This window comes from Lynx canadensis, chromosome B4, assembly GCF_007474595.2.
Source record: "Lynx canadensis isolate LIC74 chromosome B4, mLynCan4.pri.v2, whole genome shotgun sequence".
Taxonomy (NCBI): Eukaryota; Metazoa; Chordata; class Mammalia; order Carnivora; family Felidae; genus Lynx; species Lynx canadensis.
The window spans coordinates 6,820,218-6,881,735 of NC_044309.1; the positions used below are offsets into that span (position 1 = coordinate 6,820,218).

The 61,518-nt window shown below is 49.3% G+C and overlaps 1 protein-coding gene across 1 annotated transcript; it reads right to left on the minus strand.

Annotated features, from left to right (window-relative positions):
• Positions 1-3,578: 3,578 nt before the first annotated feature.
• Positions 3,579-60,142, minus strand: ITIH5 (inter-alpha-trypsin inhibitor heavy chain 5). Its single transcript, XM_030322380.1, is given in 14 exon segments — positions 3,579-4,526; positions 5,514-5,891; positions 7,701-7,817; positions 9,613-9,666; positions 11,798-12,357; positions 14,979-15,224; positions 15,226-15,286; positions 18,615-18,734; positions 18,737-18,782; positions 37,192-37,308; positions 38,006-38,175; positions 54,993-55,243; positions 58,960-59,061; positions 60,022-60,142. Coding segments are annotated over 14 exon segments (2,565 nt in total). The 5' UTR covers positions 60,063-60,142; the 3' UTR covers positions 3,579-4,224.
• Between the last annotated feature and the right edge of the window lie 1,376 nt (positions 60,143-61,518).

Here is a 61,518-nt window from a genome sequence, read left to right on the forward strand (position 1 = left end):
CGGCGCTGGGGGTGGGGGTGGGGGTGGGGACAGTGCCAGAACCACGAGCCAGAAAGGCCGCTTGAAGCGCAAAACCACCCCAGAGGCAGATGGAAGAAGTACCAGCTAGACGCGGCCGTGTGTACACGAGGGACGCCCTGGGATGTCAGAGTCCCAGAGGGATAAGCCGCTTGTCTGTGCGTGTGACGGTTAAATAAACGGTCGGGAATGGTTGCTGCACGTCTGCCGTTCTGTACAGTAGTTTGTGTCGGTTTAACGTGTCACTCGCTACTCCATTTACAGGTATTTCACGTAATTCAGAGATTTCTACAAGCAAGGGGTGCGGTTGGATTCATCAAGGCTTTTTGTCTACAGCCCTAACTCCGCGATCCCTCAAAACATAAACGTAACCACATGCTGTCTTTACGTTTCATTCTCCTAGTTTAAAATTTTTTTAATGTTTATTTTTGAGAGAGAGAGAGCGCACGTGTGCACGTGAGCAGGGGAGGGGCAGAGAGGGAGACACAGAATCCGAAGCAGGTTCCAGGCTCTGAGCCATCAGCACAGAGCCCGACGCGGGGCTCGAACCCGCGAACTGTGAGATCGCTTAACCGACTAAGCCATCCAGGCGCCCTGGTCTTAATTTTTTTTTTTAAAGTCTCTTGAACGTGAACTATCTTGTGCCCTACGTATTAAACCGACTAAAATAAATATTTAAAGTTATGTTTCTAAGTCTTTGCCTAGCCGTGTGACTTTATTTGCTGCTTTTTTTTTTTAGCTGGATCACGTTCTAATGGTTCCAAGTTAGTAACTGCACTGTACATGCTGTGGGTGGCTGGACGAAGGAGATAGAATTCGCATTTTGGATTCACTGTCTCAGTCGGCTCAGGGTGCTATTCCAAGAATGCCATAGACCGGGGGGCTTAGACTGGGGGCGCTTAACCAACAGGCATTCCTCTCCCACAGCTCTGGAGGCTGGGGGTCCAGGGTCCATGGGCCTGCGGGTGCGGCGTCTGGCGAAAGCCCTGCCCCTCGTTCACAGACAGACGCTGACTTGGGTCTGTCCTCGCGTGGGGGAGAGCAGGAAGCCCACCTCTGCGGTGTCTCTTCCTACAGGGGCACTAATCCCATCCGGGGGCCCCAGCCTCGTGACCTCATCACCCTCCAAAGGCCACCACACTGGGAATTTAGGCTGCGGCATGTGAATTCTGGGGGGAACACAAACATTCTCTGCATGCCGTTCACTTCGGCCGAGAGATAAATGTCAAGAAATAAATCCTGTCCCTTAATCCACCTATGAGGACACAAGACGCAATCAAAGACTCGGCGAGATGCCTGAAAGAAGCAGGGAGGTGGCCTGTCCCGCTCCCAGCGTGCCACCGCCCGGCGGTGATGGAGTGTCACCGAGGTTTATGTGACCGGCCCCACCCCCTCTAGCCGGAAGCAGTAAATCACCCAAAAGTCCCACGGGAGAAGATAAGGCACCCAGCACGGGTGGGTAGAGAACATTCCGTCCCTTTAATTGGGGAAATGGGACGCTTTGAATCGGGAGACCCTTAGGGAGGGACCCGCTCAGAGGTTTCTCTTCCTCAGATGACGAGGGGATACGGATCCGGGGGCGGGGGGGGTCCTGCTAAGACCCCAGTTCGTCAGCCGCTTGGACGTGCTAACACGGCTGTGGTCAGGACACAACTCCTCTGGCTGGAACGTGGTGGCTGATGTCATGTAACTGCTCACTCAGCACCACTGCCCCCATTGATACGGGAAAGAAATGACGGCCGGACGGTGAGGTCACGGTGAGGTCATGGCAAAGCTAGCAAGTTCAGCCTGGCCCTGTTTTAGGTCTTCCACACGACGTGGGAAAAACCGCGCAGCTGTGCTCTGCCTCAGTTTCCCCACCTGAGAAGCGAGTTCCTTTCCTCTGCATTTACTTTTTTTCAAAGGCTTGCGATGCACAGCACACGTGACCCACGGAAAACACTATATTTTCCAATCAGATTATGAGGTCCTTAATACAACGTGAATGTGGAGATATCTGGAGATATCGCGGTCTCCAGCGAAGACAGAACACTTAATGGTAAATAACTTCCGCACTAAAAAGACGCAGACAACAAAGAGGAGGAAGAAGAAAAGTGGGATTTGTCTGAAGTAAGTAAAAACGTTAAAATAAAAGCTCAACCTTGATAGGAGAGTAAGTGAGAGGTACCTCGCAGGAATACTCGTCTCTGCTCTTAGAAACCAGTAGTAACTGGGGGTCCCCGGGGGGATTAGTCGGTTGAGCGTCCAACTTCAGCTCAGGTCATGGGCTCCTGCTTCGTGGGTTCGAGCCCCGTGTTCGGCTCTGTGCTGACCACTGAGAGTCTGCTTCGGATTCCGTGTCTCCCCCTCTCTCTGACCTTCTGCAACTAGTGCTCTCTCTCTCTTTCAAAAATAAATAAATAAATAAATAAATAAATAAATGTTAAAAAGATGTTAAAAAAAAAAAAGAAAGAAAACCAGTAGTAACCGGGAGTTAACTGGTAACGTGTAGTAACAGCCCCTTCTGTAATCTGTTTGGTTTTTTTGGTGTTTTTGTTTTGTTTTTTGTTTTTTTTTTTTGAGAAGACTCCACGCCCAGCACGGGGCTCGAACTCACAACCCTGAAATCAAGCATCACGCGCTGCAGGACTGAGCCGGCCAGGCACCGCCCCCCCCCCCCCCCCCCCCGCCACGGCCAGGCGCCGCCCCCCGCCCCTCCCCCCACCGCAGCCCGGAGGGCCAAACCAGGACGGCACGCCAGGCACCTCACCCGGAGGGCTCCCGGGACGTCTGCCCGGCTGGGCGGGGTTTACATACCGGGAGGCCCCCGGGGAGCCAGCCCTGCTTCACACCCCTCCTCTTCCTCTGAGCCCCGAAGTACGGACGCGTCTGTCCGCGGCTGGGCTGGTGTCTTCGCACCTCGGGTATGAACTCCGGCATCGGGTCTGGGAAAACCCGAGAGCTGGGTGGGTTGGCGCGGCGGAGAGCGAGCGGGTCCCCGAGACGGAAGGGAAACGTCCCCCCCCCCCCCCCCCCCCCGCCCCGGCCGCCCTCAGCCCGGCTTCCCCCCCCCACCCATGACGCGACGGGCTTCACGGACGGGCCCACTCACTGACCTCTGAGGCCCCCGCCACCGATGTAACCTTTCCCTCGTGGGGTCGGACCGTCTGTCCGGAACAGCCGCAGTGCCCCCCGCGTGCCCACTTCCTGGCTCGGCCTCCCCGACACGTGGGACGGCTGCCCAGCCTGCCAGCGCGGCCGCACCTTCGCTGGGAACGTGGGCAGGCCCGTGAGGCCCCGTGCCGGCCCCACCTCCCATCCCAGCGCCGCCTGGTGGGCCTGGTGGGTCACCTCCCCCGGGACCGCGAGCAAATGAGGCCGGAGTCGCGACACAGGTACGCGAGGGCCGAGTGGAGCACCGGCCGAGTCTCCGGCTCCGGGACGGGCCAGGAAAAACCAGCCGCGCGGGGCTGTCCTGTTTATTAGCTTGACCGGGACAGACAGAAACACATCAGCACATCAGCACGGCCGAGCGGCCTTTTACAAAGCCCGTGACAGAAAGATGGTCTCTGGGATGCAAGTTTTCGATTTTCAACCAAATGTTTTTTTAATGAAAACTCATTTTCAAGGGCAAGATATCACAGCAGAAGAAAACCCCCTCCTAAGAAAAGCCTGAATTGCTTACAGTGATCAAACCTACGAGCTATTTGCATGACCCGGGCCGGGCCCACGGCAGGCTGCCCTGAGGCGGAGGGTGGCCACGCACGCGGAGGCCACGGGAGCTCTGCGAGGGGAGATTCCGAAGCGCTAACGGCAGGCGAAAAGCAGGGTGCCCAAACGTGGCCCTTGCCACCGAGGAAAGCGGCTTTGTGGCGACGTTCCTTCACCGGTTCCCTCACGACGGGCCGTGAGGGGGACAAGCCGGCCGGCCTGATGCGCGCGCGCCGGGCCGACGAGGCGGCGTGACCTTTCTCCTCGGTGCTACCCTCTCTCTCTACCACGGCGGCGGCGGGGGCGGCGGAGGGGAGGACGCAGAAGGAAAGACCACTGTCGCCCCAGCGCCCCGCCCCTACGCTTCTCTCAGGCCGACCTGGGGCCTACGCGCCAGCAGGGGTGGGTCACGGGTGGCAGTCAACCGTCGGGAGGCCGGGCGCGCGCCGGCCACAGGAGCCGCACCGTGGCGTCCCCGCGCGTCCCCGTCGTGCACCCTTTCGTTCGGGCCCGGCGTCAGAGCCCCCCGGACGGTCCCAGGCCGAACGCGGTCTCTGAGTCAAACGGGTGCGCTGCTAGGTAGTCCCGGTACTCGCCGTCCAGCAGCCCGGCCGCGTTGCTCCTGGCGAACCAGCAGTCTACCTGCTCCTCCCCGTTGTAGATCCTCCTCTGCTTCCGGACCACCGGGACCTGGTGCCCTCTCACCTTCAGGACCGTCTCCGGCCCGTCGCCCGCCCTCGGGAGCGGAGGCCGGCCAGGGCCCTCGCTGAGCCCGGCGGGCTCCTGCGTGAGCGTGGCGTCCCGGCTCAGGAACTGACCTAGGAGGACACAAGAAAGCGCCGGGTGTGAGTCGAGTGCAGGCCGCCCTGGGCTGAGGAGCGTCAGTCCCGAGGAGCCCACCGGTGGCGGCCGGCCAGCGCTCGGGGTTACCCGAGGTGGGGGGGCGGGGGCGGAGGAGCTCGGAGGCGGGGGGGTCTGGCTGACCGCGGTCCGAGGTGGGACCCTCCCGGAAGACTCGCACCTTCTGGTGTCAGCGACGGGGCGCGTGTTGGGAGGGTACGGACGGGGGAGGGGGGGCCCCAGGTGGCATTCAGAGCGCCCCCATCCCCCCCCCCCCAGTTAACACTGGGAGGCTGCCGGACCACCAGTACAGACGGGGAACCAGAGCTGGAAGGACAGGAGCGGGGGAAGGGCGGGGCGTGCCCTCTCCTCCGGCCACAGGCCCCTCCGGACCACGCATTCGGTGGGCAGGGGCCGAGGGTGCCGACGGCAGTCTGTTCGGTCTCCTCCGGAAACACTCGGCAGAGTACCGCAGGTCACGTGAGGGCACGGCCGAGGCCAAAGGAATCCCGGCCTGCGCCCCTGGCCGTCAGGCCGGACCCCACCCGTCCAGCTCCAGTGCCAGGAAATCCTGCTTTCTAACCAGGCCCTGGCGGCGGCCGCCCGGCACTTGTGGGCAGAGGGCGCACGTGGGACCGTGGGCGGAAACCAGAGGACACGGCCTGCCGCCCGGGGCGGGACGGGGGCCTCACGCCCGTGCTGGGCGCGGACTGCCCTCCGCTTGCAACTTCCCGAGTCAGAAGCCAGACCCCGAGAGGATCATCCCCCCAAGTCTCGGCCCGTTCTCCCAGGAGGCCAGTGACAATTCGTTTATGAACCCCTCCCCGTTCCGGAAAGCCGCCAGGAGGCAAGACGTGTGATTTCACGACTGCGCTTCTCACTCAAGCTAAAGGCACGGGCAACAGGAGCCTCGCTCTGGGACCCTGACGTCTAACGCTCGACCCGGCGTGAGGGCGGCCGCCCACCTAACAGTCCGTGGCAGCTGCTGGACAGGCCTCTGCTGCTGGAGATGTAGAAGCCCAGGTGGTCCCGCTGGTAGGGGGCCGGCTTTTTGTAGAGGTGAATGAGGACGACGAAGGCAATGGTGCCCTGGATGGTGACGGTGACGTTGGCGTTGGCGGACACCGACACCTCCAGCCCGCGGCGCCCCACCACCGCGCTCCGGTTGCACGGGAGGACCAGCCTGTCCCCACCGTCCAGGATGACTCTGCTCGGAGTGATCTCCAGATACGACCGCTCGGGCTTGTTGGCGAGGATGGTGATGGTGCGGAAGTAAGTGCGCTGCTTCTTGTGGCCGCCTGGGGGAGCCGGCGCCCCGATCAGCTCCCCGTTCACCGTCACGCCTCGGAGGCAGAGGGGAGAGGACAAGGGTCAGCGGACCAGCCCACCTTCCAGCCACCTGCACGCGAACATCTGATAGAATCTCCTCCCTCCTCTGGCCTTGACTCTGAATCTCCGGCCCCATGAAGTCTGACTCCCGGGTAGGTAGGGGCCGCTCAGTCCTACCGAGTGAATGAGCGAACGCGTGAATGCGTGAAGGCAGGAAGGTATGAACCTACCTCCCCCATCTTTCCCGTATCTTGGGGTGGGGGCAGCAAAGAGGGGGCGTGGGTCAAGACACCACAGAAGGAGGTGTGCATGTCTGTTTGCCTTTGTCACTGGGTCTGGTTGTAGTGACGAAAGTCCTGCATGGCCCGGACGCCCATTTCCTATGCGCTAGTTTCCGCCGATCCTGATGTGGCGATCCCATGATGCCACGGGCAGTGTGGGAGAATGTGAAGACTAACATCTTCTCTAGTCCAAAAACTCAGGTTCTGCACCTCCTAGGTGGGTATGCCTGGATAAGTCACTTTAAAAAACAGCCTTGATTATCACATCTATAAAATGGGCATGTAACACAGATCAGATCCCAGGAGGTCGCACACGAATAAGATGTCAACTGCCGTCAAGCTGAACTCCATTCTTTTTTTCCTTCATCATCACTAACACCACGGCGGCTTTCCTAGACTCATGTAGGCCCTAAGGTTCTGCGCTGTCCCAGTGGACAGCTGACAGGAGAGGATCCCACGTGAAGCAGCCAGGCCTGCATGAGATGCTGCCTGGTGAGGGTGTAATTGGCAAGACTCAAAGACTTCTATCTAATGAACTCTTGTCTTGCTCTGCTTTGGTGATAACCTTCCTCTAAATCTTGGCTAGGGGCTCCTTAGACATTCCAGGAGAAAAGTGCCTTCCCTGGGACAAGGGGTAAGGGGGACAGGAGAAATCCCAGCCAGGTACCTCAGCCTCAAGGCTCCAGGCATCACGTTCTGGCGGTTTCCCATCTCAGACACCACGCTGAACACAGGAACGCCAGGAAGGTGGGTGGGTACCTCCTAGGAAGGCGGGTACCTCCGGGGAGGACACAGGCAGGCCCCTATCTCACTGCTGAGCCCGAGTGAGGACAAGCTGACATTTAGCTCGAAGGCTAGGAAACCTCGTGAGAGCACAGGGCGGGGAAGGGGCCCCGGGACCGCACATTATGTAATCACATCGCACGGTCACCCGGCCATGGGACGCTCTGTAACCTAGCCTTCCAGAAACGCATCCCCTCAGAACTGAGAAATGCCACGTAGCCAGCCCTCGGGCACTGTTACCTGCGTGTGACTCGAGAGCCTTTCACACACTGACCTCCTTCACCCAGCCGCTCTACAGTCTGAAGGAGATCAGAGCCCTCGTTAGCTCGGTGTTGAGTGCTCACAGAGCTGTGGGCTTCGCATCCGCGTCGCCGAGGAACCGGGAGAGAGGACCGCGGGACTCCAGCCCTCCTGCCGTTCGAGTCCTCGACTGGAAAGTCGCGAACTCCACAGGACCCGTTCATTTACAAAACGACTTCAGATCCATTACTGACAACAGCCTGGTGGGGCTGCCCGAGGAAGTACCACTGTCTCCGTGCTACGAGGAGCACGTGTGCCCAAGGCCACGAAAGGAGTCACGTGAGAGCAGCGCTTCCAACCCACGTCGTCGTGACACCGAGCCCCGCACCCAGCCCACTGCCGTCAGTGTGTGGTATGTCCCCTTACACACACACACACACACACCCGTCGCAAGGACAGAGGGGGCTGTGATACCTACCTTAACCTTGCCCAGAGGTCACAAGGGAGGGAAGAACTTACCAGAATCCGCGTGATCAGAGACGAGCCTCAGGATGTCCCCCGGCTGCCCGTCGATGTTGAAGCAGACGGTGAGATTGCTCAGGGGGAAATCCACGACAAAATGGGGGTCTCCATCCACTGCCAGGCCGGCAAGAAACAGGACAGAGAAAGAAATTTACCGGGTGCTTTCCGCGTGTAAACAGTCCCTTCTGTTTTCTCCAAAGTCAGTCAGCTAGCCTGTCCCTCGTCCTCCGTGTCTGTGTGAGGAAGGGGCCAGGCGGCTGAGGCACCAGGGTTACCACGCGTGGAGTCTGTGAACCCAGGTCCCCGAAATCCAGACACGAGGCTTTCGCCACACCACAAAGATCATTTCCTTTCTCTTTGACCGCCTGTCCCGGGAAGAGACGTGGTGACAGCCCTCCCACTCCTGTGACCACAACGCCACGGCACTGGAGACAGCGACGTACACGGTCCCCGAAGGACAGAGGCAACGGCCAAGCCCGGCGCACGGCGGTGACCAGGAAGGGTGCAGGGTCACTGGGGGTGACAGTGGAAACCCCCACTCTGGGGCACGCCGACTTAAACGCTCTCCAAAGTTTTGCCTACAGATGAGACCACAGAGCGTGGCCGGCCCCTGTTCCTTCCCACTGTCCTCACGGTCACCTCTGCTGAACACGAACAGCCTCGCCTCGTATTGTCCAGACGAAATAGTTCCCGACAGTCCACAGCAATTCTCCTCCCTCACGAGACGGGACAGTTAGTTTCCTTCTAACTTTCATGCCGAACACAACGTGTTTGTGAACTCCTCTCCGTTTTGCGTGCACGTACCCGCGTGAGCATGTGGTCGGTCTTCTCAAGTCACGAGCAAATTCATGTCCTTGGTATAACTGCTGAAAACCCCTCTGTGTCCCCAGGATGACTCACAAAGGCCCATGGAAGAATCTGGCTGATCTCACCGTGCGGTGACCAAAGCATCCTATGACTATATAAACAGATACAAGGTACTGGTCTTTTACAGATGGGGGGACCCGGGACGCCCATAGCAGGTTAACAGTGCTGTGCATACTTGTGGCACTCCCTAGGTCTGAACACAACGATGTGACGGTTCTTAGAGGGTCTCTTGTGCTCAGGCCACATCACTTCTACTCAAATCATCCGGATCGTTCTACAGGGAAAGACGCTCCTTATTCCAAAAAGGAGAGGAGACGTCTGAACGTCCTCACTCCACACGGCATCCAAGAGGGAAGTTCCCTCGCACTCCACAGAGCACGTGTGCTTTCGGAAGCGTGCGCTCTCATCCGTCGGAGACGGCGCGCACCCCCTCCGCACGGCTAACCTCGGGGACGCTCCCAGCTTTGTGAACCTGCGCGTCCAGCACGATGGCAGCGAGGCGATGACAGAGACTCACCGAGGAAGACGTGTGCCCTTTAAGAATACAACCCTGTCTTTGTGTTGTCATCCCACCTGGATTTTTATTATAATCCTAGAGAGCCGGCCAAAGGGCATTTCATGGTATTTTTATTTGTCTTTCCCTTCTAAAGCCAAAGATTAAAATAATGATCAGTAGTCACAAACCCTGCTCGGGACACCAGGAGCTGGAGCCTGGAGACCCCGGAGGTCTGAAACGAGTACCTTTTAACTCAGTAATGACGGACACGCGCCCCACTGTCCATCCCTCCTGCCCTCAGAGCCGCCGGGCTCCCGGGGCCGTGCCGGCCACGGTGTTCCTGCAGTGGTTTCAGGACCACCCTGTTCCTGGAGCTGCCTCACGCCGCTGCCTTTTGCCAACCATCTGAGGGTTGAATAAAGGCCGTGTTCTAGGTGCCGGCACCATAACTGGCTTTGGGGATGCCCGGTGCCCTGTACCACCCGGTGCCCTGCATGGTACACACCTCAGCCCCCCAGGGACACACGGCCACATTCTGTTCTTTACCTGATGTTTTGGAGACTTTAATTCTTGGGTTGTATGGTTTCTGGAGAGCAGGTCCTAGAAATCAGAAGAAAGAGAACCACCCGTGTTATCAAGGAGGACACGGATGAGGGGAGAGAAAGACAAGAGGTCTGGGGTGAGTGAAATACAGCTTTCAAAGGTGTTCGTGGTGATTTAAAAACATCATCTTTTTTTAAAGAGGGAGCTTGCCTCACGACACGAGTGTGGGCGTAACACGTGGAGGCTTATTTTAATTTTTTTTCACACTTACTTAGTTTTGAGAGACAAAGAGAGAACATGAGCAGGGGAGCGGCAGAGAGAGAGGGAGACACAGAATCGGAAGCAGGCTCCAGGCTCCGAGCCGTCAGCACAGAGCCCGACGCGGGGCTCGGACTCCTGAACTGTGAGATCATGACCTGAGCCAAATTTGGACGCTTAAACCGACTGAGCCACCCAGATGCCCCTAGGCTTATTTTATTCTTTTGCAAATAGATAATATTCTCTGAAGTTCTACCTAATTCTAATATTAGGTATTCTTCCTAAGACTTCTGCCCATGTAATAGGGGAAAACATTCTATTGTATGTAAGATGCAGTTATGGGGTGGAGGGGAGCAGAGTTGTCTAAGGGTACAGAGTCTCAGATCTGCAAGATGAAACAAAGTTCTGGGGCTACATGAGTCTACTTAACATGACTGAACTGTACAGTTAAAAATGGTTAAGAGGGTAAATTTCATGTTATTTTTTTTGCCACAATTTTAACAAGCATTTAAATACAAAAGTGTAAAAAAAAAAAAAAAGACAGTTAAGATCCACATATAATTATAATCTGAACTTTTCCATAAATTTCCAGGTCTACAGACCTCACGGCAGAGGGTGTCTAACATTTGTAGAACACTTACTATGGACCAAACACTTGTACATCTTTCCTTGGAAGCCCTTCAGGGAAATCATTAGTGTCTGTGTTTTACAGGCCAGGGAACAGAAGCCCAGAGAGGGTCAGGAACCTGCCCGGAGCCACACAGCCGAGCCGAAACGGCGGTGTCTGGGTCCTGCCCTCACGCTCGCTCTCAACCAGGCCCGGGTGCTTCTCAGAGTTGAGCGCACGAGGGACAGGTGAGGCAGCACTTGTAGGCCCTGGGTTCCTGTCCCCTCCCACTCTAGGAGATGTGAACTTGGCAGGAATGTAATAATCATGTCGCGCATAAACACCATGCTGTTTGCCGCCGAGTGGGATCACTGAGGACGTTCGCGCTCTGTGTGGGCTGAACTACTTTTCCTTTCCTTTTCTTGTGCTTGTCGCTACGAACTTCCCCCAACAAAACGGCACGAGACTCAACTCTGCGCTTTCTGTTTGGGCTCTGAGAGACCAGTCGAGGATGAATTGTCTCGAGAAGCGACAACATAGCTCCTCACGTATGCTCTCAGGACAACAGAAACCATGCATCTGAGAGGAGAGTTCTCTCGCCTTCCACAAAGCCCAGTGCGTGCTCAAAGGAGTTACGTTCTTCCGCTCGGGGCCCGTGTGCTTCCTGTCCGCTAACCTCTGGGCGCTCACGGCTTGTGAACGTGCACGCCAACACGTAAAATGGCAGGGTCCCGAAGTACCTAAAAATGTAGCAGGGCGGGGGCGCCGGGGTGGGTGGAGTGACCGAGCTAGGGTCACGGTCCCAGGGTCGGGGCATCGAGTCCCGCGTCAGGCTCTGCGCTGTGCACGGAGTCCGCCGAAGATCCTCTCTCTCTCCCTCTCTCTGCAACACCTCCCCACTGGCTCTTTGAAAGTAAACTTTTAAAAAACGTACAAGGGCACTCAAACCGAGTACCGTATCCGTTTATCTGTGTGTTCACCACGCTGCCCCGTGCTGCCTCATCCGTGGCGGGCCCCCGGTGCGCGAGTTACCAACAGACCGACTTCCCCTGGCGGCGTGTCTGGGACAAACGCCACCTCTGCTCTGCAGAGACGCACAGGGTGCATCGACACAAACACGAGGGTTTACCACGGCCTGTGCGGACTGGCGGGCAGGCGGGCGTCCGATTCATACAGACTGTGACACGGGAGGGCGAGGCGGACGGCCCGGGTGTGTACGGGGTGTGACACGGGAGGCCCGGGCGGCCGGCCCAGCTGACGCGGCCCACGGAGGGCTGAGCACGCGCGTCGGCTCCCCACGGCCGCCCCCTCCAGGCGGGTTACCTGGCTGCGGGCTGGCGCCTCGCAGACTCTGCATCACGGGTTCGGGGCCTGCGGCCGCGGACATGCTCTGTGCGTCCTCCGGCTTGTCCGTCTGCAGCCCCGACCTCTTCAAGTGCATGGACGTGACCGGGGTGAGGAAGCGGGAGGCCACGGCCAGGGCCTGCGCCTTCTGCCTCAGCCGCTCCTTGTCCCGCTCGTCGCTGCTGTGCAGCCAGGCGCTCAGCAGCTCCTTCGTGCTCAGGTAGCTCCAGAGCCGCTGCACGTGGTTGGGGCCCCCGGCGCCACCGCCCTCGGGCCTGGCGCTGCCCGCCACGTCGTTCCCCGCCTCCGGGGGCTCCACGGGCACGTCCGCCTTCAGGACGACAAACTTCTTGCTGTTGCTGGCCGTGACTTCCACGTGCAACCGCTCCACCGTCCTGTGGGCCAGCTTCCCGGCGATGACGATCTCCGAGCCGTTGAAGTAGTTGGGGAACAGGGTCCTGGTGACGCGCTCCACCGCGGCGGGGGGGTAATCGATGCGGATGTCGGACAGCAGAGGGGTCCGGATCTCGTCATAGAACCTGCAGCGGAAGGACAGAGAGAGTCAGGGCCGCCGTGGCAGCACAGGCCCTGCTTGCCAATGTCGGGGGGAGGGATCTGCTTCTCGGGGCCCTCAGTGCAGCCCTCCCCACAGAGCACTTCCGGCAGGAGGCCAGGCAGAAGCTGCTTGAACACCCCTGGTGACGGAGAACTCACTCTCGCACTGGCTTCCCACCCGCGCTCAACTGCCGTGACGAGGCAGAGGAGCCCTGGGAGTAGACTGCCGCCTCCCTTCCCGCAGCTTCCACCCGCCGATGCCCGTCCCGCCTTCCTTCCAGCAGCTTCCACCCGCTGATGCCCGTCCCGCCTCCCTTCCCCCAGCTTCCACCTGCGATGCCCGTCCCGCCTTCCTTCCAGCAGCTTTCACCCGCTGATGCCCGTCCCGCCTTCCTTCCAGCAGCTTCCACCCGCTGATGCCCGTCCCGCCTTCCTTCCAGCAGCTTCCACCCGCCGATGCCCATCCCGCCTCCCTTCCCGCAGCTTCCACCCGCCGATGCCCGTCCCGCCTTCCTTCCAGCAGCTTCCACCCGCCGATGCCCATCCCACCTCCCTTCCCGCAGCTTCCACCCGCGATGCCCGTCCCGCCTTCCTTCCAGCAGCTTCCACCCGCGATGCCCGTACCACTGCTACAGCAACACCATGTGTACGATCTGATCTAACTCCCCTTCCGCACTCAGATGCTTGACAAACGGCCGTGAAGGGTGCGACTGCCGTGTGCTCCTGTTCCTGTGCACCTCACCCCTCCCCCGGTTTCAGGACTATCGTCAACGGGATAGGATTTCAAGAATCCCCAGCTGAGGGACCTTGGGGTAACTTCCCTCTGTACACACCCACGCTTCTCAAAGGGCCTCTTAAAACCCGGTTCCTTAGAACCCGGCACATATTCCGGATTGCACCCTAACCGGCCCGCTCTCCTGGAGAAATCACTTGACGCTGACACTAGGCTGGCGTGTAACGGATGCCGCATTCGCTTGCCTTAGCTTTTCTCCCGGTTGTTACATGGCTGCTTTTTGCTGAGTAAAGGGACAGTCAAAAACCTCCTCCCAAAGATCTAGAGAGCAGAGGCGGTGGAGGCCATCTTAGCCACTTCCCGGCTGTGTGTCTTGGGACATGTGACTTACCCTCTCTGAACCGCAGTTTCTTCCTCTCCACGGTTGCCACGTTGAAGTAACTGCTTTGGTAGACTACTGCCCCCTCGAGCCCATTCTCCTTTTTTCATAACTGAGTTCTAACCATCCAGCTCTAAAGTACATCTCTCAGCCTCTACTGTGGCCAAACACGGCCATGTTCTCACCAACGGAACAGGAGGAGGAGCGATCTATACAACTTTTGCAATGCTTGCTTAAAATACAATGGCTTTCTCTGCCTTTCTTTTCTCTCTCCCTCTTTGGGGCTCGAATACAGAAGTGACAGTGATCTCATCTCAGGGTTGCAGCTACAGATGAACCGAAGGGAAGGACCTGGGGTCTCCGAATGACTTCATGGAGTGAGTCCAGTGTCCCAGATATCACAGGAGAGAGCCACCTGCGTGGTTGCTTAGCTTAGACCCTAATACACCTACCTACTCCTTGGCTTTCTGGGAGGATCGCAGGACGTAACGGATGCAGGAAAGCCTGGCACACCGTAAGTCCTCGAGAAATGCTGGGCACTGATACTGTCTTGGTGACAGGGCAGCGCAGCTGATTTGTTGCCACGTGATTGCTTTTGCTCGTGAACACGCTATTAAATCTTAGCCCTGGTATACAATGCCCTAGATTCCCCCTCTCTGAATGTAGTTGTGAATAATTTTGAAAATATGGGAAGCAAATCTGTGTTTGTATTTAAATCTTTTATGGAAACGCCGGTGGGGGGGGGGAATGGTGACTAGCCCCTTACCAAGAACCCACCTTCACTGCCCACCTTACAGACCTCCAGTTAGACTGATCACTGGTGAACATTCCTTGAATGTGGCTATCGAACAGCTGTAAATCTACCGAAACCTCACTTTCCTTTGAGCTCCCTGCTATATGCGAAGACGATCCAAGGACACGATGTGGAACTGAGAGTCAGTACTCTCTCAAATCAACAGCAAAGTCGTACCCCGGGTGTGGCCACGTGGCATCGGAGGGAAGGCTCCGGGCGTAATTAGAAGACCTAAGGCCTAGTTCTTCCTCCACCTCAAGAAAATAAGCGCGTCAGTGGCCAGTCTTCACCAGCTCACAAAAAGGAGACAGCGGGACCTCTCCTGCTTACGCCACCTGTGAACTCACAGCAAATACGCAAGCGTGCTGGTCCCCTGGCGAGGACACGAGAAAAGGCAAGAACGGAGCCGCAACCACGAGAGCGGACTGAACACCTAACGTGCAACAGCCATCCCGCCAACAGTCCGCACGGTTTTCTCACTAAACTCTGTCAGCCGGCCGTACCCCTCACGTCACAGACGAGGAAACGGGGCGCAGACTGGCTCGAATCGTGCCTAGAGTCACAAAGCAGGGCCAGGACCTGAACCCGGATCGACCTGGTTTAAAACCCCTTCCGACGTCACCCAGTGTGATGGGTTCCGGCCACACGGCCCCGCACCCCCTTCTGAGAGCCTGAGTCTCACTCTCCAGCGCGGACAGACCCGACGAGCTGTGAGCCCGCGTCGTCCTCCTCGAGAACGTGCCGGGTGAGGCCGCAGTTCTCCAGCGACAGTTTCTCCAGCAGCTTGAAGTCCACGTCGTTCCCGATGCCGATGGTAAAGATGCAGATCTGGCCCCGGGCGGCCTCCCTGGTGTTGTTGAGGATCCTGAGGGTGTGGGTCTCCCCGACGGTGGGTTTCCCGTCGGTCAGGAAGATGACGAGGGACACGCTGCGGTCTCCGACGTCGGTGAGCCACGTAGTCAGTGAGCAGCCTGATGGCCCTCTGCAGCGCCCCGTTGATGTCCGTGCCTGGGGAACAGCAAAACAGGCCGGCTCAAGCCCTCGTGCTGCACACATGCACGGTCAGGCACGGACACCCCGCCACGTTCAGGCGTTAGCAGGAGTACGTGCGTGGGAGGGGGTCACCCGCACAGGCGGGTGATGTCAGCTTACACAGCGTGTCTGGACACTCGCCAGCGTTTGCCGAATGGACGGAAGCGGCACGGGACTATCCCCCCGTACAGAACTCCTGAACGTATGCTGGGGAAGGCACCTTGGCTCGAGCCCCTCACTACCTAAGCATCAACGGCTCCCACTCCTTTCCTGGGAAGAGCTCTGTAAAGGGCAACCCCAAAGGGGTCGGGTACAGGAGTTTGGAGGGAGGGCGAGTCCCACAGGGAAAGAAAGGGCAGCTGGGGAAGGCCTCTGCTGCCTCTCCTTTCTCTGCTTCCCGCCCCTTCGGGTTACCTCTGCCTATCGGAACCCCCACAAGGCAGAGGCTTTAAAGTTTATGCCTCCCGTCCCCACCTCTGCCCCTGCCGTTTCCCCTTCGCACAGCTTGTCGCCAGCAGCTCCGTCAAAAGCCAGGGACAGTGTCTGTGGCGGGTGCCGGAAAGGTATGTGCTTGCTGGATGGAGAGACGGGTGGTTGGTTGGTGGAGGTGGGCACGGCCCCGAGATGAGCCTTCTGGATTAGCTAAGAATTTCATTCGGTGGCTACTGTTCTACAACCACCCAGGAAGACTGAGTGCGAACACGTATTTCTGCCCCCTGACTCCAGGGGGGTTGTTTTTCTTTTACTTTTTTTCGATGTTTATTTATTTTTGAGAGACGGAGACAGAACACAAGCAGGGGAGGGGCAGAGAGGGGGAGACATAGAATCTAAAGTAGACTCTAGGAGGGGGCTCGACGTGGGGCTTGAACTCATGAACCATGAGATCACGACCTGAGCCAAAGTCAGATGCTTAACCAACTGAGCCACCGAGGTGCCCCTCAGTGGGTTTTTTTTTTTTCTTAATGACTTCGCTGAGATGAAATTTATGTACCAAAAACCTTACCCGCTTTCGGTACACAATGAATTACTTTCAGTAAATGTACAAAGCGGTGTACCCATCATCCCCGCAATCAATCACCCTCACCGGAGGGATTTTTAACTACCTGCAAAATGTACCATGTTTCAGTGAACCACATAATTTCCCCCCATTGCTTCACATTCTCCAGAATTTCTGGCTAAAAGAAAAACAAAACAATCAAACAAACAAAAACAATACCCGTCTGTGTCCGTGCAAACACACTGATAATTCTAAGATGCACACCGAGTCTGAAGATAAGGGAAAGTTACAGCTGAAATAGTATTTAGCATCTCTTTGGGCTCATTAACATGCCTTTCTGGAAGCCCAGCTTACTTTCACCTGGCCTCTGGATATATGGCCCTGGAAGAAAAGGCAGGTGTTTATTTTCCCTTTAATCTAGAACCTGGCAATGGTGCCCAACCTTTCATTCCACCTTAAGGCCAAGGATCCCAGGCAAAGGGATGCACTTAGCTTTTCTAATACCAGCACCAAAAGCACAGCAGGGCCTGAACCAAACCCATGCTAAGATGGGGGGGGGCATCTCCTGCACTCTTAAGAACGGGGAGGCTCCCTCCACCAGTGGGGGGGCCCCACAGAGCTGCCCCAGCCCTCCCCCTGACAGCCCACCCAGGTCATCAGAGGACCCACGTGCACCAGCAAGAGGGACTACTTGGGTGAAATTGGCCACGTCTGACACGAAAGAGACCCTCCCGTGTGCCAGCCACTGTTCTCGGCACTTCACATATTTTAACTGATCTCATCCTGATCACAATCCCATTACTGTCACCCATTTTAGAGGAGGAAACTCCGGTGCAGACACATCAAATGGCCGGACACGGTGGGGCTGGCTTCAGAACCTATGTTCCTGATCCTGACGTCCCCGCTTCTTTGAGAGGAACAGATTAATCTTCTGTTCACCTATAGAGGTTGGGGTGATGGCCCGCATGGAGAAAAATACAGGAGACCAATAAGGTTTCTAAGGTGTGGACTCCAGAAGGACATAATACACATCAGCTGTCTCCTAAAGTTTTATCCCCACACCCTCTGCCAACACACACACGTGCGCACACACACACACACACACACACCCCATTCTGATAGTGAGTAGTGCCACTGAAATACATTCAATTGAGCAAATACTCGTTGAGCACGAGCTGTATGTCAGGAGCTACGCTGGGAACCAGGGGCCATGCAAAGATGAAGAGTTTCTTCCCTCAAGGACTTGACTTGAGTCTCGTCAACTTCCTGCCGTGTTATTAATCCGATCTTTTCTCTCTCCCATCAACCCGTCAAGCAGTCCCCATATCACACGGCTGTGGAGGCAGTAGGAAGTCCCACTGCAAAGTCAAAGTCCCATCCAAGCAAGATCAAGTTCCAAACAAAGTTTGTTTGGGGAATCAGAGCTCTGTCTTGGATAGAAAATAATACATATCGAAAGATGAAGATAGAAATAATACACATACGAAGATAAAAAAACGTCAGAAGAAAAACTGAACTAAGTAGGTTCACCAATAACCAAAACAGAATTAACCGAGACAATCACCCCAGAAGAAGGTGTCTCTGCAAGGCCCTTTTCAGAACGCGGGGGAGGGAGTCGGGATGAGTTTTCATAAACCACCCAACACTGAGCGCCGGTCATGTGCCCCCTGTGCTAGGGACAGACACGCCAGCGAGAGTGAGCCCCAGTCCTGAGCCGAAGGAACGGACATCGAGCACAGCTGGGTAACGTACTGTCCTGACTCCTCCTATCTCCTTAAATCCTGTATGACCGTCTCCGTCCTCCGCACTTTTGGCCTGCGCCCCGTGCCCGAGCCCAGTGTGCAAGACCTCAGAGCTCGTCACGCTCTGCGTGCACAGCATCTCCCAGGCCGCCTGGGCCCTGTGCTCTTCTCGCTGGCACAGACTCGCCAACGGGGCTGTTCCCGCTGACGCTGCTAACGTTCAGGCACACAAAACACGGAACCATTTCTTTGACTCGGATTCCCCACCCGAGAGCAATGCACAAAAACGGCTTCGTTGTTCGGCTCCGTGAGATAAACCAGGAAAGGCCTCCAAAACCCTATCGAGTATTTCCCCCCTAACCTATGACCATCTTACTCCGGGCCTGGAAGACCGAGAACTTACAGACTTGGTGTTCAGAGAAACGTAAGCTTCTGGGAAAGCGCTCACCTTTATCTCCTTTCCTGTGATCGGCTTTGGCTTTCAAATCCTTGCCTCTTGGCAGAAAATTAGCTACTCACTTATTATCACGTCGAAGCCAGCGTGGAAACAAGGACTCGCATTTACCTCCGCTGGGCGACATGTGGTGGATATACACTTTGCCGTCGCGGACGTTGTCGGGGGTAACTGACACCAGATGGTCTTTCCACACTTTGATGCGGTTGGAAAGCCGCATGATATTGAATGATCCTGGGGTCGGAGGTCGTGGAGAATCGTGAACAGGGCATCCTTGGTCTGAACAAAGACAGAAGCAAAACCGTCACATCTGATCGCCCGGGTCCTCGCGTCTCCTGGCTCGGAAACTGCACGCCAGGAACAATCCCGGGGTTAAAATTAAGTGCCTACGATGTGGAGGGACTTGGGTAAATGTCGAGCAGCTTGGTCACCTAACTGGGAAAAACTGGCATCAACGTGTCACAATGTTCTACGAGACACAGATATGTGTTTAATATATGAAATGTCACACACTGCTGCGAGTCATGCTATGTCAGGCCTCCGTATTTTCACAGCGGCCGTTCTCTTGACCCGGAAGGTTCTTTTCCTCTGTCTTATGCCCATTTGTTACCTGACAGGCTCCTAGTCATTCTTCAAAACCCAGCTAATGTGCTCTATCCTCCATCTGAAACATTTCCTCCTTCTTCCAAAGAGAACCGATCCTCTCTCTTCTAGGCTAGCGCTGCACTCAAAATACTCGTGGGGTGCGTAATTACCCAGTCGTGATTGTCTGCTTCGTATCTGTGTCCCTTACTGTCTTGTAAGCTCTTGGTAGGGAGGTCCCATTCATCTTCATACCGCCCCATGGGCGGGAGAGTTCCCAACACACGGGGGGGGGGGGGCATACGTGGAAGTTCAGCAGAGACATGCATGCAGAAACATTTTATGAACCATAAGACTAAAGGTATATATAATTAATACCCTAAGAACTTAAAAGAGAATGCAAACATAGGGCCGCAGTGAGGTGAGAGGGCTTCACGGAGGAGGGGCAAGATGAGGGCAAAGGAAGTGGGTGGGCTGAAAGACTAGGAAGGGCATTCTGGAAAGCAGCGAGGACAAGTGAGCTGAATGAGTAAACAGAGGGAGAGCAAGGGAGAGGTGTGGAATACAAAATACCGTTGCCGATACAAATGAAGTCGGACAGACACCCCCCTTCATCTCTGGGACCCACAGAAAGAGAACACCAAGAAGGATGGGGTGTAGGACACACAGAGCTGACAGTGTTCGAGTAAAAATAAATCAGATAGTTACAATAACCAGATGTGGGTGGAGGGCCCTAAGTGTTGCCACGGACGGTGTGAGGCAGGAAGCTGGCAGAGCTCAGACTCCTCACCCTTCCTTCCACGTAGAGCCAACGCCACCCCCAGCGTGAGCATCGGATGGCCCGGCAGTCTAGACGTCCGGGACGCCCGGAGGCCCACAGCTGCGCGGTGACGGGACCGCGGGCACTGTTGTCCCTGAGACAGCCCCGCCGGCCGCCCGGCTGGAAGGCAGGCACCTGGACAAACTCGCACGCTCCCCAGAGTGCGGAGCCGGCCAGGCGCCACAGGGCGCGGGTGTGGACAAGGGGCAGCTCCTGGGAACACCACGGCTTGTTCAGCGGCCAGCATCCTTAGGGATCCTTAAATAGTGCGCTGGAGACCTCGGCAGGGGCCCGCCCGGCTCCTCTGTGCCAACTCCCCTCCCCCGGCCCCCGATGGATACTCTGCTTTAGGAATAGTCGCTCCAGCCTCTTCCCCCTCCTCCGCTTGACTCGGCGGCTACAGGTTTCTTGTGACCTTGTAAGGCCACAGCTGCAGCTCGCTTATCCTCACATGCACCCGGGGAGGCGGGCCGGCGGGCTCCAACGGCCGCCTTTCCAGTTGCCCCGGGGACCGGCCGGACGGCCTCCCGCCCCTCGTCCCGGGAGGCCCGGATGGAAGCTGCCACCGTCTACAGCCAGCTCCTTCCGTTAACTCTTTGCGGCCGCGGCCCCCCTCCCCGTGTGGCCGATGACGCTGGGAGCTCTGCATTCTTGGAGGGCTTGAAAGGCAGGCGGAAGGGGAGCGTCCAGAAAGAAGAGTGAGCGCGAGTGGACTTCAGCTGACATTTCTGCACGCTCTGTTTACGAGCCGAACGTGAACACAAACCTTGTCAGACCTTCCAAGAGTACAGTCCAGAGAACTAAGCACATTCCAGGAAGATCAGAGGAGGCCCAGAACGGCACAGAATGCACGGTCCAAGCTTGCTTGAAGGCCTCAACTCCCCTGAAGGCAAAGCTGTGTCACGTGAGGGGCTGGCCTAAAACCCTTAAGAGACTGGAAGGTGACAAGGAAGACGACCTGTAGACGCTTCCAGTGCAGGTGGGCAGATGACGACGGTTCCCACCGGGGCCCCGGCACCCTCGCCAATTAGTGTGACCGACGGGAGAAGACACTGATATCCCAGCCTGCCGTGTTCCTTGGCCTTCTTCCCTGTCCCCAGAGCTCCACTCGGTGCCCTTGTGCCCTAGAGAGAAGCCTGTCTGCTCGAGACCAGTCACTCCAAACACAGCGCTGGGAGTGACGATGCCCTCGCTGAACAGGTAACCACAGGACACCATGCAAATGTCTTCCCCGGAGACGTTTAAAATAAGCACACACGACATGTGCACAGAGTGTCTGTGGAGGTTAACACAATCGGTGGCTGGGTCTGGTTAGCGAGGGAGGCTAACTGTCCGACACTGGAAAGTTACACTGAGCCTTTGGGGTCCCGATAACACTTCCAGGAAGCCACCATCGTCCACGTTTACTTCCTGGGACAAGGACAGGGCTTCTCTGTGAAGACGGGTTCAGGTCACTGTATCCAGCCACCAGGTGGTGAGCCTGCTGGGGAGGAATCAGGAGGTCCTGGGGAGAGGGGGCCGTTGGGAAGAGGCAGGAAAACCATACCCCTTGCGGAGGGAAAGAAACCTAAGGAACAGCGGGGGATCTGGCTGAGGAAGAAAGCAGAGTTCTTAAAGAGGCCAGCCGGCAGCAGAGACAGCGGGCCAGCTCTGGGGCCGCGAATCAGTTCCTAGAGGCCCCAGCCCACGGACGACAGGCACCCGCACAGTCCCTGCAGACGCCGCTCTGCAAACGTCACCAGAACATTCCAGAGGGCTTTCGGACTGAAGAGAGATGAAAGGTGCACAGATACAACTAATAAAATAAAAGGATGTCTCTCTTACTGTCCAGGCAGTGAAGAAGTACCTTGGCCGGCAAGGTCATTAACGATGGCTTTGTATAATCCTAGCTATCTGGAACCACGATGGATGGGGACTGCTTTCCGCTTGAGCCTGTTTTATGGAGATGAATTCCTCTTCTTACACTCCTTGGGTTAAAAGAAGGAAGACATATTTCCCTTGGGAACAATGCCTTAGAAGTTAATTCCAGCTCTGCCGTAGGGTTACCATTAAGTCTTGTAGTCCCTGTCCTTAAAGTTAAGTACCTTCGGGAACAAGGTGGATATAAGTAACTACAAATAAAACTCTCTGCTTCAGATTCTCCATTCATTCAGTGTGGTTGGCTACGGTCCCCCTGTTCTAGTGGATCTTCAGGAAGGAAGCGATTACGGTACCCTCTGATGGCGTCTGTCGAACGGGCAGGACTGGGTCCCTGGAGTTCGAGCACGCCGCCCCTCGGGAGGGGAGTGTCCAGGAGGCAGCTCTGCCCCGTGCACGTCGGGCCCTGCATTAAACCAGGGCCAGCGATGGGAACGTCTCTCCCCCTTCCCTGCGAAACGGAACCCTAGCAGCTGCAGGCGCTCGGCAGAACCCTCGAGGGGGTGAGCGTCCGCTGGGCTAACTGCCGCGCCAAGAATGACCGTTCAGCATTTCACAAGCAGGGAAGCGTCGTATGGTGAGACCCTCAGAGTGAAATGTCAGTGAGGCCATGACAAACACAGCTGCCTGCCCCCTCCCAGCTACCATTGCCATCAGGGTTCCCGACGATGCCGCTTCTCTCAAATATTTCTGTGTCTGTGCCAGACCACACTCGACAGGAACCAGCGGACACAAACGGCTTTTGTACCACAAAGTCTGGGTTGTTGGGCGTAATAGGAGGGGAGCCATGACATCATGGGTGAAATCCAAGTTCAAGGGTGTTAGATATTAGTCCTTGTATGTTTCCAGCAGAATGGTCACACTGTTCTCCTAAGCAGTGCCCTCACTTCATCTATGAGAAGTTTACCAAGACGTCAGCGTTCTTCATTTTTCCACGTGGTCCTTTCAATGAACCCAAGAGAAAATCGCCTCTGATGAACAGCTTAAAATAATCCCGCAAAGAAACGTAAGCCGCCTCAGTCTGAGTGGGGCCTCTCACCGTCCACACCCCCCAGAACGCTTTCCCCCTCCCCGAACAAAAATCAAGAACAGACCACACCAGGGAAACAGCCCTGTTCTGAAAGAGAGTCCCCGGAAGTGGACGACGTCCACTATAAACTGAGGCCGTGTGTCCGCCTTCTCCCTTCCCCAGGGGGGTCCATACAGGTAACGGGGAGAAGGAGCAAAGCCAATTTATACTGTGCTCCTGTTAGCCTGCAGTCCTTCTTGACGCCAGCAGGGGGACGGCCTCATTGCCCACGGCGTCCCCTGGCAGTCCGTCCCCACAGTCATTCTACCATTCTACGCAAAAAAGTCTGTGACCCCAGCAACGTCTGCAACACCAGATCGCCACCGCAGCATTAAAGTGCGTGTCCAGGCCCGAAACGGGGGGAATGGATACGTCCGCCATCCCAGAATCTCTGTGCTCACGCCACAGGCTTCCACGCAGGACGCTGTCTCAAGTCTCCCTGGAGTCACGGTCACGGTTCAAGACCGCAGCAGCCCCAACGTGCCAACAGAATCAGCTATGCTTCAGCGGGACTATTTCAAGACCGTGGTATTTCAAGATGACGAGAACTTAATCCACAAGAGGCAACAGAACCTTATATTTTTAGACACTGCAAGTCTTCCAATAATTTAAAGGCAAGTTTTGAAATCTTATTGTGACTGACCCACCAAATTATCAGATTTTTTAAAATCCCAACTTCAGGAGCAAGGCAATAAATGGGGTGAGAGAGACTGTTTCTTCGTAACATAATTCATGCCTATATCATTGTTACATTTAAAAACAAAAATCTAGCCACAGACTGGTTTCAGAGAAGAAACCAAAACATTAAAAAACAACATTACCCCACTGACTACGGTTAAGGCGCCTCAAGAGGTTCTGTAAGCTCATAAAGGAAATCTGTGATAACACAATGCCTCTTGCCGCCTCTCTGCCACAGTATTTCCTAAAATGAACCTCATTATGTAGTTTACATTTTAAAATTATAAACTGTAATACCAGAACCAGAGGGTCGAAAAAAAGTGTCTCTCAGATTTGAGGAATCTTGTTGAAAAAAAACTAAAACTATTTTTCTATTGGCTGAAATGTTCTTTATGGAAAGAGCAGAGACTAAGAAGTCTGCTTTACATAAATGGAAAACGGAATAGAAGTCATCACGCCTTCCAGTACTTGAAACAACAGATGTTGGTGAGGATGCAGAGAAAGGGGAACCCTTTGGTGCTGTTGGTGGGAATGCAAACTGGTGCAGCGGCTCTGGAGAAGAGTACGGAAGTTCCGCAAAAAATTAAAAATAGAGCTACTCTAGGATCGAGCAATTGTACTAGTAGGTATTTACCCAAAGGATACAAAAATGCTGATTCGAAGGGGCACAGGCACCCCAGTGTTTACAGCAGTGCCATCAACAATAGCCAAATTATGGAAAGAGCCCAAATGTCCACCATCTAATGAATGGATAAAGAAGATGGGGTTTATACACAATGGAATTTTACTCGGCAACCAAAAAGGATGAATACCTGCCATTTGCAACAACGTGGACGGAACTAGAGGTATTACGCTAAGAGAAATTAGTCAGAGAAAGGTAAGTATCATAAGATTTCACTCATATGTGGAATTTAAGAAACAACACAGACGAACATAGGGGAAGGGAAGGAAAATAAATAAAACAGAGAGGGGGGGCGCCTGGGTGGCGCAGTCGGTTAAGCGTCCGACTTCAGCCAGGTCACGATCTCGCGGTCCGTGAGTTCGAGCCCCGCGTCGGGCTCTGGGCTGATGGCTCGGAGCCTGGAGCCTGTTTCCGATTCTGTGTCTCCCTCTCTCTCTGCCCTCCCCGTTCATGCTCTGTCTCTCTCTGTCCCAAAATAAATAAAAAACGTTGAAAAAAAATTAAAAAAAAAAAACAGAGAGGGAGACAAACCATAAGAGACTCTTAAATACAGAGAACAAATGAAGGGTTGCTGGAGGGGGCGCTGGGTTGGGGGATGGCTAAATGGGTGATGGGCATTAAGGAGGGCACTTGTTGGCATGAGCACTGGATATTATATGTAAGTGACGAATCATTAAATTCTACTCCTGAAACCATTACTATACTATATGTTAACTAGCTTGGATTTAAAAAAAATTTTTTTTAATGTTTTATTTATTTTTGAAAGAGAGAGAGACAGAGTGCAAGCGGGGGAAGGGCAGAGAGAGGGGAGACACAGAATCCGAAGCAGGCTCCAGGCTCCGAGCTGACAGCACAGAGCCCGAGGCGGGGCTTGAACTCACGAACCGTGAGATCATGACCTGAGCTGAAGTCGATGCTTAACCGACTGAGCCACCCAGGCGCCCCTAACTAGCTTGGATTTAAATAAAAAATTTTTTTAAAGTTCAGTAAATGCTAAATATGAACTTGAAATTTCACCTAGAAGCAAATGTAGAAAACGTTATTTCTTTGGTCTCTACAATGTAATGTTCATGCTAGAATGAAGAGAATATTTGAATTAAGCAAAAGCGTAAGGCTCCTATATTTAAAAATGTATTGTGTTATGCTATATAATCTCCTTTACTGTTTGACTTCTCACTTCAAATGCTCTTTCAATGCAGTATTGCACTAGACTCCGTTAGATTACCTAATTACTTCTGTGTTTACCCAAGCTGTGTAAAACTATAAGATTATGGTTATTTCATAGGTAGAGAAAGGCCCGTTCTTAGCCTAAATATCATTATTCCTTCAGGCCTGGATCTAAGAGAAAATGATTGCTAAACACCAAATTCTGTCTAAATTCAGCCTTAACCAAAAAAAAAAAAAAAAATCTGAATAGGTTTAGATATTAGAACATCTTTGTGATGTAAGCTTAACTACACTTCCCAAGTCTTTCGTGTTTGAATAACATTAATCTAACTTGAGAAGCAAATGGTCTCTCATGTTAATGCTCTGGCTAATGTTAAGATTCATCACCTAATGTTTTGACTCTTTTTGACAAATATAGGAAACATTTGCCTAATAATGTCATTGTACATTCTTCTAAAAAGGCTCCCTGCCAATAACATTAACATCTTTGATTCTTTAGACATTAATCACATCCATTTTTCACGCTAGATGTGTAAACAACTAACTCAAGACTCAAAACAGATTATGTGTTCGCTCTTCTTTGCGTGGTGGATACTCGGTCGGGATTTGTTCTCGTTGTTGATCCCTCACTCTGGCCAAGGATGGAGCTGAACCACTTCCATTTGTAGGCTCCTGCTCTAACAGGAAGTAAGAGATACTGACCATGAGATGTCCACCTCCGTTTACACGTCTCCTTTGTAACTGGTGTCCTTCCATCCATGTTCTGACACACCTACTGACTGCCCTGATTGAGTTCTTCGTCCCCAGGGCCTGGTCTAACTTCTTAAGTTTACACTGCCCAACTGCGTATCTGGACTCTGGAGCCCTGTTTCGTTCTAGAATCTCGTGGTGTCTGACTCACTGAGTGCCCTTTGACCCAGTCAGCTCTCTCCTGACGTGTCAGTTCTCATGCCCATCGCCAGGGCATAGGTCCACCCTATGCCACCTGCTATAAACCTCCTGGGATGTGCCTTGATGAGCATTTAAGAACCAAAAGATTGGAGAGGCTGCGAAAAAGCCATGCTAAATATGGAATAGTGGAACGGCTAGCAAGTAACCACAACACAGCACGTGTAGATGGTACGTACAAGAAGATATTCGGAGGAAGTGGAGTCACCCCCCCGGCAGGCAGGGGCAGTGATGACGTCCCTGTGTCTCTTTCATCCTCCCATACCCTTGAAGACACCGTGAGACTGCAAAGCGAGATTCTGGTCGCAGGAAGGAATAGGTGAACTTCGCTGTCGGGGGTTGGGGAGGATCTTCGCTTTTCTTCTGAGTTTTGGTAACACTTACTCTTATTTGCAGAAGGAGACTGATTCTGGAGAGTTAGAGGGTCCAGAGCAGAGAAGGCAGGAGCTTCCTTCTGCCCCCTGCCCACTGCCGTCCTTCAAAGGAGCCAGCTTCACGCAACGGTCTCGGGCTCAAATCCCCACCTGCCGCCAAATGGCACGTTCACTCTTGTCTCATGACTTTCTTCATGTTTTTCCTCAACCAAGAATTCACTCCCTCCCTTCCTGTCAAGAAAACTGCGTCCCATCTTCAAGGACTACACTTGCTAGGTCACCTCTGTCATTCATCTTTTGTTGACTACTTCAAGCCCTCGCCCTTCCCTAAAATTCTTTCCACTAAGCACTTGACGCGTTGGTTTGATTAACGTGGGATTGCTCCACATTTCTTTTCCCCAGCAAAATTCCAAGGTCCTTAATTAGAGGGGCTTGAATGTGCTTCTCCGGCACACACGTCTTCTCTTGCCATTCATCACCCTCTGCTGGGCTCCTCTGGACCTTCCCACCCCACCGACTTGACTAACTTCTAAAAGACCTTAAGGCTCACTCGACTACCCCTGCTCTGAGAAGTCCATTACCCCCTTCTCCACTCCTAAAAAGACTTGACCGGCACCCGCTCTGTGCCATGACTGGACCACCGTATACCTCTGTCACAGGGAGCACTGTGCACACAACGCTCACGTGACTTTTCTTCTCCTCCGGACCTCCTGAGAGAAAAGGTTCTGTCGTACTTATCTTTGTATCCCCTATGCCTCGCACCTCTCCCACGGCACATAATCAACGTCTGTTTCATTCTCTGAGGATCCGGAGTCTGCAGTGGAAGCCAAGGTGGGACCCGGGGGCAGAGTCAGGCGTCCCGCAGGGGAGGGGGGAGCCCGCGCTCTCGGGCAGGGGTGGCACTCCGGGACCTCACCCTGGCGCAGTTCCCCAGCCTGGGCGGGAAATCCCTGATAAAGCATTTGTTACCTCATTTAGCTTGCATCTACAGGACTCATCTTGTTCCTTGTAGCAAAAGTTGCCTTTCGGGCCCCGTCTAGCCCTTTACGGACAGCCGGCTGATCCGACTGGAGAGACTTGAGTACACAAGTAGGACGCCAGCAAGGAGAGGCCAGGCTTTTTGGTGATACGAGGACCAGGCTGTCAGATGCTGACCAGGAGGCCCACAACCTGAACAGATCACGCGGGAGAACTCGCAGCTCTATACTGTTCATGTTTCCTTCGTAGGACAGCCACGTGGTGCCTTTATTCAGAGAGCCTCAAGAGTTTTTAAATGTGACCTCATTTGGGTAAATCTTTTTTTTTTTTTAATTTTTTTTTTCAACGTTTATTTATTTTTGGGACAGAGAGAGACAGAGCATGAACGGGGGAGGGGCAGAGAGAGAGGGAGACACAGAATCGGAAACAGGCTCCAGGCTCTGAGCCATCAGCCCAGAGCCCGACGCGGGGCTCGAACTCACGGACCGCGAGATCGTGACCTGGCTGAAGTCGGACGCTTAACCGACTGCGCCACCCAGGCGCCCCGTCATTTGGGTAAATCTTAAGTGCCTCCACAAAAAGGGTTTTAAATGGGTGCCTCTGATTTATTTAAAATTATCTATATTATCGTTGTTGAGGAGCAAAAAAAAAAAAAAAAAAGAAACAATCCCAAGTTTTCCTTGGTGCTAGGGGGAAAAATACTTTGCCCTCTGTCCATCATTTATTTCCTCATATTCTGAGTCAGAGTCACAAACACGTTTTCCCCAGTGCCTTCTGTTCCCCGCCCGAAGTCCCAGATCTCTGTTTTGCAACGTGCTTCTGAAACACGCGTCTGCTGGTGGCCGTGTCTGGGCGAGAGCAGCTCAGCAGATGAGAATAAATCCTACCAACTGGAATGATCTCCAGCCATGCCAGTCAGTCACCCCTGTAGACCAGGGGTCAGCAAAGGATGGCCCGGGGGCCAAACCCAGACTGGTGCCTGTTTTCTGATAAGCACGGCTTCTCTGCAGATCGCCAGTGGCCGCCTTTGTGCCACAAGAACACAGCCGAGTGGTAAGACGGGGACCGCCGAGCCTGCAAAGCTTACGGTATTTACTATCCGTCGTCATAGAAAGTCTGTTGACCTTGGTTCCGGGAAACCAGAAAGGGGGAAGCTGGACGTTTTTGTTATTAGCTGGAGCCATGTTTTCAGATGCTTACAACAAGGTCTGCAAGAGTACCCAAACCTTCCATCATCCGTTTGTATTCCGATGACAGCCATATAGTGCCTATCTCTGAGACCCTCCAAATTTCCTAGACATGATCTCATTTGGCCCGCTGGCATCTTTCCTCTCCAGAGCTCCTTCATTTGTTCAGGGAGCTCCAACCAGGTCACTACTCCCTGAGGCCCTTCTGGGTTCTGCTGGCCTTGCCCACACTCTTCCCAGCCTCTCAGTGAACCTCAGGCCGCCCTTCCTTTGATCCCCATCACATAAAAGCTACTTTCGGGGTGCCTGGGTGGCTCCGTCAGTTGAGCGTCTGACTCTTGGTTTCAGCTCAGGTCACGGTCTCATGAATCGTTGAGTTCGAGCCCTACATCACTGACGGCTTCAGAGCCTGCTTGGGATTCTGTATCTCCCTCTCTCTTTGCCTGTCCCCCGCTCGCTCGCTGTCTCTCAAAAATAAACATTTTTTTTTAAAAAAAGCTAATTTCTCAGTATCTTTTTTTCCAGCATCTTCTCTTTCAAACTGTGACAGATTGACATGTTCTTGAAGAGGACGGCTGGAAGGAAGGTCACGACATCACTGGACCTCCCAGTCACAAACCTTCTCCTCTCTACGCCCCCGCTGTCTCCATGCCCGCACTCGGCCTGTCCAGCCCCAATCCGAAACGGAAAGAAGTCTGCATCCCTGTACGTGCCCATGGTGTGCTTCGAGTCGAATAATAAATCACTAGTAGTTAATTCTGTGCAGCAGGGCAGAGCAGCTCCGTTCGTGTTTCGTGGCGCCGGCTGCCGGCCGAAGCCTCCCAGGGCAGCTGGCCTCCGTGCGCACTCACCCGCGACGGGCAGCGCTCCGCATCACGTCGCTTGGCGACGAGAACAGGTAGAGCCTGGAAGCTGGAAAGGTGGTCCAGTGTTATGGTCCATGTCTAACGGCACAGTGAAGAATGATATGGGGAAGAGCTTCCGAGTGCGAGAGACTGGGCCTGACGCTGAACTTCTCGACTTCTAACTTTCTGTATTTCAGCACAGTGAAGTCACCTCCCTGCGCCTCACCTTCCCATTTGCAAAAAGGGAGTAACAACGTCTCTCTCATTGGATTGCTGAAAGATTCGATGAAGAAAAAATGTATGTAAACCACTTAAGAGTGCTTGGTATGTACTAGTCACTCAGCGGTACCTGCTGTGACTTAAAAGAGCGTGCTGCATTTAATGTGCACGTGCTGGTACGTTTTTCAGCAAAAGTCATTACCTACTATGTGAGAATATGTACTCTCATGATCACAAGTAGGATGGTTCCCAAATCCATGCAGACAGGCTATATGCACATAAAATGCCCACACAGCTCCTGGAAGCAAAATCCCAGACGTGAAGACGAAAGTGCTTTCCTGGAGCATGAAGGGAGCCAATGAATAAGGCACAAGCAACATTCACGTTTCCCCTCGTTTTAATTTGGCAGTTACAGAGAGGAACGTTATGCTTGTTCTTTACCCTCCAAAATTGTTTACTAAATGAACTGGTCAAAGAGGGGCGCTGGGTGGCTCAGTCCGTTAAGCATCCGACTCTTGATCTCAGCTCCGCTCATGGTTCATGGGATCGAGCTCCACGTCGAACTCTGTGCTGACAGCATGGAGCCTGCTTGGAATTCTCTCTCTCTTTCTCTCTCTCTCCCCCTCCCTCCCCGCCCTTCCCCTGCTCATTTATTCATTCTCTCTCTCTCAAAATAAATAGACTTTTTAAAAAATGGAGAAAGGAAGACAAACTTGCAAAAGCTACATGGAAATCTAGGGTTGGCACAGAATGGCACAGATTATGGGAACGAGTCTGTAGAAAGTTATAGCAAGAAAGACATCTGGTAAATGATGCATCAGCCAACTGCTTGGTTGCCAGATAGAGTCCGTTAGCCAAGTTCCTAATTATGAAGGCAAAAGTAGATCCAGTTATATAGATTAGGGAAAGGAAAGAGAGGAACACGTAAATCTTGGTCAAGGAAAAATGAATTTCGTGGAAATACATTCCCCTTAATGTTCCCAAGGACATGTATGTTTGCTAGTTCCAGCGCTTGAAGCATGAAATTCGTAACGAGAAAGAGGTCTACGCTGATCACATTTTCGGAGGCTCTTGTGAGCTCTTCTTCCCACGAAGAGGTTTTACAAGTTGAAACGGAGAGGCGGAACTCTCGCCTACCCTAACACCAGACCTGTCTCTCGACAGATTCACCAGTCAAAGCACACGGGATAGAAAACAGAGCCGAGTCCGGTGCCAGCAGCCTGGGGGAGGCTCCGTAGCTGTTCCCCAGCCAGTTAGGTCCTGGCCTCCAGACTCGCATCCCCACTGGGATGACGACCAGAACCAGAAAGTGCCAGGTGCGCACGGCTACGTGCACTTCCCAGGCACTGACAAGCCCGTTAGCGAGAATACGTTTCAAGGTCAGATGATCCTACGATTTCTATACATCAACTGTTCAAATGACAATGATTAAATACCGACTCTGTGTCCTTATTGTGATGAGTAACATGAAATACTTGAGGCCCATCAAAGACGAGGGGAGCCAAGAACCTCCAGCCTTACAGTGACTGATTCTTCACAGGATCCAAGTGGACCTGTGACAAATGTCTGACGTTGCCAAGCCTGTTGACACATCACGAAAGCCCCGTGCTTGGAATAATTTTCCTCTTCACCGGTGGACATGATATTGTGTTCGAGACTCTGCAAACAGGCATCTGAGCTTTTCACTCACTGCTGTGGCCTTTGAGAGCTGCTAAAATAGCCAGCAGTTTTCGAAACACTCCGAGGCGGCAATGGGCTTTAGGAATTGTCTAGATGCTTCTGACATGTGTTTGGCTGGTCTAGGGTGGTTCTCCTGGAAAGAGGCCACGCTGGAGCTCAGAAGCCAGCAGAGCACATGCCAGATTTTCAGTGCCCAGAAGTGATGGAATTTTAATATCCAGGAATGAGGGAGGAGGGGAGGCTGGCTCCCCATGTGACGTCCACACTGCTCTTGCAACAGTGTGCGGACATCCCTCCTGCCGCGACACGGGTCCTGAAATGTCAACCTGCGCTCACCTTGCAGCCACGTGCGCTTCCACTGTTGCGTGCGAGAGCGATGCCCAAGCACACGGCTAACCTGAACCAGGACACCGCACCATCGTGGTGGGGTTCACGGGCTTAGAGTCAGACCTGGCTTTGGAGCCCGGCCCCGCCACGTACGAGCTGAGTTATCTCCCATTGCAGAGCCTCGGTTTCTCCATCATTAAAATGGGGATTACAGCCAAATTCTTACAAAGATTAAATATCCTCTTATCCAATAATTCACGTAATACCTTTAGCATAATGCTCTGCATGTCGAAAATGCTCCGTGCTCTATTTTAGAAGTGCCCAAATTATTTTGTTGCTAATGGTAAGTCTAGGAGACCCTGACTTAGTTCATTAGTTTTCTCTGAACGATTTGGGGCAGGATTTGTCTTTCTGGGGGTTATTTAGTTAGGAGGTTCTTGATCGTTCTCCCATCAGAAGTGGAAGAAGACACTGCGCCCAGGAACGGACTGGGTTTGAGGTTAAACCCTGATGTGACTCAAGCAGCTAAAGACAGGAGTCCTTCAAGCTACCGGGGCTTTGGGGTAACCGATGACCTTCGTCAATACTGGCCACGCATTTTACCATTTTGGCGTTCCTTAATATTTATTGGGACATAACTTAAATGTTATAATTGTGCTGAATTCTACCAATGGATGCGGTCACTGTAAGTAATTTACGTTATTTTGACAACATGAAGATAAAAACAGCATTTTGTAATTTGCATTTTCTTAGTTACTAGTACACTGGGCTCTTTTTTCATACTTTTACTGAATCTTATTTCTTTTCTGAAAACCGTTTCATCTTCTCTGCCCATGTCTCATGTAGGATGAATATTAACCGATCTGGAATAGCTCTGCTATATTAAAGGCAAACTTCTCTTTGCCGCATACGTTTTCCCAGCCTTCTGCTTGCTTTCATTCTATTTCCACGGAAAACAAAAGTTTAACATTTTTATATAGCTAAAGTGATTGGCTTTTTCCTTTTGTAATTATTCCCATTGCTTTTAGGCTTAGAAGGTCTTTCCCTATTTCAGAACTCGTTCAATATGCGCCCATATTTCCTTACTTATTTTTGGGTGTGGTTCATTGGTTGGTCTTCACTGCTTAATCCGTTTGGAATTCTTACTTGGGCAACAGTCATAAATATTAATAAACTGGTAGGGCCTTTCTAGAAAATGTGTTTTTAATATCTGTACAAGCCACAAATTAGTTAGTATTCCTTACCCCATTAATTCCACTTCTAAGAATCTAGATTACTTAAGAAAACGATTGGCACGTGGTCAAGGATTTCTACAAGAAGACAGTCAGTCATCCCAGGGCTGTTTACAATGGCTTAAAAGTGGAAATAACTCAAAAATCTCTCACGGGTGGTGTGCGTGAGTAAATGTCTTCAGCTGCACCCTCCAACACGGTGACCACTAGTCACACATGCCTACTTATATTTCAATGTATTAAAATTCAATAAGATAAAAAAAAATCAGCTGCTCAAGTTGCATTAGTCACATTTCAAGTGGTAATAGCCACGTGTGGCTAGTGGCTACCACACTGGAGACAGCACAGCACAGGTATAGAACATTCCCATTCTCATAGAAGTTTCTATTGAGCAGTGCTGCCATTAAAGTCAGCTTTTTATGGAATAGCTAATAGTATCAGATGTATCCCTAATATGAGGGTAAGTAAAAATACCAAAATACAAAAAATTTGGTGGGAACACAGATTCGGAGGGGTTGCAGTAATTTTTTTTTTATTTAAGATTTTTAAGTTTATTTGAGAGAGAGCACAGCGGGGCAGGGGCCGAGAGGGGGAGAGAGGGAGAATCCCAAACTGTCAAGCGCAGAGCCTGATGTGGGGATTGAATTCATGACCCGTGAGATCATGACCTGAGCCAGAATCAAGAGTGGAACGCTTAACCAACTAAACCACCCCGGAATTTTAATTACCAACATCTTCATCAAGTTGTATATTTTTCCCCCAGAAGAAACCCAAACCCCGGCCTCATGAAGGTCATTGTCTTAAAGAAAAAATAATTAAGAAAAATGAAGATTTATGGGTGCATAGGAAGTTGATGACATACACAGGGAAACCTAGTTCATGGCACCTACTCAGCAACTTAACTGCTAATTTTTTCCAGATCCAAATGGGACTTCCCAGACTGGGTCAAATGCAAGATGTAATTAACACTATATTCTGTGGCCAACAGCGGTCCCCAAAGAAGCCATGATTATCCTTCTGTCAGCACCTGTATTCCAGCCAACAAAGTCACAAAAACAACAATGGCACTTAAGAACCTGGAGTACATAAAGAACATTCAGTAAATATGGAAAGACTGTGAGGCCTATCACACACCTCTCAAGAATCAGCCACTACCGAAGAACATTTCACGTACGTGTGATTAATCACTTTGGGAAATACTGCCTGTAGAGAAAACCTACAGCAAATCTGTACCCAACTCTCCCACTGAAAACAACTAAAAAAAGCAAACTACAAAATGAAAAATATTTTAAACCAAAACGGTATTGAAATAGCGAGAAAAAATGATCTGCGAAAAGATGAAAATTTCAAGAGGTGGGCTCAGCATTTGGGATCACTGTTATCTAAGGGATGTCTGTCAAGGCCAAAGAAGTATCTGAGAGGCTGGGCATCATGTTAGTTCCTTAGAGGGTCAGAAGTCAAAGTCCAGAGCCCACCAGGGATAGGTGCTCGGGAAAAACCTCCATATTTTGTACCAAACAGAAATAAATCAGTCTTGAGAGGACTGTGAGCCACCTGGGCCATCCAGGAAAACCCCAGGCCCTGAAAACGGACTAAAACAATCCCAGATTTAATCCCCCAGCTACCTTACAGAAACACCCCAAATTTTCTCTAGCAGAAAAGATCATCATCCGAGGCTTTAAACTATTTCTACAAACAAATGTTTAATATGATGTTCGTCACGCAATCAAAAATGACCAGTCACACAAGAAGAGAAGAGAAACAGTAAGAACAGCTCCTCCCGGCCTCAAGTTTGGGATTATCAGATACGGACTTTAAAATAAGTATGTTTATGGTACTTGAAAGAAATCAAAAATGTTATTACAAACTTTGCAAAATAACTGAACATTCTAAAAAGTGGCAGATTGGAAAAAGAACCAAACGGAAATTCTAGAACTAAAAAACGCAATAACTGAAATAACAGGATAGACGAGTTTAACAGCATACTGGACATAACTGAAAAGAAAATTTGTAAACTTGAATAGCTTTGGAATGAAGTATGGAAAGGCAAAAGTTGGAATAAATAGAAGAGATCGTGGGAAGCAGAATATGGAGTGATTTTCTACCACTGGAATCCTAGAAGGAAAAGGAAAAGTGACCCAAAGCAATTCCAGAAATAATGGCTGAGGATTGTTTCACGAATCCACAAATTCATGAAATCCTAGGAACCTCAGGCAGGAAAAATAAGAAGTCTACATCTGAAATCATTATACTCAAACTACAGAAAACTTAAAGAGGAAAATCTTAAAAGCAGTCGGCAATAGAAGATCACCTTTAGGGGAACAACAGTTAGTAAGACTCCTGACTTTTCGACAGCAACAATGAAAGCCAGGAGACAATGGGATCGATCTTCCAGGGACTGAAAGAAAATCACTACCAACCTACAATTCCATTCCTTTCAAAATATCCTTAAATACTGAGAGTGCAAGAAATAATTTTCAGACAAACAAAAACTAAGAGAATTCTTTACTGGCAGACCCACATTTAAGAAGATACCACAGAGTCTTCTTCAAGCAAAAGGAAAGTTAATCCCAGATGGAAGGTCAAAGATGCAAAAGGAAGGAAAAGCATTCACGTGGAGGAGGCAGCAGGTTGCATTCTGGACAAGAATGGGGCGTTGAAGAACTATCCAGAACCGATTTACAGGGTGAAGTTATCTTGCCCCTATACTAGTTGAAATTATATCTGGCAATCTTCTGAAAGAAAAAGAGTTCAACCTTATTTTTGCATGGAATCTCTTTTTTACTATTTTGGAGTGGAGAAAAATCAGATGCCATGAAGAAAAAAAAAATCAACAGATTTTACTACGTGACTTTTTAAACGCAGATGGCCAAAGAAACAACTTACAAAGTCGTAACTGAGAGAAAATATTTACAACAGCTAAGATCAGGTTCCACTGCATGTGGAGTGGGATCTAAAGGTGGAAAGAGGTGAAGCAGGGGATTCTTTTGAGGTCTGAGGTACTATTTCACTCATTAACCCACGTATTTTTAATTTCTAAAAACAGATCATGAATTAAGAAGAAAAGCTAAGCGAACTAAGTGTTTGATGAATGTAGAGTTATTACTGGCTCTGGCAGCCAGTAGCTTTTTGTTTTCTGTTATGGGAGTTGAAACTAGATTATAAATGCAAGTTTCTGATATTTATGACACCAGAGCAACATGAGGAATAGCCTTTTCCAGTGGGTGAAAAAGAACAATGTAATACTTGTATTTTAGTATAATTTATAAATTTATAAAATTTATAATATTTAATATTTCATGTACCTTAATGTCCCTCCTATCCCTAGAACTTTAACATTCATCCTCGACACTATAAGAATATCGCTCCTGGGGCACCTGGGTGGCTCAGTCAGTTAAGCATCCAACGCTTGATTTCAGCTCAGGTCATGATCTCGCCGTTTCATGGGTTTGAGCCCCACATCGGGCTCTGTGCTGACAGTGCGAAGCCTGCTTGGGATTCTCCCCCTCTCTCTGTCCTTCCCCACTTGCATGGTCTCTGTCTCTCTCAAAATAAATAAATACACTTAAGAAAAAAATAGTATCACTCCTGAATTACTCAGACAGAAGTCCTTTGTTCTGAGGATAGGTCAAGGGGGCCGCCAAGGACTCTATTCTATTGCTCTTCAAAGGACATCACTACCGGACAGAATGACTCCGTCGACGATGGTGCCGTGAATTCCTGTCCCGCTCACATTATATACTCTGCCAATTCCCTTTATTTCAAAGTATTTCTATAGCATACGTCTCTGCTCTCTTAAAACTGCCATCCTGAAATGATAATGTCAACGGCTTAACTGAAGCAGTTCTGGAATGTTCTCTGTAGGCAAGAAGAGCTGGATGGCAGAGCGGACATTTGGCATCCACTGCACTTTATTCACAGAGAACGTCATGGCTCCAGGCACAGGTGAGAAAGCACAAAACTGGCGGCTGGCGGCCACTCACCTGCCGGAGTTTGGTTCCCACCATGGAGGCACTGCTGTCAAGCACAAATACCACGTTCTTGGGTAAAGGAGGCAGGTCTTTGGGGGCAAAGTAGTGCACAAAATAGCCATTTAGAACCTGGTGGAGGGAAGAGAAGGTCGAGATGGTAGTACCCAGAACGGGCAGGCAGACGAGCTAAAATGGCCAGTCTACATAACTTCTAAAAGTCAGAGCATGAAACAGCTTCCACACCCCCAGCAAAAGTATCTACTGACCCCTCCGGGAGACCCAACTGCCGATTTAATCTGCATACGGTTAATATCAGCCCTTAGAAACTTCCCGACTATGCTGACTAGCTCAATTTCTATTACCCACCCCCTTATGACCCTTGGCCACTTGGAATTCCTGCTTCCTTCAGTATCCGGTTTTTACAAGTTGAGACGTCAAAGTTGTCTGCATTCTGGATGCGTGCAAATACATTTTAATATTCCCGCCCTGTCTCTGGAGCAATAAAACCTAAAGGGAAATGAGCCATTGCACCAGGCTCTCAATTAAAATTGAAGACGAACTAAAATTCTAACTTCATCTAAAACACGGCAGGGAAAATTATATTACAGATTTCATTTGCTCTCCAGATTACTGAAGCAGGAAATAGATAGCCTCAGCCTCTAGGAAGGGAACACCCTAGGCCCCTCGGAGACCTATTCTAGGGTAAAACAAATTTCTAAGAACCAGAGAGTTCTCCCTCCCTTAGGTAAGAACTGGAATCCCTCGTCCTGAGTCTAACGACAAGTATCAAGCAACTGACAGGAAATGGTAACAATGAACCCATTACCTGGATGTCCCCAATGCTCTGCTCCCTGTTGACATCATACCTAACGATGAAATCTCCCAAAATGCCATTCTGGGCAATCTTGGCTTGTTGTACAACGCTAGGCTTAAAAATGATTTTGGCAAAAGTGTCATTTTGGTTGATAACAGTGGAAGGAGGCAGCTCAGAATCACCTGCAAATAAGACACAAACATAATCAATAACTGAACCTACCAGTATTTTTCTGAAGAGCTGGGCTGTTTTCAATAGACACAGAGGGTTAGAGTTTATTTTATTGCAGGTTTACTTTCCATATGAACTTCACAGACTTCATACTGATAATATGTCACCGTGCAAGAGAGGTTAGATATGTCACCTCTATGCCTTCTTTTTCAACTTTTACGTGAACTGTGTAACATACGAAAGCAGGGAGAACAGTAAAATAAACCTCCGTGTACCCTTTATCCAACTTTAACAATTATCCACCTCGTACCAATTTTTTTTACCCGTTTTCACGAATCCCCTCACCATCTTCTGCTAGAATATTTTAAAACAAATCCCAGACATCATATTTCATCTGTAGCTACTTCGGTATGCATCTCTCATCACAAGTAACAAAACCAATGTTCAGTGCCGTATCATCCTGGAATACTCCGTCTGTATTGAAATTTTCCTGATTCTCTAGAACGTGTCTTGGTAGGGCTGAGTTGTTTGAATCCAGATCAAAAACAGACCACACATCACACTGGGTTTATGTTTCTTAAATCTTTTTTAATCTACAAATATCCCCTCCCCCTGCCTTTCTTCGAATGCTACGTAACTGCGTTGTGAAACACTAGTCATCCGTCTTATGGAATTTCTCACATTCTGCATTTCGTGATTATTTGCTTGTCTTGTCTCTTAACTTGCTCCTCGATTCCCCTAGTTTCCAGCCTTAGCTCGCATTCTAACATCTGGGGGAGCTAGAAAAAATGCCGATATCCAGGCCAAGAGCTCATTTAATTGGTCTGGGACACAGCCTAGGCATCAAGACTTTAAAATTCCCCATGTGAGTCTGACGTGGAGTCAAGGTTGAGAACCCCAGCTCCATCCTCCGTATCGTCCTGTGTTCCAGTAGGAAAGTTAGAGGCTTGGTGAGGCTCAGGTCAGGACCACTGACAAGAACGCTTCACAGGAGATGCTGAGTACTTACCGCTTTTTCAAATCACAAGTATACAGTATCTACTTGTCTACCTTCAGTTGTAGTAAGAAAGATGGTGGGCGCCCATATGGTCAATCGGACCCCCCATTATCAAGCTCCTCATCGATCTTTCACTTCATACTTTTACCAGTCACTGACGAGGTTCGTCTGGGTCCACTATTTAATCAGAGCTGCAAAAGGGCGGGGTCTAGTCCTGCCATGCCTTCCATATGGGAATCTTCCACAAAAAACACCTTTCTCACCCCAATCTTTTAGCTGCCCTAACATACTGTGTGTCCGGAAAGTTTCTGGCTCTTTTTAAAGAGCCAATGTTTTCCCCAGCATAAATCTTTACATATAAATTAGAATTACAGGAAGATACATACATGGATTTTAAATGATTTATGAAAAATAACTGGGATGAAAGATTAAGTACAGCCCATGTTTTACCCCTGACCTTCATTTTCTCTTAGAACAGAGAATTATTTTGCAGACTACTCACCTTTCTAAATCCAAACACCCCCGTGTCTATGTACTTAGCAATGGAAATTCAAATTTTTTAGCTCTGCATGCACCGAGGGGAACATAAAAATAAAATGGAGAATATAGGAACATCAGTATACATGGAGACTTCATCCGGATACTGAATCAAAGCCAGGCTTACAACTGCTGCAAAGCATCTGATTGTTTTTTTTAAATCTATTCAAGTTGATACCATAGAGTGAGCTGACCAGCCATCTCCCATCACTAATTAACAAAATAAAAAAGGAAACAAGGCATAATTTGCCCATGGCAATTTGTACTTAAAAATAAACTTCCTTCTGCTAAGCGTGTATTAGACATTTAAGTCAAAGGAAGTTTAAACATTTCCTGCAACAGAACAGAACGTTATTTTTCAGGAACAGTTTAGGTGTAACTTGAACAGGAACCACTGAGAAGAACTGATTCTTGTATTATTTGTACCCATCAAGGGCAGGAGTTTCGGGTGTGACCGGAAAGCCAGCAAATAGGAGATTTCATTCTTACAGGAGGCAGTTGTAGGAAAGACACGCTTCCAACAGACCTGCTCATCTGCAGAAGGAGCTGGAAACGTCAACCGCACATTTCCAGTTCACCAACACGGTCCAAGACACCTGAGCACCACTAAAGACGAGGAAGGAAACAAAGGCTGAAAATGGAAAGGTCCTTGACACGGAAGGAAAATGCACGCTCTTCAGAGTGGATCTCACATTGGTGATCACTGGTAAAGCACCGAGAGTGACAGGCCTGGTAACACAGCTGAGCACTTGGAATCCTGAATGAGTCAGAAGGACTTGCTTCTGATACTGGCTCTACCTCTTATGACCCATGAGACTTTGGGCAAGTCACTGAGCCTTGGTGATCTCATCCGCAAAATGGATTCATGGTCTACCAAACACACACTATTGAAAAGATTAAGTGATGTAATAGAGAGCAGTCCTTCCTTAGCCCCACCCTTATCCACATTCCAAGATCCCAGGGGATGCCTGAAACCCTGGATAGTACTGAACCCTGTATACACTATGCTTTTTTCCTGTACATACATACCTACGATCAAGTTTAATTTATAAATCAGGCACAGTAAGTGACTAACGACAATAGCAAATAATAAAATAGAACAATACAGCAATAGCCTGTAATAAAAGCTACGTGAACGTGGGTCTCTCTCTCTCTCTCTCTCAAAGCATCTTCTGGGGCTGCACTCTTCTTCTTGGGATGAGGTGGGATGATTAAGCGCCTCCACGATGAGATGAAGCGAGGTGAACGACACAGGCACGTGACCTAGCGCGAGGCCAGTACTGACCTTCTGACCACATGTCGGAAGGAGAAGCATCTGCTTTCAGGACCGTGGGTGACCGTGGATAACCGTGACTGAGGGAAACGAAATCATGGAGAAGGGAGGGGGGCTACTGTACTTAGACCCTTCTGACTCATGATAAGGAGTCATGCTCGCTAATGTTATTGTAAGCCTTAAAAATACAGAAAACAGAATAAGGGAACTAAATGCAAGACAATACAACAGATTGAACTTGGGATACTGCGTGCAACAAAAAGGAGAGAGCCGCTGTGATTTACAACATCTCACAGTCATTCTGAGTGGAAACAGAAGACACAGAGAGAGGATACCCTCCACGCTTCCGTCTACGTAAAGCTCAAGACCAGCACAGTGCGTCCGCGGCAACTGACGCGGGACAGTGGTTAAGAATGGTCGATACCCCTGGGGGAAAAGCACCTACAGGGAAAGAGTGCGGGAAATCCTTTGCGGCGGTGAAAATACTCTATGTCTTGGCCCGGAAGTAGTTGTAGTACGGGTGTACACACATGTGAAGATTCACCCCTGAGATTTATACGCTTTGCTCTACGTGTAACCCCGATTTAAAAAAACCCAAACCCGCTGGGAGTTGGGTAGCAGAATAGATTGAACAAGCATCCCCTAGCATGGAGCGGAACGGCATCATTGGCCAAACGGACCCTATCTGTTCTTCTCCTTGGGATAAGTCTGTTAGTGTAGGCATTTATATGGGGATTAGGTGTATTCAGAGTAATTCCAGCTGGCAGAATTAGGACCGGGGTAGGGTTGCTGGGAAGCAGGCTCTGTGCAGTATGAAGAAGCTCTAGGAAAGATGCCCCGCGGGCAGACGAGGCAGCTTTCACAGCCCATCTCACTGGAAGGGTTCCAGCAAACCCTGCACGCATCAACCACCCGCAGGGACCGGGCAGCGCAGTGCTCATGACACGGCCTGGGGCAGCAGCATCACCGGTGAACTTGCCAGAAACACAAACTCTTGGGCCCATCTGGAGACTCTCAATCAGAAACTCTGGAGGTGGGACCCAGAAAGCTGTATTTTCAGAAGCCTGGCAGGTGACTCTGTTCCCGCACAGAGACAATGGTCACGTGCCTTTTGGTGTATGTAATTGGGCGGCGTTAGATTATCTCCAACATTCAAATTCTACATTAGAATTGACCCTCTTTATCCTACCAGCATGTACCTACTTTTCCTCGCTTCAAATCTCTCTCACTCAAACGCTCCTTACAATGCTCTGAATTAATACCATTCATGGTTGAACGAAAGCACTGAGGATTCAAAAGTATAATTTCTCCCTTCATAATTCATTTGACTAGGCTCTTTGATAGAAGCCATGAGAAAGATAGTGTAATTATTTGGTTTCTTAATGACCTCCGATGTTTGTTAGTTCGTGATGAAAATTCATGAGATTCCTCTAAATGGGCTTATTTTATATGCCCCAAGAGTGGGTTGATTCCCACTTTGGTCACTCACCACGAAACCTAACTCCCGAGGCTGATTTCCACCCATTGAGGATCAGACAGTCCATGTGACCCAACGAATTTTCCACTAACTATCAAAATTTAAAGAAAAAAGAAAAGTTTGCTGGGAAAAATTCCAGAGCAACAGCTCTAGGAAATAAAGCCGTCTTTTTTATTAGAGAAGGGAAAAGCCTTTTAATCAATGAGGTTAACATAGGCTGCCCCACAGTGACTGACCAACATCCCAAACCAGAGCACTGCTGAGATTTTCCTTACGTGCATTGTGGCCCGTACTGCTGACGGCCACAAAACAGCTCCCGAGCACAATGAGCTTTATGAGCAGGGCCCTGGGCGGTCACGGCATGTGCTCTAAAGATAATGAAGAATACAAGGGAAGAGGCTGGGAGCAGAGCAAAAGTGAGACTCTGACCTACTTTTCTAATGAGAACCCACATGTCTTTTCCTCCTCTTGGTTTTCTCTCCTTCGTGCCCACTTGGTTGGGGGGAGAGAATGCAGCGCGATGACCGCTCTGATTTGGACGAAGCCGGGTCTCCTAATGGCATCTTCCTGTTTCAATGCAAGCATCAGAGCTCGTGAGCGAGATGGCCTTCTGTGGCCCACCGGGGCCTCCAGTACCTCCCCGGGAAGGTTCACCAACCACTCCTTCTCCACCCACTCTTCCGCCACCCGCAGGTCACCAGTGTCCCCGAGACGTGCTCTTTTTTCCAGACCCCGGTATTTTCGAACAAGATACATGTTCTTTTAGAAGCCACATACTACTGAGGAAAGTGGACTCTAGGGTCTGACAGAATCCCCGCAACTGACTTAAAGCTCTGAGCCTCAGCTCTACCTCCGTTTGACGTGAGTAAATCCACGTCATAGCATCGTTGTCGGAATTGAGATCACATATATAAGGTACCAAGCACGGTGCCTGGCACATAGTAGGTACTCAATACGTATCAGCCTCCAGCCTCTGCCCCTTTCTGAAGTAGCTTCTTATACTCTCTGTCTGGGATGAAAGGCAACTCATGAGGAAAAAAAAATACTCTTTTTAACACACAGTTTACGTTTTTGCGGTGACAGGCTTCTCCACACAACTGAGAGCTTAGTAAAAACAAAATAATCATTATTTGGAGCAGAAAAGAGAAATCGTAATGAACATTCATAAGAGGGAGTTCAAGAATGTTTGGAGACAGAACAATCTTTATAAAGCATAAGGGAGCCGGTAGTTTCCCAAGAGCCCCCTGAAATTATACACAGAATTTGGCATGAAAGTATACATGGATGGATTTTTTCTGGACACAGTGCCCAAAGCCTTCTTTCACGAGACTCTCCAAGGAGTCTACGTAAGGTTAAGAATCATACACGCAAGTGCTATTAAGTAGACCTCCTGCTGATTCTATCTTGTAAGGACAAAGCACTTCATACATTTTAGAGAATGAAACGGATGTTCTCCGTTTTGTCCTGGAGCATGGATGTTATTCACAAATAAACATCCTCCTCCCAGACAACCACATGGGGAAAAACGGAAGTCAGCTGCTATGTAAAAGTTCTAAAGGTGAAAAGATTTAGGAGCAAAGAACCACAGTCAAGGACATCAGCTGAAAGCCATGCCCGTTTGGGTCAGCAGGCAGAGGGGTTTCCTGCCTCTTTCCTGTGGCCCGCGGGCTTGCTACTGAGAAACACGGCAGACACCTGGTGCTTTACAAAAAGGATTTCCAACAAACACCGCCTGCTCATTTCCCCCCAGGGAAAGGGCTAAACTATCTACATTTGTTTATGTAACCTGCTCACCTGGACCCCAGTGGGGAGATTTCTTCAACAGAGGGCAGTCCAAAATATTGTGACTAATTGGGCAACCACCCTTTGATGGTAGCAATACAGACGAAATTCAAGCAAGCTGGCGGAGCATCTGGAGAGAAGGTGATGAGGTTGTAAGGCACAGCACGCTGGCCAGAGTTCATAATGGTGCACCACGTGGCTGAGGACAGTCAATCTTAAAAGAGCTCTCACCACAAGAAAAAACAACTCCGTAAGTGGGTGGTGATGGACGCCAACTAGAGTTATTGCCGTGATCACTTTGCAACATGTACAGATACAGAATCATCACGCTGTACGCCTGAAACTAATATAATGTTGTGTGTGAATTACACCTCAATTAAAAATACATATTGGCACGGTCTCGGGGGGAAAAGCGGTAAAGTTGCGTTGATCAAGATGCGTAGGAATTTGGTTCGATGCCTTCATAAGTCCCCTATTATCATTTTCTTATGGGAAGGGAGTTTTGTCCCCTATCCTGATAATAGGTATTTTATACCCTTTTGGAAAACAGCATCATATAGACATAACAGCAACATGCAACATAAAATACTAATGCAAATTTATAGTTGCAAGAGTTCAAATTCAACTCCATCACTTGACATTTGAGTGGCACTTGCCCAAATTTCTTACCAAATTTGCCTTCTTCACTACTTCCCCGACGCTCTTTCTTCCTAAAACAGTACATTCCTGAGCCTCAGTCTTCCCCGTGTGACTGACTTCCTCAGAGAAACGACGTGGGAAACAAGTCAACTACCTCACACATTCTACCCGCAGTTAGCCCACAAAGTGTTATCTCTTCCCGGTATCGTTTTGCGTCCATGGAAGGCCTCAAATACCAGCCACTCTTAAGTATAAGACGGAAAGCCTACCAAACGCGGTGCCACGCACGAAGATCCAGAGATTTCTGTTAAATCCCTCTACATGTTCTCTTGCACACAGGAGGAACACGGGCCCAATCACTGGGAAAGCCTTCATGGCATCTCCTAGATTCACCTGACAAAAGGGTTGTTACTATTCAAAATTGACAACTCTATATACATTAGGGTGACTCTACCCAAAACAACAAACAAACAACACAAACAAACAGAAAATAACAAGTGCTGGTGCAGGATGTGGAAAAATCGGAACACTTGTGCACCATGACTGGGACTCTGCAAAACCGGCATAGCCCTCTGGAAGACAGCATAGAGGTGCCTCAAAAATTAAAACTAGAAATACAATACGGTCCCAGTAATTCCACTTCTGGGGTATCTAGCCAATAAAAATGAAAGCAGGATCTCGAAGATCCTGTACGCTATGTTTATAGCAGCACTATTCACATTAACGAAGAGTGGAATCAACCCAGTGACCTCCAACAAAACGTGGTCTATATACACAATGGAATATTTTTCAGACACGGAAAGGAAGGAAATCCTATTTTTGCCACAATACGGATGAACCTGGAGGACATCACGTAAGTGAAATAAGCCAGGCACAAAAAGACAAATATGGACTGTGTGATGCCACTACGTGAGGTATCTAAGATTGGCCAAACTCCCAGAGACGGAAAGGAGAATGGCAGTTTCCAGGGATTCGGGGCACGGCGGGGGAGGGGGTGGGCAATGGGGAGATGCTGCTGAATGGATACAGAGTTTCAGTTCGGGAAGCTAAAAACGTTCTGGAGATTGGCTGCACAGCAATGTCAGTAACAACACCGCTCAACTGTTCGCCCGGAAATGGTGAAGATGGTGAATTGAACGTGCGCTTGTTACCACAATTGAAACTTTCTTAAGTTTTAAAAATTACCAGCTGTAAGTTCGGCGAGGGCCGTGACAAGATCTTAGACGTTTCTAGGTTCCGGGCATCTGGCACAGCTGCCAGGAACACGGTGAGAACTCAGGACAGGTTTGTGGAACATTTAACACGGAGACAACTCAACGTATCGGCATGTGGTTGCAGAGACGAAAAGGGGAGACTTTCAAGAAATCCATCGTGGGAGCGTTCCGGTGGCTGGGGCAGGTGCTCTCAGTAACCCAGGTCCCACGCCACAGGCACATCTCTGGCTTCAGCCACAGCTAGAGCAGACAGTGCCTATGCCTGGACCACATTCCACCTCACACAAGAAGAAGGAAAGAAGGAAGAAGGAAGAAGGAAGAAGGAAGAAGAAGGGAAGAAGGAAGAAGGAAGAAGGAAAAGAAGAAGGAAGAAGGAAGAAGGAAGAAGGAAGAGAGAGAGGTGGGTCCCCGAGAAGAGCAGATTGGTCACCAATGTCAAGTGAAAGAGAGAAGGCCACCTCTTAGGTCTCTCTGAGCCATCCTGCTCACAGCTGGCCAGTGTCAGAACAAACAAGAGAACACGGTTCTCATATCAGCATTAAATACAAAAGAAAAGAAAACAAAACAAACCAAACAAAACCAACTATGGAGCCAAATGATTCATACTGAATCATTGCTGCGCTGAACCAATGCGGGAAACCCTCACATAACGACCAGATTATATTTCCTGGCAAGTGTACACAGCCCAAACAGGGCATTCCCTCCAGCTGTAGAAGAGACTAGATCCCGGGAAGAACACGGAGAGCAGGGCAGCTGGAACCAGGGTGAACCATCAGTCACGACGCAGTGACTGGGGTTAGCAAATAAAAACACGGGATTCCCAGTTAAATCTGAATCGCAGAGAAACAAAAGTTATTGTAGTGTAAGTATGTCCCAGAGGTGGCACGGGACATACTTGTCTACCTGAAACTCAAATTTAACTGAGCATCCTAGCTTTTCTCTGGAACCCAGGAAGAGGAGAACAGCCGGGTATTTGCAACCAGTCTTCTGGAACCAAATTCTTTCCCTAATCCCCACCCATGCACAGAAAATAAGAGCTGCGCTCTAAATTCTGGCAAAATTACCCCAACTTAAACCAAGAAGGTGTTGAAAACCTAGCGGCACCTTCACGGCCAACAGTTATTTGTTCCTGAGTTCAGTGAGCAGATACTTCCTGAACACCTGCTCCACGGCAGGCACCACGCTGGGTGCCTAGAATACAATCCTAAGAGAGCCTGCGCAGCAGAAGACAGAGTCCTGAGGCTAACAGACCAAACAGAGAAAAAGATAAATGGGATTTTTTGACAGATTCAAATCAACCCTTATTGGGTGTTTACTGATCTACAAGACCCTGTGCGAGTCTCCGGTCGGAGGTCACCTCGACCTTGCAGGACGTAACCTCAAAGCCTGCTGCGGGCCAACCTCCCGCCCACACCCACACAAGAGGTGATGAGGCTCGTTTCAAGTGGTTCTCTTCTTTCTAACTAGTCTTCCCGGTTCGTAGGCTTATTTGAGGGTCAAACTTTATCGGATGCTTCTCACGTGGGAGGACGGGATTAAGAAGCAGGCTGTCCGGAAGCGGAGTTCCACTGAGCCCTACCATCTGTCTTCCGGGACACAGAAAGGGTGCACAGCCAAACGCTGGAGGGCACAGCAGACCCTGATGCCCAGGACACTGGGGCGAGGTAGGATTCTAACAGGTAAAGTCAACCAAACGTAGAATGAACCTTTCTGAAGTGCACGATTCAGCGGCGTCTGGTACATTTGCAATGTTCCAAAACGCTTTCACATCCCCAAAGAAGCTCTGTCACCACTAAAGCAGTCACTCTCCCTCCGTCCCTTCCTCCCCAGACCCTGGCAATCATCAACAACGCTTTCTGTCTCTCTGGATTTATCTATTCTGGAGGTTTCATATAAGTGGAATCATATGGCACATGACCTTTTGAGTCTGGCTTCTTTCACTTGGCATAACGTTGTGGATGTTGTACAACATCCATGTTGTATTTTATCTCTTACGTGGCTGAACGATATCCCATCGTATGGCCGTAACCGGATGCCGACCATCCATTCACCTATTGATGGACATTTGGATTGTTCGCTACCTTTTGCTACTGTGAATAGCAGTGCTGTTCACATACAAGTATGTGAATACTAGTTCTCAATTCTTTCGTATATACATCTCGAGAAAACTGCTAGATCTTAAGGTGATCCTCTTGTTAACTTTCTGACGAACAATCGAATAGCTTTCCACAATGGTTACACCATTTACATTCCCACCTGCAATGCACAAGGATCTCCACATCTCTGCCAAAAGTTGTTGTTTTCCATTTTTGTTTCTTTGTATTATTACAGCCATCCTAATGGGAGTGAAGTGCTATTTCATTGTGGTTTTGATTTGCATTTCACTAACGACTAATGATCGTGAATGTCTTTTCATGTGCTTCTTGCCCATCTACATGTCTGCTTTGGAGAAATGTCTATTCAAACATTTGCCCGTATCTAAATTGGGTTGTTTATCTCCTTTTGATTGAGTGGTAAGAATTCTTTACATATTCTGGACACTGGATGCTTAGACATATGATTTGCAAATATTTCCCCCATTCCGTAGGTTGTCTTTTCAGAACGTACTTTCACAGCACAACCCTGGTACTCTAGCTTTCTTCTGTGCTCTTGAGTATGGAGCCCCAATGATGATGAACCAGATACTGGAAGAAAATGAAGATAGTTATGTTGGTCTCTTAGCTCCTGAAACTAGAATTTCCTTTTAATGTCAGATTAGGGTGACATCACGAGTCCGTCAGTTTTGGCAAAGATGAGGAGTTGGGATTACTTAGGAACTCCAGCTGGGAGGCTTGGAAACAGAGTCAGCAGCCCACGATCCCAGTTTTAGGGAACAAAGAGGTAGGAATTAAGCCAAATAACACTTGAAAACAAGCTTTCATCCCTGGTGACTCTAATTTACTGGCATGGCTAATAGATCTACAAAAGCTCCCGGTTGATCCTAACGTGCAGCACAACCTGATGTTCGGGACCCACTGGGCCAGGAAAGGAGCTGTGGGAGACAGGAAGGCTGAAGGTGGACACGCTTCGAAGGTAGGAGCCTCTGCTCTCACTGTGGTGTGGGGAAGAGTGGGGAAGAGCAGGAGAGGTCTAGGAAGCCACAGTAGGAATCAAGGAAAGGAGAGAAGCTCTTTTGACTCCCCCCCACCCCTGGCCCGCCAATGCACTGAATGATCACATTCGTCTTTTCCAAGAGAAGATGGGCTACCCAGTTTAATAAGCTCAAGACTATCCTAGAAAGACTGCACCAACCCATTGGCTTGTTGGTACTTTTCCATTTCCAACTATGTTATGAGCAGAAGAAACTGCTTATGGAAAGAGGTTATTTTCCACCACTTTGTGAGTAATCCTATGTTGGCCTGTATCCAACAGTAAAAACATTTTAGTGGAAAAGAGGGACGATGCACATTTTAGTAAGGGTCAAAAGTTCAGAGTGTGCTGAGGGTCCCGTGAAAGTACAAGAACAATCTTACTTATTTTCAAAGGTGTTTCTGTAGGTCAGATCTTGACCAAGCGAATGGTCCCTAAAGTCTGCTAGTAAGTTCAAAGTAAGGGTTCCTAACATTTGCAGAGCATCAAAATCACCTGGGCTGCTTCTGAAAGTACAGCTGTCTGAAGACACACAGCACGTAGATTAGCGGCTGCCTGGGGCTGGGGTGGAAACAGGGAGTGACTGCAGATACGTGGATCTTTCTGGGCGAAAGAAGTGTTCCAAAACTGGATGGTGGTGACGGTTTGCACAACTCTGCAAAAACTAAAAATCTATGAGTCGTACATTTACAATGACCAATTTTATGCTATATAAACTAAAACCTCAATGAGACTGCTTGTTAAAAAAGTAAACAGATAAAGGGGAAACCATGGAAGTCACAGAACCAGCCCCGTTCCGTGGTAAAACATACGCAGCCTCATTCTTTAGCTTTACAACTAACTAACACGTTAAAAGCACTCCTATGTTGTTTGGCTTCTTGTATAAATTTGTAAAGCTATCACATCCCAGAAATCCAGCCACCTAGGGCTCACCCTGGTAAATTCTGATTCAGGTGCTTAAGGCAAGGCTCAGTCATCTCTATGTTTTTTGGGGTTTTTTTAACCTCTCCAGGTGATTAAAGGGTAGAGCCAGGTTTGAGGGTCATTGATGTAAAGCAAAAGGGAACAAAACAGGCAAGCTACCCTATGTCCTCACTTTGTTTATCTCATTCTGTTTTACTCCCCACTATCAGGATCTTATCATAAATAAAAATTTTCTGCAAAAAAAAAAATTGGAATCATGGAAAGGGCAGTAATTTAGGTGCCATGGGACAATAGGAAGTTTGGGTTTTAACACAGAAAGTGAAATAACCAGCCTCGAACAAGCCACATACACAGAATATCCATCTTGGCGTGTGCCTTCGGAACATCACACATCCCGTCATGCTCCAGGAGAAGTCTCAGTTCAAAGACTCTTTCCCACTGAGCTCATAAACCATCAAAATATTTAGGGGAGGAGAAACTGCAGGTGGGAGGCATAAGAGAGGAAGTCTTGTCTTTCACTGTAAACCAATTTATAATCTTTTAGACTTTGAACCACATACAGGAGTTCACTCTACTTTAATAATCCAGTAAGTATGATGCCTTGGCTTCCAATTACATCTCACAAGATTCGTTTTTACACTGAGAAGGAACACTAGCTATGGGCCCAATCCTGACATACCTGATATATGAGACAATGAAACCGAGGCCAAGATAGGTTGTACTGCTTCGAGCCTTTCTTTTTCTTCTTACATAACTAGGGAGCCATCTGGAATTTGAGCTCAGACCCTCAGTATTTTGCCATTTCTATTTACTAAGGAGGCAGTACAGTTCAGAGGGCAAGGGCATGAAGTTGGGAGTCAGCTCTATGCCTAGAGATTCTGTTTCTAACAGTAATTAAATATGAGTCCTTGTTCATATTACAAATTCTGTAAGCCTTTTTCAGAAATAAAATGGGATAAAAAATGCAACACAAGAGGGTTGTTGTGAAGGTTGAATGAGATAGCGCACGCAAGTGCTGAGTCTAGGATCAAGCACGCAGTCATCCCAATCCAGAAGTGTACCCCAAGGATGCAAACGGGTCCAGTGGTCACAGATTTGCTTTGAGAAATTCCAGAAGTCTGATCTCTTCACGGCAGCCAGATCTATCAGAGGAATGTACTGGCTTGGGTCCACATTCACACAGTTACAGCTCATGTTCTGGGGCAAGCCCAATTCGAGTTTGATCTCTACCCTGGATTTCTTTGGGTAACACGCAATAAGGTCCAGACAAACATCACAACATCCTGTGCATTTCCATGTCGGGGCCGCCATTTTGCAGGGACAGTAACAGCTGAGCTCGGAAGGATGGGAACGAGGAGCCAAAAGGGAACTGGTCCACTGCACCTGGCTTGGATACGTGCTTGTGAAATCTCCATGCTTTGGAAGGCAAAATATCCGCTTTGGTACAAAAAGCTAGGAAAACAACTTTCTTAAAAATAAACAGGTCCCAAGAGATCAATGGTCTGGAAAAACTCCTCTGAGGTTCTCACAGGCCCAGAATATAAACAGTAAGCAACTTTCTTGACTAACAATCCTAATCCATATGGCCTCCACAGATAACACATGCATGCCACAGTTCACACACTAAAGAGTCACAGCGGTTCTGGAAATTGGGCAAAGTGCACACATTTCATTACCGCAGCAGGACTACCCGGGCATCTCCAACGAGCCCCTCCACATGGTGGCTCCGCCCTCTCTGAGATCCCGGCAACTCCTAAAGAATTTTCCTTCTCCTGAAAACATACCTCCTTCACACCGCAGTACATAGGAGAATTTCCGTGTAAGTTATGATTAGGAAAAAATGAAATTTTAAAACATTCTTTACTGGCTTCGGTACATATCCGTTCTTCTTTCCTCACTGACAAGCACTTAATTAGCTCTTAATTAGCTATCCACAGTTTAAAAGGCATTGAGTTAAATACCGTAAGGAGACAAAGTAATCAGACACAGGACTGCCTTCCAAAACACTTATGAGCTAACAGGGGATGTGAGATGTGCACAGAAAAAAGTAAATATAAGGTGATGACGATGATAATAATAATAATACTTCACTATTAAGCCCTTACTAGGGGCCATGCACATCACATGCACAAAGCCTTCCCAATGACCCTATGAAATAGTTACTGTCCCCGCTCTGCAGATGTGCAAGCTGAGTCTCACAGGGCCCAGGTAATTTTGTTCAAGGTTCTAGTTAACAGCCGAACTGAAATCCACTGTTAACCAACACACATGGCGGCCAGTATGACCTAAGAATGGCGAATTATATATCATACCATTTCTGCAGGTCAGAAACCTCGACGGTTATTTTTTCCAATGAGATCTAGATCGAGAGTGTCAAAATCCGGGCTGGGAATGAACACGTAACAAAAGACCCCCAGGGAACCGGGACATACTCCGGTCTTCGAGACGAAACTACTGGTCTGTGGACCGTCGTGAACTGAACTGCAGGCCGGGAGAGGAAAGCAATGTTGCGTATGGCGAACTCTTGAGCACACCAGCTCCGGGTCCTGACTGTCTTCACGTTCTGTTACGTGACAACCTTCTTCTCTTCCCCTTGTCAAATCGCGTCTCTACTTTCCTTCCAAGCTCATTCCTACGTATTCTTGCCACAGTTGCCTTCTTGGGATCTTCTGGACTCTCCCTGCAGCTACACGGGCACAGTTCGGATTCTGCATCTTCACTGACCGGTCAGCATTTTCCGGGCCTCAACGTCACAAATGCTGAAACCTAGAGATTCCCAGCCCTGTGCAGCTTTCTGGCACATCTGCCTCGTCATCTGACTTGACACGAAGGCTTACTGGTCTGCTTACGGCACAGTCCAACACAGGTGAACATTCAGGGGCTCCTGGGTGGTTCCGTCGGCTAAGCATTCACCTCTTGGTTTCGGCTCAGGTCGCGATCTCAACGGTTTGTGGGATTGAGCCCCACATCAGGCGCTGCGCTCACGGCACGGAGCCTGCTAGGGATTGTCTCTCTCTCCCCCTCTCGCCCCCTCCCTGGCTCACGTGTGCACAGATGCACGTGCGTTCTCCGTCTCTCTCTCTCTCTCTCAAAAACAAACTTAAGACAAAAAGAGGTACAATGGGGTGCCTGGGTGGCTCAGTCGGTTAAGTGTCCGACTTCGGCTCAGGTCATGATCTCACGGTTCATGGGTTCGAGTCCCACATCAGGCTCTGTGCTGACAGCTCAGAGCCCGGAGCCTGCTTCGGATTCGTGTCCCCCTCTCTCTCTGCCCCTCCCCCACTCTCTCTCTCTCTCTCTCTCTCTCTCTCTCGCTCGCTCTCTCTCAGTACTAAATAAACATTAAAAAAATTTAAATACAAATAAATACATAAGTAAAAATAAAACAAAAAGTGGTATAAGAAAACAAGTGAACATTTACATATAAACTCTCAGCTGAAATTACTGTAATTAAAATTATATTATACTGAATTTATCATTATCATTTCAACAAACAGGGTGCTATTTTAAGAATCAGATTTTGAGAAAAACCTAAACTAAGAAGTCCAGGTTATGAACCAAAATGCCCAAGCCCTCAATCAAATGTATAGTACAGAGTTTCCACTACTTAATTTTAGAAAGAGTCTCACACGTTGTTGAAACGTTTGTTAGTGTTATATGTTTAATGTTTCAAAAATGGATTTTTAGAAAAATAACCATGGAATCCCTCATCCTCTAGTATAAAATGATTACTTTATATAACTTTCTAGCCTTTTGTCCACTTCACATTTAACATAATTTTAAATTATAATTAGTTAAAAATTTTTAATTAATGTTTATTTATTTTTGAGAGACAGAGAGCATGAGCTGCGGAGGAGCAGAGAGAAGGAGACACAGAATCTGAAGCAGGCTCCAGGCTCTGAGCTGTCAGCACAGAGCCTGATGTGGGGCTCGAACCCACAAACTGTGAGACCATGACCTGAGCCAAAGTTGGACACTCAGCTGACTGAACTACCCAGGCGTCCCTCATTTAACATTATAGAGTGTGTACAAATGTGTCTTTTTCCCCCCAATCACATGCTGAATTGTTTTCATAACCATATTTCACTAATCACGTTTGTATGGTTGAATATTTAGGACGATAGAACATTTTGCTACTACAAATGTTATCAAATAGGGTTATGCAAAGGGACACCTGGGTGGCTCATCAGTTAAGCGACTGACTTCAGCTCAGGTCATGATCTCACGGTTCGTGGGTTCAAACCCCACGTCGGGCTCTGTGCTGACAGCTCAGAGCCTGGAGCCTGCTTCGCATTCTGTGTCTCCCTCTCTGTCTGCCCCTCCCCCACTCACACTCTGTCTCTCTCTCAAAATAAATAAATGTTAAAAAATAAGGAAAATAAACAGGGTTATGCATGTAACATCCCCAATATTTTAGATGCTTCACTTGGGTTAGATGCCCAGAAGTGAGGATTACTGTATCAAATGATTTAAACTTCTTTAAGTCTCCTGATAGAACCCTGGTTTAGGAAAAAAAAAAAAATACTCTACAAGGGGGCGCCTGGGTGGCTCAATCGGTTAAGTGTCTGACTCCTGATTTGGGCTCAGGTCACAATTTTGTGATCGGGCTCTGCACTGACAGCACAGAGCCTACTTGGGGTTTTTTTCTCTCCCTCTCTCTCTGACCCTCCCCTGCTTGCACGCACGCTCTCTCTCTTTCTCACAAAATAAATAAATTAAAAACCCGTACAGGGCATTGCCTTTGCTTCGCTGTCGTCTTTCAGATTCCCACAAACTCTCAGAGCCTTTGTTGAAGGGAGCTGTTTTATAGGCTTCTGTAAAGCCAACACCCTCCCCAAGCCAGCAACCACACTCACCTTCCCCCCTCACGCTGCCCTTCTGCCTACTGTGCTGTAACCGCAGCACCTCCAGCGATGTGATGCCGGACCTCTCCAGAACATTCACTTCCACCGTCAGCCTCCCCACCAGCTGCTGGGGCCGCACGCTAATAACGTGCTCATACTTCCCCAGCCGCCTCTGCAAGAGTTCTTCGTAACTGAGGAGGAAGGCAGCTTTGTCCTTGCTGGGAATCACGACAGAGGCTCTGAATGTTTCAGTCCCCTTTTCCCTGTTGGAAAGAGAAAAAGGAAAACCTGGTTCCCTCAAGTCCCTTCAGGGCACTGGCCACTGTCCCAAGAGAGTCCTTGGGAAGAAAAACGATACGTTAGTTTTGGGAGGGGAAGCCAAAGGCCTGAACTGGAGGAAGGCTACAAAGGATCAAGGAATACTGAAGAGACAGAATTCCAGCCTGCTGAACGTCCTTACCTCTCCCCAAGTCACGCCAAGGGGCAGAGAGGAAAGGGCATTTTGAAATAGGTGGCCTGCTGGAAAACACAGCTTTGGGGTCAAGATATGAACTGCATCCTTCTCTTTACAGGAATGGCCAAACAAGCCTGACATCTGATGTGACTTTAAAATGCCTAATATATTAGGTTTTTACACTTGGTAAGGTTTGGTGGATGTGGCCAGGGGTAAGGGTAAGGAATAAGGGATTACAAAGCATATAAAAATACAAACCATTCCAAATGTTTTCAGTGCTTGCAGTGAAGGTTCTCTGATTCAAGATGGCAGACTGACCACAAAAGGGATCGGATTAAACCAAAGGAGTAAGAGTGGCAGGGGCAACCACTAGAGGGTACAACACTTCAAACATTTCTGGAAGGTGGGAAATCGAGCAGAACAAAAACTCTACAGCTCAGTCTACGTGGGAAGAGGCTGCAGCAAAGGACCAAGATGCAAACCATCCACAGAACGTCAGAGAGACGGCAGGCTCTGGCTCAGCACAAGCTGGGAGTGAGAAGGGGGCCAAATACAGGAAGGAGACCTCCAAATCTATGCGTGAATGAGTGACTAAGGTGACAGGCTTCCTACACTTCTCTTTCCCAGAACTAAAAATGGACATACATACTAGGATGGAAAAGCTTCACTGACAGTCGGGAAGAATGGCTGAAGAAAGACTGACACCTAAGCCCATTACCGTAAAATCTCCAAACATCCAGTAGAGAAGACACAGAAAAGGAATCAGGTATTAGAGCACATTAGATGCATCACCAGCAATGCTGATTGTTATAAGATGCTGGGATGATGAAGTATTCTGAATCTTCAATTCCATATACAGTCAAAATGTTAATCAAGGTCTCAGAAAGTTTGTCTCTCACATACCCATCCTGAGGAAGTTATTTCAGAATATACTCCAGCAAAGTAAAAGTGAGAAAGAAAGAGGAAGACATGGAAGACCAGGAGAAATAAGACCAACCCAGAAGAAAATGAAAAGAAATCTCAGGGCAAACATTGCCCACAAGGCTGCAAAGCAATGACAGTATTCCTTGGACCTGGAAACACCATTCCTCCACGACTGAGAGCTCTGAAATCAAGATGTGCCTCCCAATCCGCGATGCCTTCCAAATGCTGTTGGCAATAACGTGGATGTCATCGCTTGTCACAGCTGTTCATTTAGTCACCATTTCAAATGACTTATGTGTCTTGCTAGATGTTAATAGTGACAAAATTGAGTTGTACCTCATAAGAAAAAGAAAGACAATTAAAAACTCCAGGAAAAACAAAAATGCATATGTTGTGATCCAACCAAACTGTGGCATGATTATGAACAATTTATGAATGGTAACAAAAGATATTCCCCATAACATTCTTCTGATAAAGACCACTTGGGACCCACCTACAGTCCAACAAAACTAGGTTTTAATAAACTGCTGCAGTAAGGGAGACTATATATCAAAGGCATCGTGGAGAATTTTGCCAAAGGAGAACACAGGGCAATACTGTAAGACTGGGGGAAAGGGGAGTGTAGATAGTGTTTGGAGCACTTGGAGGCTTAAAGAACAGCAGGCTGTGTGTAAAGTGGTTAATATCAGACTGGACTAAGAAGCAAACTTGAGGTTCTCTGTCCTTAGGAACTATAAAGCTAAGATAAACGTGGACTTTTGTGTCTAACAATGCCTTATCTGAAGCTTATACCTCAGCTGCTTTTTGTATCAAAGTAAACCCATGATTCACATCTTCCAGGCAAGAGTGAGATGTTCTGTTCTCGCTAATAGGACTTCCAGCACCAAAGTTTCTGACAGTCTATGATTTTAGAGATCAAGCTTTCTCAAAACTACGTCTTTTCAGTAACGAACAAAAACAGGTTCACGTGTTCACACCAACTTATCTAGATACCGAGATCAGTTTTCTTCAAAGGGAACAGATCACTTTTCTTCAAACAGGCTGGTAGAGAGGGAACCAGAATCTGAGTATACCCAGAGGCTCTGCAGTTAATGCCATTTATGTAATCATTAAAAATCAAATCCTAGTTATTGGCTTTCAGTGGTTAGATTCAAGTTATAGACCAAACATAGAAAATAAATTTCATTAAAGATCAGAATTTGCATGTTGGTAACACTGACAGTGCAAAAGTAAATGATCAAGTAGAAAAAGGTGGACACTGGAAATGGGAAAGAAAAGGTACGGTTTCACTGAAGGACAGGGACTATTACCACTGAAGATAGCGTACGGCTAGTCTAGGATGGCATAACACTGCTTACACTGATGGAAGAAGAAGAGGGAAGAAAAGAATCTAAATATGTGGCCCACAGAGGGAGGATGGCCGTGTTGTACACATGCCACACTCCTTCAGAGCAGAAAATCAACAGATGTCTCATTTTTAACATCGCTCATCATCAGGGAAATACCAGTCAAACCACAATGAGGTATCACCTGACACCTGTCAGAATGGCTAACATAAACAACTCAGGCAACAACAGATGTTGGCAAGGATGCGGAGAAAGGGGAACCCTGTTGTACTGTTGGTGGGAATGCAAACTGGTGCAGCCACTTTGGAAAACGGTATGGGGGTTCCGCAAAAATTAAAAATCGAACTACTACCCTATGACCCAGAAACTGCACTCGTAGCTATTTATCCAAAGGATACAAAAATGCTGATTCAAAGGGGCACGTATACACCAATGTTTATAGCAGTGCTATCAACAACAGCCAAATTATGGAAAGAGCCCAAATGTCCACTGATTGACAAACGGACAAAGAATGTGGTATATATATTACACACACACACACACACACACACACACACAGTGGAATACTACTCAGCGATGAAAAACAATGAAATCTTGCCATTTGCAACAATGTGGATGGAATTAGAAGGTATTATGCTAAGTGAAACAAGTCAGTCAGAGAAAGACAGATATCCTACGACTTCACTCATATGTGGGATTTGAGAAATAAAACGGGTGAACATATGGGAAGGGGAGGAAAAATAAGATAAAAACAGAGAGGGAGACAAACCAGAAGAGACTCTCCAACACAGAGAACTGAGGATTGATGGAGGGGTGGTGGGTGGGGGGATGGGCATTAAGGAGGACACTTGTTGGGATGAGCACTGGGTGTCCTATGTAAGAGATGAGTCGCTGGGTTTTACTCCTGAAGCCAAGACTACACTGGATGTTAACTAACTTGAGTTTTTTTAAAAACAGAAATCTTTAAAAAACAAGACTACCATAAGTTTTAGAGTTAGGGAGGTCACTACAAAGAAACTACAGAAGTATTAGAAGTGGATGTTTCTAGGAAGTGAGACCCGGAGAGCAGTGGTGGTAAAATGTTCCTTTTTATTATAAACCCCTTTTCTGCTATGTTGTTAGCTATATATATTTAACTATTTATGATAAAAATAAAAAGCACGTAAGTACTGAAGGAAGGGAAGGGACAAGATGGGCAGGCAAGGAGGAGAAGATGTGGCCCCTTGCTGAAATGGAGTTTTTAAGCGGCACTTACCCGTCGTCTTCTGAGGTTTTATTCCTTTTCTCTTTGGCTTTATCACCAGTTTTCTTTTCTCTCTCTCTAATTTCTCCCTGATACACCTTGTCTCCGATGAGCCTGAAACACAAGAGACAGCCCTGCTACCGGCCTCCAGTTCCAAGTCAAATTCAAACATGGATCTCATAACCATGACATCCCCAGAAAATATTTTTATGTGACTCTCAGATATGCATAAAGAACGCATTCCAGGCCGGGGCTCTACCTTGAATCATTCATTTCATTCTGGGGCAATTGCCAACAGGTCGAAATAGGCAGGTCTGACCCATGGTGCCTCTGGGATTCTCCAGGAGGACATCAGACCAATTTCCACGAAGATTCACCAGCCTGAATCTTACCCAGGCCCCAAATTAAACCCCCAAACCTACTCTACTTTGCATGTCTTTACCCCTTAGCTCAGAAGAAAAGAAGAAATACGGTTTATGTCACATATCATAGGGTTCACACTGCCTCATTGTTCAGATCTCAACTTAAACATCGCCTCTTGTAGGCCACCTCCCTGACTAGACAAGCCCCTCTCGGTCCTTCCTGCCATCCCTAAGCACTCGCTACAGTCTAAAATTGTCTCACCCACTGATTGGTTTCCTTACTATTATTTCTCCCAGGCAATTTCTGCAGCCAAACAACACTGCCTTTTTCTCAGAAATATACTGATCACTTTGAAGAGTTCCTGGCCCAGAGTGGGCACCCGTTGGAGGGAAGGAGAGAAAGACAGAGGAATGGGGAACGGAAGCAGGGAAGAAGACAGGAACAGAATGAAAAAGGGATCATGGGAAGGAGGGAAGGGGGAAGAAAGGGTGGAAGGGAGAGAGAAAGGGGAGAACGAAGGTAGGGAAGGAGAGAGAGGAGGGAGTCAACCTTCTGAGCCATATACATCTGCTGGGATAAATTCACATGCCAGAAGGCTGTGGACCCCACATCCTGGCAGACTCACCTGGCCGCTGCCACCAACACACACACCACACACACCACACACACACACACACACACTCAGGGTCTCTGATCAGAGTATCGCCTTACATAGTGAAGTTGGTGATGAACGCCGCAGCCGGAACCTGCATCTGAAACTCCAATCTCCTGGTCCTCAGAAGCTCTATTCAGCATTCTACAGGAGACCGTAGTGAAGGCGTAACGGGAAATGATGGTGGACTTCACCGAGAATTCTGTCATTAAGGGCTTGGTTTTCTGTTGGAAGGGAAACACGCAGTGTTTTCAGTGCCGTGTGAAAGTGCGAGAAATACTCTCCAACTGGGGAGGCTGTGGCGTGTGATTCCCTTCTCCTTTCCTTGTCTTGTCCCGACTTTCCCACTCACAAAGTAACCGTGGTTGAACAACCAGTTGGTGACACGGAAGCACGCTTTTAACCTAACTTGAAGAAGTGAACACGGGGCGCCTGGGTGGCTCAGTCGGTTAAGCGTCCGACTTCAGCTCAGGTCATGATCTCGCGGTTCGTGAGTTCGAGCCCGCGTCGGGCTCTGGCTGACAGCTCGGAGCCTGGAGCCTGCCTTCGGATTCTGTGTCTCCCTCTCCCTCTGCCCCTCCCCTGCTCACACTCTGACTCTCTCTGTCTTTCAATAATAAATAAACGTTAAAAAAATTAAAAAAAAAAGAAGTGAACACAGTTAGGATTTCCAATTTAACAGAGAATATACATGGCTTAACTAGTCCAAAAAGTAGTGGAATTTCAGAATGAAGTATATACTGTTACCCACTTTTAGATCACATTGACAGGATCATGAAGTGATGAAAACGTCAGAGGCCACCTAAAAAAATTCTCATATTTTCAAGTTAAATTCAATATCCTGCTTTCCTCCTGAGACGACAATCACACGACCGCCGAGTGGGAATCGATACCGAGCTCGAGAAAGTATTGGGGGATGAGAACCCAGAAAAAGGAAAAGTGTAGGCTAATTAAATTTGTCCCCAAAGTCTCTGATGAGAGCGCTCGCTACACGGAGATTGAAAAGCTGGTTAAACCTCTCGGTGTATTCTAGCCTTCCCAGCAGCGCTCCATCTGACCACAGCTGGAGCTGGAGAGGTTAAGGAAACACGAATGGGGAAAGTCGCCGGTGGCAGAGTGGAACTTGCTGAGCAACTCCCAGGCGTGCTATGGACTCCGTGTTCGAGTCTCCCCCGACCACCCCCACCCTGCAGATTCATGTGGTGAAGCCCTACCCCCCGATATGATGGTACCTGGGGATGTGGCCTTTGGGTGTGATTTGGTCAGATGAGGTCACGAGGCCCTTCACGATGGGGTTAGCCACGGGAGGGCCCGCTCTCACTCTCCACGCGTACACCGAGAAAAGACTGTGTGAATGAGAACGTGGCCGCCTACGAGCGAGGAAGAGAGTCCTCCCCAGGAAATGAACCCTGACAGATACCGATCTTAGACTTTCCAGCCTCCAGAACAGCGAGAAATAAATTTCTGTTGTTTAACACCAGTCTATGGCATTTTGTAACGGCAGTCCAAGCGGACCAAGACAAGACATCATCTCATGATAGGCTTGGACACACATG